General features: G+C 42.9%; 5 protein-coding genes and 1 long non-coding RNA gene across 8 annotated transcripts in view; 4 read left to right on the top strand and 2 right to left on the bottom strand.

Moving 5' to 3' along the window:
- HSD17B2 (hydroxysteroid 17-beta dehydrogenase 2) overlaps positions 1-5,304 on the top strand; it is a 9,853-nt gene extending 4,549 nt beyond the window's left edge. The window contains exons 4-5 of the mRNA XM_065848545.2: positions 2,760-2,897; positions 4,244-5,304. Of these exons, the coding sequence (XP_065704617.1) occupies positions 2,760-2,897; positions 4,244-4,602 (497 nt within the window). The 3' untranslated portion in view covers positions 4,603-5,304. The remainder of the gene's footprint in view (positions 1-2,759; positions 2,898-4,243) is intronic.
- Positions 5,305-40,869: 35,565 nt separating this feature from the next.
- On the top strand, positions 40,870-44,611 carry LOC136107321 (arylamine N-acetyltransferase, pineal gland isozyme NAT-3-like). The gene is given in 3 exon segments (XM_065848296.2): positions 40,870-41,050; positions 42,652-42,866; positions 42,869-44,611. Coding segments are annotated over 2 exon segments (870 nt in total). The 5' UTR covers positions 40,870-41,050; positions 42,652-42,658; the 3' UTR covers positions 43,531-44,611.
- A 34-nt stretch (positions 44,612-44,645) lies between these two features.
- LOC139829027 (uncharacterized) lies at positions 44,646-51,905 on the bottom strand. Of its 2 annotated transcripts, XR_011741203.1 has the most exons (6): positions 51,732-51,905; positions 50,271-50,539; positions 49,033-49,181; positions 48,771-48,862; positions 46,775-46,865; positions 44,646-45,230 (listed from the first exon to the last, which is right to left on the bottom strand). It is a non-coding gene; the product is annotated as an uncharacterized lncRNA (long non-coding RNA). The 2 variants fall into 2 exon arrangements; XR_011741204.1 differs by lacking the exons at positions 50,271-50,539; positions 51,732-51,905 and adding an exon at positions 49,841-49,916.
- On the top strand, positions 45,416-49,852 carry LOC136107298 (arylamine N-acetyltransferase, liver isozyme-like). Its single transcript, XM_065848262.2, has 2 exons — positions 45,416-45,491; positions 48,379-49,852. Exon 2 carries the CDS (start codon positions 48,384-48,386, stop codon positions 49,275-49,277), a length of 894 nt encoding a protein of 297 aa, XP_065704334.1. The 5' UTR covers positions 45,416-45,491; positions 48,379-48,383; the 3' UTR covers positions 49,278-49,852.
- On the top strand, positions 51,017-55,555 carry LOC136107297 (arylamine N-acetyltransferase, pineal gland isozyme NAT-10). The gene is made up of 2 exons (XM_065848261.2): positions 51,017-51,162; positions 53,387-55,555. The coding sequence occupies exons 1-2, from the start codon at positions 51,141-51,143 to the stop codon at positions 54,262-54,264; spliced, it is 900 nt and encodes a 299-aa protein (XP_065704333.1). The 5' UTR covers positions 51,017-51,140; the 3' UTR covers positions 54,265-55,555.
- Positions 55,556-59,938: 4,383 nt separating this feature from the next.
- On the bottom strand, positions 59,939-67,645 carry MPHOSPH6 (M-phase phosphoprotein 6). Of its 2 annotated transcripts, none has more exons than XM_065848446.2 (5): positions 67,493-67,645; positions 63,806-63,918; positions 62,158-62,248; positions 61,070-61,167; positions 59,939-60,641 (listed from the first exon to the last, which is right to left on the bottom strand). In XM_065848446.2, exons 1-5 carry the CDS (start codon positions 67,541-67,543, stop codon positions 60,494-60,496), a joined length of 501 nt encoding a protein of 166 aa, XP_065704518.1. In that variant the 5' UTR covers positions 67,544-67,645; the 3' UTR covers positions 59,939-60,493. The 2 variants fall into 2 exon arrangements, with proteins under 2 accessions (XP_065704518.1, XP_071670278.1); XM_071814177.1 differs by having other exon boundaries at positions 67,488-67,615.
- Between the last annotated feature and the right edge of the window lie 2,656 nt (positions 67,646-70,301).

Genomic DNA, 70,301 nt, shown 5'->3' with positions numbered 1-70,301 from the left:
TAAATAACATATGTTTCTATAGCACGTTCCACCATAAGTCTGTGGCCACCTCAGTTGGTGTGTCACTGAACCACACTGGAGATGCCCCAAAGCTCTCTGCCTCTTGCAGAGACAGGCTCTACTCCATCTGGGCTGGTTACACCTAAACTTTCAATTTATTTATTTTTTAATACTTTGGGTTAAAATCAGAGCATAAACATCTTTCAGGTAACTTCATGAAATTTGCCATTTTTAATAGTTTCTTATAGAAGTTATTTATTCCACCTCCCACACTTGTAGGGTTCAAGTACCACAGTTAGAGTGAGAAAGCGCAATGAGAAAACACCTGCTGAAGTGAAATGTTTAATTCTTCAAGAGCAGAAGCCAGTTTTATTTTTTGCTGCATCCTACAGCTCTTTCCGGAGTGCACATTGCGAGAGCGTGGTCTGCTAATAGCCCGGGACCTAAGAAGTGTGTGTTTACACTTCTTTTAAAATATTTTGGATATCTTCTTAAAAATACTTGATGCTAATTTATTAGCAAAGTGGTATTATTTTAATGATTTTTTTTTAAGTTATTAATGGCAATTTTGTCCCATAAATTGGATCCTGTGGTTACTATATATATATAATGTGCCTTTATAACATGACCTTCTATTCTAGGAGGACAGCTGAGATACTAAGATGTAAGCACTGAAGTAATACAGTATCTGGTAGCCAACAGCTGAGGAGCAAGAACGCTCCTTTGAAAATGAGACCTGCTAAAAGCAGGATGTCATGATGCTGGAAAGTATTTTGGTTTAAGACCTCTTAAGGATTTACCGTGTTGTCTGCTTCCCAGATTTTCCTTCACCCTGTCTGCTTGGACCCTTGCAGTTGTTGTCTATCTGAATCCTGCTGCATTTTTGGGGTGTCTTGTGAAGGTGTTACCTTGTGTTCATGGGTGACATTGAGGACATCAGAGCCTAGCTCTGACACTGTCCTCTTCTGTTGTCTTTTTATAATCCCCATTATGTTTTGTGTCTGCACACCTGTGTTTGTGGTTTGTTGCTGACACTTAAAGAAACTGGGACTGAATTATCAGGTGGACTTGTCTGGTGCTGCTCTGCCCACCAGCCCTTGCAAGCACAGGGACCGAGGACAAACCTCTGTTTTCTATGAGCACTCAGGTGAAACTTGCACGTTTGGCGTTTTGAGGCAGACGTCTTAATTCTTGGCATGAATCCTTGGGCTGCCTCCCAGGGATAAATGGAGAGCTCCCCTGTGCTGAGTAATCTGCCCTTACAGGAGTTGATAATGACCCTGCTTAAACTATAGCTGCTCGCACAGATGTTCCTGCACATGGGCTGCTTTGGGTAAATAGCTTCCTTTTAATGCAGGGTCTGAGGGTCCTTTGGTCAAACATTAGCAGAAAAGTTAGCAAGGTCTCATTGTGCTGGGTCTGTTCTGGTCTGTAGAGCTGATTTAGCTGGGCACAAGGTTAGCCTGACCTCGGAGGGAAAAAGTATGTGATTCAATCATCTCAAACCAATTGAAACTCAAACTTAAATAGATGCATACAGAAGATAATTAACATACAATTGGCCTGATTTCCTCAAAGGAATGACTCTGTGTATGACACTCTTGTGATACCTTGGTTGTTGCAGTACAAAACCCAATAAATGGCACCAGTGGCTTACCTGAAAATTCCCCTCTATCGAGGTATTTTCTTTTGAAAGATGCAAATACAGTGAGATAAATGCATAATGTTTGAAACTGAGGCTGTACCAGATGATGTGCCCAACTGCCCGTGCAAGCAGGAGGAGGAGTGAGGTGCCCCAAGGAGAAGGGTTTCCCACTCTGTCCCCCCTCCCGCTGTGCCAACAGCCCGTGGTGGCTGTGATGACCCTAAAAGAGATTCTGTGTGGTGATAATGCCGACCTTGTGACAGACCTGGAGAGCTGAACAGAAAGGGGAGAGGCTCAAAGCATCTCAGGGTTTTTCTGAAGCTGAAGCAGTGAGAGCCTGCCAGTTTATAGAACAGAGGAAGTCTCCATAATTGGAAGAAATTTCTTCTTTTTCTGGAAGTTTGTTTCATAAAAGTAGGGATTTATTTTAAATTCACCTCAAATACTGTCTGTATTCTATCTTTTCCATCTGAACAAACGCTGCTGGGACTGGAGAAGATGGGATTTAACTATAGCCAGGGGATCTGCTTAAATGATGGGTCTCGGGGAATCCTGTCACCCTGGGGGCACAATTCCGGCTTTGGTTTGTCCACAGAGGTTTCCCCCCTCCAGCACTGTTGCCTCTGGTCTTTCTGAGACTGGCTGGCAAGAACTGGAAGATAAGTTGGCTTTATAAAGCTAGAATTGAGAGTACGTACCCTGTTTTAACTGTGGTTTATAGTAGAAGCTTGGAATTCGTGTTACAGTGACAACAAGAACAGCGGCTTTAAACTATTGCTTCACTATTTATATGAACTAAAATGTTATCTGTGTTTCTGAAACCAAATAATAATTTTCAGCAGTTTTTACCCTTACATGCAATACAGTTTATTTTTTCTGCCATACCAGGTGTCTTTTCAGATGTTACTGAGCATAACTGCTATAAGCAACTTCTAATTTACAACTTTCACACTTTTTTAACCTCCAGAAAGAAATTATTCCCTCAGTGACTTGTCTTTAACCTCAGTGAGAGCTGCATAATTTTGGTTGTGCTATAATCTTCCTTCTAAATCACGAAAATAAAGGCTGGAAAGAGCGACCGTCGAGCTTTATCATGTTTATATTGCTCCTGCAGGAGGCATTCCACTACCGAAGTATGCTGCGTACGGTGCGTCAAAAGCAGCTCTGTCCATGTTTTCCGGGGTAATGAGGCAAGAGCTTTCCAAATGGGGAGTTAAAGTTGCTGCAATTCATCCATCAGGCTTCCGAACAGGTTGGTATTTGACATTTCAGGTAGCTCTTTCTGCCTCGTCCCTGTAGTCCAGCATCCTCAAACTGAACCCTGAGTGTTTCTCAGCAGTCAGACTTTTTTTTTTTTCCCATTTTTTCATCTTGGTTATGGAAATGAAGATCCAGGCAACTGGTGCTTTCCCTTTGCTCCAGCTTTGTTGAAGTTCACAACAAAAATTCCTGTGGTTAGTTTGGGTGCTGTGGGTGGCTTGTCCTGTATGAGAGCTTCAGGACTTGCTGTCAGTCCTGCCTTTCTTAATATCAGAGCTCTCTTTATTGAGATGCTCAGTCTTGCACTGAAGTATTTGCAGCAATACCTGTAGTCCCGTTTACTTTGCTGTCAATATTGCTCTGTGTAGTTCTGGCCTTTCCTCTCCACTCCTTCCCTCTGAGGTGCCTGTTCAGCAAGTCCTGGTGACTTCGTGGAGACAATTTTTATGCTGATGAAAAGCAAAATGGTCTTTTAAAATAAAATTCTGCTCCCTTGAATGCCTCCCCACCTGGGGAGGGTCTGTAGGGGACACTGGGCTCTGACAGTGCCCGTGTGGTCAGTGGTACCTGCCCCAGGTTTGACCTTCAGGGCCTCATTAGGTGTGGTCAGACTTCTGGATGCATCAAAATGAGGCCCAATATCTGAGATTTAAATAAATATGTAAGTTTTCTCTTTATTTGCAGTGCTTAATTCATGATAATTAGGCAATAAATGCATTGGAAAAGCCATTGTTTTCATTCGTACATGATGCAGATGGGGGGAAAAAATAGTGGTGTGGTCGGTATGCTTTGTGTTGTTTTGTTTGGGGTTTATTTGTTTTGTTTTTCTAAAAAAAAAAAAAATCTGGCCTAATATGAGCCTTGTCTTTTGTGAAACTAGTTATTGAAATACCAGTGTCACTTGTGAAAGAGGAGCCTAGCACTTGGCCAACCCAGCTGAATCCTGTTCATCTTGGTTTGTCTGTCTCCCCTCAGTCATTCACATCTCTTGATAAGAACTGATTAGAGACACCCACAAAATGAATAAGGGTGGAATGGCAAGGAGGGGAAAGCTGATGTGGCTGTGAGAGCTTCTTTAGGTAGAGCTGGTAACCAAGTGGTGTATAAGCCCCATGCTTTTCATGTAGCCTGTTTCATGCTTTCCCTTCTCTGCCAGGTAAAAGCCCTCTCAGCTCACCTGCTGTTTGGTCTGTTCTTCACTGACTCGGTTCAGAGCAAATGTGAATCAGAGGTGGTGGTGAACAACTCATTGACTGTTAAATATAGACTATTATTTGGTTTTGTTGTTTTTAATTCATCCCCATACCCACTTACTATCCTGTGATGTTGCTACTGCAGGTATACTGGGCACGTCCGAACTGTGGGATAAGCAAGAAAAGGAGCTGCTGGAGAATCTCCCAGCAGACACAAGGCAAGACTACGGTGAGGACTATCTCCTGGGGCTGAAGAGCTACCTCCCACAGCTGGTCCCGCACTGCAACACCGACCTCTCCCCCGTGCTGAGCGCCATCCTGCACGCCTTGCTGGCCAGGAGACCACACGGCTTGTACACCCCGGGCAGAGGGGCTTATATATTCCTCTGCATCTTCTGCTACTTTCCCCTCTGGTTCTATGACTTTTTCAGTAGCAGGATACCGAGTACCGAGTCTGTCCCGAGGGCACTGAGAACGTGGGAAGCTGAGCGCAAGAATTTCTAAAGTGTCCACCGGTGTTTGTCTTACTTGATGAGGTAACTGGGGAAAAACCTCTATTTTAAGGAATTGCTATATATTGTACTGTCTTTGTTAAATTGCATTTACACTGCCTTGAGGACAGAGGTAAATCTTTGTGTTAAAAGTAATGTTCAGGAAAAGTGGTGGATAAACAGAAAGCTATACCCAGATGGGCCTTTTCTGGAGGAATTTGTGTTTTCCTGATGTCTCTGTATTCTGCCTTCTTCGTAAAGTATCTCATGAGGTTATACAGTTCATGTCTGCTTCAAAAGGCACCACCAGCACGCAGAGAGATGTCTAACCTGTTTTTTTTAAGACAGAGCAAAAAAATGCTTGAGCATCCACAACCTTCTTAAGCATTAGAAGTAGCTGCATATATTCTTATCACTTGAAATTTTAAAAATTTCTAATCCAAATCCTTCTCACAACAGTTTCAGCCCAATATGGATTTACTTTTGTTTCTATTGCTGTTGGTCCTGAGAAATGATTGACCTTTTTTCCCCAAGTTTTGTGAATATAGTTGTTGTGTTTATAATGTGTCCTTTTTGCTACACTAAGCAACATAAATTAATTGGGAAAAAATGAACAAAGATCAAGGCCTTCACAAAGAAGCAAACAATCTCCTTCCTACAGTATTATAAAAAGTAGTCATAAGCATATCAGCTGCTAATTTAGTATCAGCGCCTTGGTCATTTTGTACATTGCCTGTCTATGTTTGTGCTTCCTTAATCATTAATAAATTCTGATCTCACTTCTGCTTGTTGTACAATTCCTTACTCTGTGCTCAATTTATGAAGTATGCACAATTTTTGCCCGTTTCTCCTGACACCTTCCTGTCTCTCCCTCTGCTTTGGGAGAGTTTGCTTGCTCCTCTAAGACCAGTCAGTCTTCAAGTTGGCTTTACTGGAGTCCAGTGTCTATCTTCTGATAGATTTCGGTTGCTCTGCTTTCCTGAATTCATTCTAGGAGCACCAGGTGCCCTCCCTGCTGCTGCTTGTCCCTCTGCCCTTCACTATGAAGCCCTCACCCACGCCAAGAGGTTGGGCAGCCTGCCTGTATTTTCCTACCTGCTTTTCCCTTTTTCCATTGCCCATCACATCGTTGGGCTTTGAAAGGCTGGGATATTTTGAAAGCAATCCTCATCCCCTGCATTCCCGGGTTTGTCCATCTGTGCTGTGCCTTGCTTTGCGAAGATGCATTACTTTTCACGTGATAGAAAACTGGAATTCATGACATTCTTGGCTTTAAATGTAGATGTACTTTTTTCCCCCAGTCATTTCTGAACAAATTCTAGTATTCTGTCATAATCCTACTCATGTGATGTACTTTTGCAACCAGCTGAACAAAATCACAATTTAATTTACATCTGTAGTGTTTTTTCCACCTCCTCCTGCATCTTTTACATCAACGCAAGACTCCTGTAAATGCACAGAGGATGCTCAGCAGGTTCGATCCATGATTTTAATTTCTGCCCCAATGTGGAAATCCTCCTGTCCTGTAATTATTACTGCTTTTCCTACTGAGGCTCATCTCCCTGTGCATTTATATCAGTCCCACTGTTACAGACTTTTGTTTTACTTTGAGAAGGTGTGACCAGAAATGTTTTTAACTTGGGGAAAATCTGTGCCTCTTTCTATTTCATGGTCTTTCTCCTTTAGTTACTTCCCAAATTTATCTGTCAGCAAAAGTGCATAATAAAAAAATATTATTTAGAAATAGGGTTGTGACTCTTTTTCTGTCTGATTTGACCCTTTGTGCTTTTCGGGATTGGCGCTATAGCCCTTCCCTTCCTGGGCTGTGCTGAGTCCCACAGCAGGAGAGCACCAAGGGGAAGATGGTGGGGACCTTCTCAAGGGAAAAGGGACAAGATGGCAGTGGATACCGTGTTTTGGGAGGGACACAATCCCAGATAGCTCAAAAATGGCTGCTGAATCGAAAGGAAAGGTGGGTGCAATGGGTTGCAGAGCTGGGTCTGTGTTGGGCAGCAACCTCTGAATTTTGGCCACATTCAGGGTGAGAGAATTTACTGCCAGTCAGCCTATCTGTCTCTCCATCTTGCGCAGAGGTGATTGTTTTTCACTTTACACCTAATTTAGGTGTAACTTAGGTGGCCTGGAATGTTGCCTTTAGGTGCATTATGCAACCAAAATTCCTGTTAGTAGACAGCTGTTTTGTGTAGCAATCTTCATAACAATCTTTAATTGCTTCTGTATTATTTGGCTATAAAATATAACTTTTTTCTCTCCCTTTCTCTCTTGTAATAGGAATATTATCTCTCACATTGCAGACGTATTAAAATAGGGATCTACATGGAAGACTTGATTTCATTTTATTTTACTTTTATTTCCCAGGAAATTTATGTTCTAAATATCCATTTTACATCTCTTTGTCTAACTACAAAGATGTTTTAGCAAGTCTCAAGTCATTGCGGCATTAAAAATTGTTATTGTTTTCTTTCTACAGGGATCTATCTTTGTGTTTTAAAGATAATTCTGTTGTAACACATTACAGAATTATGTGCTATTTAATGGGCTCTTGTATTAGAGGTAAATTTCTTTCTCTGATGACTTGCATTGCAAATAATCCCAACTGTGAGGGTGGGAGAAATGCAGAATAAATTGTGGGTGTTTGTGGCCAAACACACCCATGTTGATGTTAAAGCTGATGCAAGCCAATGCTTTCAAGGACCAGTGTCTGGCTGTTATCGCTCCTTTGCTGGCTAAAAAAGGCTGATCTACACAAAGCAATTCCAGGTGTAGGAAGAGAGGATGTTTAGTTCTAGCAGTGGAAACAGATATATTAAAAAAAAATAACTCCAAACTAACCACTGTGATTTGGGCCTATTTTTGAAGATGACTTTTCTAACAAAAAACATATGGCACGTAGAAGAGTATCTGACAAATTGAAGAAATTGGCTGTAACACTAAAAATGGGCTAATAAATAACATCCCTAAGTGTAACTTAATGCCCCACAGTCATTGAGAGTGTATATATTAAAAACACACAAATGTAGAGTTTAAAAGGGGTCAGATGCTGCAGAAATCATTAAGAGTAGATTTGATGCACAGCCCTCTGATCCAGCCTTCCTCTGGGATGTAGGTTGTGACCAAGGAGTAAATGCTGTCAAATGTTTTTTACCAAGCAAACCCATGGCTGGTGTCCTGGCGCTCCCACTTCCCTACCCTGTGTTACTTTGGCTGACATCTGTTCTTCATGTGAACAATTGATTTTAGCATATGTAGCCTTGATGAGACAAAACGTGCGTTATGAAGTCATTTGGCTTTATAACTTTTTGTTTTGGATCCTTTTGCCGTCGTTACAGGGGCCCCTGATAACAACCATATCTAATGCACGTTTCTAGCATTGCAAGCCTGGGAAAGGAGGTAAAATATCAGGTGCTCTTGTGGTTTTATCATTGGCTGACCACAGGTGATGGTTTCGGTGGCCACCTCCAAAGAACCATTATGGCTGATGCACTTACCTCCCACCCCAAAAGCACCAGAAACGTCTAGACCAATAGATCACGATGGTCATGTACACACCCCTTGGTTGACAGACAGGGCCCCTGACCATTGAAATGCCTTGGTTGAGAGAAGTTTCTAGACCATTAGCATAAATGAGCACAGCTGCATTGAGTTTGTTTTCCTTGGAGCAGCAGGTCTATGGTTGAGGATTCTCTTCCTTAGACTGGGATGTCAACTAAGAAAGTTTCCTTGAGGATTGAGACACCGTATTGGTAAGTGATTGTATCTTCTGAGTACACTTGAGAATCTTCACCTTTTGAGTGGGGATATGCGCATTTGAATCATCATTCTGGAGTCTTGGGATCCATTGAGTCTGCATTGCTTGTGTAGTAATTGTAACTCCCAACTAGAATCCAAATTTGTGTTTTATAATGTTGTTAAAGTACTGAATAATTTGGCATAGATCCCATTTCTGGTTGGTTCACAGCTAAACAGTTTGTGTTAGAATAAAGTTTGCTTGGAGTTTATAATCTACCTAAATTGATACTGAATTTTGGCTTGGATGGTGGTGGTGTAGGAGATCGAGTAGTTCTGAATCACTAACGGAGGATCATGTTGGGACAGGGATTAATCCTGAAACTGCTTTCAAGCCCTACAAGAGGCTGAGCAGACTCTCCTGCAGCAGGCTTTTTGATGGTGTCTGACTTAGTAATGTTTATGCACAACTTTATTGTTCCAGCCAAAGCACATACAAACAGTAATTTCTAAGTCGGTTTTTCATTATTATAGGCTAAAAACAGGGATGGGAAGAACATACAGTCACTCATCTGTGCACCAATTGTATTTACAGCGTGTTTGGGACAAATACGTGAGTTTGGTCATTTTTCCTAAAAGGCTGATTTTGGGATCCTTTCTGGGACAAAAATTAGCCTTGTTTACCTTTTTTATGGCTGTGTTTTGGAAGTAAGCTGGCTTCCTAAAACGATACAACATGTAAGCATATTGTGCATCATGGAGCCATCATATTTCTAGGAACACTTAAACTTCCTTTGAAATAAAATTCATGCAGGCTTCAAAGGAAAGCAGTCAAACAAAAGAGCTTGAACCTTGCAAGGAAATTTACAGGAGGGTTGTTTTTTGTTGTGTTTTTGGTTTTGTTTTGTTTTAATTTCATCAAAGTGTTAAAATTTGTATTTGATGTAGTGCTCCCTGGGATGCAGATGCCGTCATAGGCAGTGTTTCCATAGCAAGTGCCTTCATCATTCAGGCTAAAGATTACAGCTGTTGCTGTTCAATTATAGAGGTATTGTGGCAACTTTGAGAGAGTGGGCTTTTACCATGGTGAGAGAGGTAATTGTAAAGCACGACCAAGTCATTAATCAAAAATCACTGACATCTCATGAAAGGAGGCGAGTTTTAAATCTCTTTAATAGGATAAATGAGTTTTAAGCATGTTGTATAGGTCATAGTAACCTAAGCTAATGAATCTGGCTTTAACAACCTATGTGAAAGTCATTAGGGTCATATAAACAGCCTCCACAGGTTTAACGTCTGGAATATGTAGGTTAAACAGTCCAAGTTTATATGCCTATTCATCTTGTTGCCTTTGGCTTTCGAAGGAGCATTGAATGAGCTGGAAAATAATCCTGTGAGTTAAGAATTTAGATCTTGCCAGCTCCTGTGAGCGAGAAAAGTGAGGATGGCTTAGGGGTCAAAGGATAACTCTCAAATCCTGGTGGAGCCCGTTCAGCCTTTGCTATTAGTCTGATCAATCAGGAGAGCTCTGTGGGCTGCAGAGTGTGTAGCACTTTCTCTAGAGCCTTTCAGAAGTGACCTTTAAATTTGATTATATATGTAATAGTTCTTCCAAAAGTTTCATGTTCCAGCTATGTTTTCACCCAACACATCTGGATTGGGGACTTTCCTCTTCTGACATAAAAGGACACATTTCAAATGCCAAAATAAGAGGCAGAAGATGAAGCAAAGGTCAAGGGGTGTGAGAATGAAAGACCTAAAGAAAAAAAATGACAGCCATTGGTTTAAATGGCAGACAGTGAAGGAGGCGGAGGGAGGGAGGGAGGGAGGAAGGAAGGGAGCGTGGTTGTGCTCAGGAAATGAGTTGGAGCAGGTTCAGCTCCGTTGATGTGTCTCATGCTCATGTTGTGTTACCCACTGTCCTCCACACCTCCTCCACCAATCCCTTCAACACCTGGTGTTAAAAGTGCTATTTAAGAGACTGAACTGTGATAAAATTGCCTACTCTGGACGTGAAGCCTTACTTGTTTTAATTGTTTCTATGGTGTCCCATCCCACAAAAGCCTGGGATGGGAGTGACCTGCTCTGACATGGGGGTTTGCACTGAGGGTAGGGATGGATGCTCCAAGCTTGACCAGCTCTTGGTGGCTTTGGGTGGTAATGGGAGAAGCAGGTCTTTGTATTTCCACATCCCTGGGAATGGGGAGATGTTAGTGGTGGGACAGTGCATGTCAGCCCCCCTTCACTAAGCCTGCACAAGTCTGGCAGCATTTACTTCTTGGCTCTCTTACTTTGGGGGAAAGAATGTCACACTGTACTTCGTGTCATAATGGAGAAAAAAATTATTGCCCTTTAGCCATAGTAATTCCCATAGCAGCCATCAGAGTAGGTGGTGTTGTCTGTCTGTGGTTTCCGGGGGGCATGCACTGTCAGCAGTGGTGCTGACACCAATCCAGCAGCATATGTGGAAATCTTTGGTGCGTGTATGACAGAGCGAACAAAGCAAACAAGAAGAAGATGTACTTCTGAGAATGGCCTGGGGGTGATTTATTCCCCTGTTCTCTGGGCGCATCCTACCTTTTCAGAAAAAGGGTTAGAAATCACTGTTATGGCTTCTGCATATCTCAGAAAGCATCTTAATGCCTTGAATTTCTCAAACAATCTCAATTTGCTGCCTGAAGGACAAAATCCTAAAGGGCTAATTTAATTTAAAAAGATAAATGGGGGAAAACAGAACAAACATGATACAGCTATTGTGTTTTAATGTATATACAGCAATGTAATCATGTTGTATGTTTGGCAGAGATTAATTAAGGAAATAAGAGGCTTAAAAATTTAGCATTTCTGAAAATGTTCCATCGTGAAGAATTGTGTTAAAAGTTCACGTTGGGATTTGGCTGTTTCATAGTCTCGTTTCAATTACATGTTAATGCAATAATATAGTGGGTTTTATATCTTCACCCCGAATGTTGCCACTATGATCATAAATGTGTGTTGCCTTAGATGTTAGTGGGAAGCACTGTTGTTAAAAGAAAAAAGACACAAAAGCATCCCCAAAGGCATCCACTCAGCAGCAGTGACATGAAAACATGGCTTTGGGCCATGCCATTGCTCCCTCTGCGTTTTTCAAGTTTTCTCAAAGATAGGCAAAGGCTAATAGTGTAATAAAATAAGAATAGATGTTAAAAACGAGAAGATAAATGATTCTGCTCAGCCTACTGGTGTAACATATGGCGTGGAGAAGCAAACGGGACGTGGTGACAGACCCGCGTGTGCTGTAATGGATGGCTGTGTCTGAGGGGCAGCCCAGCGGAATTTCAGTGTCAGGGAAATGTGCTAAGCGTGACCCAGGACAACGTGATGGATGTACCACGTACCAGGTAGAGCTTGGACCTAAAATCCAGCAAACTGGCTCTGTGCAGAGGAGGTGCAGGAGCGCCTGTTTGGGGAGAGGTTGTGTCCTGGCACGGTGCAGTGGCAGGGAGGGCTGCATCGAGGGGCAGGAGGCTGCCTGGAGTAGATTTTGGAGTGTTTTTTGGGTTGAAATCACTTGAAAGCATTGCTAAGCATCAGAGATTTCCTCCCTGAGGAAGAGAGGAAATGTGGGCTTTCACCCTAAAGTTATCTGAGACTGTTTAGTTGCAATATGCTGTGTCTGCACTCTGCTGTCTGTCTTTTAGGGGATTGATGACTTAGGAGGTGAGTCTTTCTATGAAGAAAAGGTTATGAGGTGCTTCCTCACTGTGTAGAGCTGAGGGGCAGCTCTCATGACTTTTGTTTATCTTACCACAATAAAAATATCCAGTGCCTGCACAAAATATTGATTTCCGACCAATTTGAGGGAATTGGCTTAGAAGTGCCAGGTGGCTCTGGAAGAGTTAGTCTTTTGTATAAACCTTTGCACAACCTCCTGATATCCTCTGAAAGTAGGTATTGCTTTTGGTTTTCTCTTCTTACTCCATGGTGCTTGATCAACTCAAGAGGACCCTGTTCTGGCAGCGTGTGTTTCTAGGTAAGGAGGGAATGCAGAGCTGATGAAATAGGGTTTGCCTGTGGTTGCCCTTCTATTGAGGTCTGAAGGTTTTACATTCCTGGGGTTGTGGATGCCAGTTTGGAAACTGGTTCTTCATCTGGGCTGGTCTTGAGAAGTCCTTGGTCCTTCACTATTTGCTGCGCAGCAATGCAACTGGTGGAAGCATTATTGCTATTGCTGATATGGACAGCCAGGGTAAGATTGGTCCTGGCTCTTCTATGGTTTATGGCAGTTGTGATATATGTGGCAAGGTCCTACCTGACCACGTGATATACCTACACAGGCCTTTTTCTTTCCAGAGTGCCTCCATCTGACAGCTTGTGAGTATTGGAGCAGAGGTACAGGGAGTGAAGAGAAATGTTTGTTGCCTGTGGGGAATGGGCAGGTAGATCACGTCCATCAGTCTGTTATGGGCATGTGTGCAGCTTGGCAGGAATGCTGCCCGAGCACCAGCAGTGCCGGTGGGGGCATCCGCACCAGGGTGGCCGAGAGCAGCATCCCCGGAGCCCCAGGAGATACAGCAAATAGCTTCCACGGAGAAATGATAGCTCTTCAAGGCTAGGTTTCTTCTACCTTTTGAAGTCCTGTTGTAAACTGGGTTGTTCATGGCTTTTAGTGGAAGTTTCTACATGGTGTAGTAATTAAGTTTTCAATACTGAAGCATTTGAGTCAAGTGTCTTAATTTTTACACTAACGAACTGGGATTCCCCATGGGTTGTCACACAAGCTGTTTCAGCATCACAGAAATTCCTCCGTGCCAAATATTGCTGGTACCTTTGGAGAAGCTGTAGTGACAGTAGTTTGTTTCTCCTGTGACCCCTCCATGCCATTGAGCTGTTTGCTCTCCACTTGTGTCACGGGTGACTTGGACAATCCAATTCCCTTTAGGCAGCAGAGCAGGTTACTAATTTTTCCCATGAGCAACTTTCTATCCACCTCCAACCTAAACCTCCTCTTCCTCCCCAGTCTGATCTATTCAGAGACTGCAGTGTGACTTGGGGCCAGTGGTAAAAGGGAAAAGTAGACGTTGCTGGGGCACAACCCATTTCTTTTGTGCATTATGTGGAGGAATGTTTCTTGCACCTCAGTCCTGGTGCTCACGGGGACCTGGGGGTCAGACCTTACTCTTCTACACTCATTAGTAAAAATCCCCCTTCAGACAGCAAAACTTGCTGCTGCCTGCTTGGCTGTGACCACTCAGATAACTGTTTAGACAGCAATCAGAGCCAGCAGCTCTTTGCCAGCATATTAACTAGACATTTTACTATGTTTTGCTAAGTATTTACAGCATATTTACACCTGAATTTTAGCAACAAATCTTCTCACAGAGAGGCTTTGGGCTGTGAGGGAAGATGCAACATCCTTAAAAACACCAAATCCTCAGAACTCCTACAAGTCACACTGGTTTTACCCAAATTAAGCATCTCTTTTGCAGTTGAGCTGTGGTCTCTTAACTCAAATAATCTAACAATTTTAACAGAGTAGGCAAGCAGACGATTTAGCTATTTTTTCTATCATAGTGGTAGATGAAGAGAAAAATGAGACTGGAATTCAGTAGAGGTAACCACTTGGAGAATATGCGGAGATCAGGGATTTCCATGGCTGAGCTGCATCTGGGGAGACTGGTGTTTTGAGGATGCATCACCTTGATGTGAACTCCCAAGAGGGTTATGAAATGGTTCCTGTTTCCAAATGATGGTGATGAAAATGATGAGAAACTAGAGAACGTGTCCTGGTGTGTTGTGAGGACCCTGCAGGCAGGAGCTAATGGGGCATCCCCAGGGCCAAGCGTGTTAAATTGAGTCACCTGCAGGGCATCTCCCATCAAAGCCTTCAACCCCACCTTGGCCTGGGGAGCATGACCCACGTGGGCAGGGTGGTACCAAAGGCTTAACTGGTAATACTAAACTGTATCTGGCCCCCACACCAGACTGGTTCTTACTGGTGCAATAATCTTACAGTTCTAGAAAGCAGAAGAAGGCCTCTGACTTGGCAGCTTTGAGGTCATGCATGTTCTAGAAAGATGTTGTTGTTTTCATAAAAACAGCATCATTGCCATAATTAGCAGTTTTTAGAACTGGACGTGTGTCAAGTTGCTGATAGTTGCAGACCTGCAGCAGGTAATTCTCAATGAGCAAGTCTGGACTTCTTTTTCTGTTTTAAGAAGACTATGTTTGTGCACTCCATGAATGTAAACCTAGTGATAAAAACAGCAGGAGCCGATCTGAATGAACCATGGAGGTGGTTTGCAGTCAGGTGCGCAGTGCACGCTGTCCCAGCTTAAAGCCTTAATTAGTTTGAACAGAAATTAACTCTGCAAATTTTCTTTCTGGGCTAAGGAAAGAGAGAGTTGCCAACCATTCAACCTCCTTGCTGTCACACAACCTCCCCTCCTTTACCTAACTTACTGAGCTGAGGCAACCAATATTGTCATCCTGGGTAAATACTTGCTGCCAGAAATACTTAGAACAGGATTCACAGTGTGTTCTGATTAAAATCTGGATCCTTGTAAACAACAAAAGCCAAGGGGAAAAAAAAAATATAAAGGGCTTGAATTTGAAAATTAAATCATATTTTATGCACAATTCAGAAGAAATTGTGAAATTTTCCCAGCCACAAGAACCGCTGCAGTTCATGTGCATGCAGCTGGCTGGCCAGGGTCTTGTCAGGGCTCCTTGTCTGTTTATTTCAAACAAAACGCATTTTAAGGGGAGGAAGCCAAACCCCAACACCAGCAGCATCTTTTCTTGTGGTCATCTAATGTTCACCTGACAAGCACAGAAGGTTTGAAGCCCATAAACCTCTGGGCAGGACTTAACTCTTTGTTCATAACATCTGAATAGATAGCATGGGTATGGATTAAATAAAACCACAACAAAACGTGAAGAAATGAAAAAAACTGTATCACCTTACTGACACTGAGCTTAAACTGGAGACACCTCTCTCCTTCTCAGCTAATCCTTTCCTGACAGTGGGCTCTTGGTTTCTTTCTTTGGGCCCGTAATAACCCTCAGGCTGTATGTGTGTAGAGGTCCCCATCAGACAGCATTAATTAAAGTGCATCTCTCTCTCTGCAGCCCTTACACCCCTTTTCTAAGTCCATCTAGGCAGATTCAAATTTTTTATCTTGCAGCTGCTTCTGCATCTTTATCTAGGTGACTGCTCGGTTGTGCCTCCTAATTAGATGCCTAACTTCCATTCTTTCAAATATTTTCCAGATCTTATCCAGAAATACAATTTTTATCAGTTCTGCGGAGATTTAGAGAAATATGAATGTCAGACTCTTAATATTCCATGATTTTGCTGCCACAGAGGGCTCGTCCAACAATGGAGTTTATGCAGCCAGAAGGTCAAGTTGTTCTGCAGTTAAGCAGGAGATGCTCTAGTTGTGTAGCAATGTGCCATCTGTCATGAAAATACAGCTGAAAAGGCAGAAAAGGTATAATTTACAACACGATCGCATCCTTGCGGTGCCTGGTATCCTCTTCATCCTGTAGAAATAGCACTCAGCTTCAACGATTTAAAATCATGGTTGGCCAAAGGTGATGGATGCCTGCGATGGTGGCCATATGGTGGTCAGCCATGGATAGTTGGCCATCTGAGTGCTAATGAATCATATGGGCTCTTCCTGAAGTTACTGCCCCAGATAACAGCAGGAGAGGCCGAGCCTTCCTGTGTCTGGATGTACATGAGCCTGTTGTGGATTAACGGGCAGGGTGCGGAGGGAAGGGAGAGCTGAAGAGAGCACCGAGGTCGTCGCATTGGACACAGTGATTCCTGCAGAGCCAGCCTAGCCATTAGTGCGTGGAAGTGACTTGGACCTCAGTGCAAAGTAATCCTTGTTTTGTGTCATACAGAGACCCTCGGCTGGATCAGCAGAGTGAATTAGGGATAAACTTTGGGTGCCAACAGACACCGCTGAAACACCCACTTAGAAAAACTAGAAATAGGAAAGCTCCTACAAGTCTTGTCAGAGCCGAGCTACGGCTGCTGTCCTGGCTGTGAGATTCAGAAGAGTAAACAGCAGCTCCAGCGTTTCCCCTGCAAGGTGCTGAGAGTGGGATTTATTTTCTTTCTTAGTCTTTGAATCCCAGGCAGCTGAAGGGATGATCTGACCATGCCACAGGCATTGGGGCTTTATGGTGTGCACTGGGGCACACCAGGCTCTTTCTACCTGACCTTCCAAAGTGCTCTTCTAATTAAATTTAAGATGCAGTTAATTTAAATGTCTGTGCATGCCGCCAACATTTTGAAATATATTAATGTGACTTGGGAACCTGCTCACAAGTCCCAAGGGGTGTTGATCTGCATCATCAGACACGCGGCTGCTGCTAAATGTTTGGCTGTACGAGCTGTACCTGAGCTCACATAATACAGGCGCCATGTGAGCTGGGACTGGCCACACTTCTTCCAAGTCCTGTGCTTATGTCTCTACCACCAGACTGTTCTCACCTCCAGAATCAGAGTAACTGTTCTTTTAGCAGTTGGACTTTGCCTGTGTTTTTTCAAGCCTGAAGCCAGAAGAAAGCTTGGATAATGCAGTCAATTTAAATGGACTCATTCACTTAAAAAACACTCTGCTAATTCCTGCTGTTTTCCAAGCTGCTAAAAAATTTAAAACTACAATAATTTTTACTGTTGTAGGCAAGTAAAATGGCACAATTAATTGCTTTTTACATTTCTTTAACTTCTTCTGTCTTGCAAAATTGCAAGGTTTAAAAGTAGGTGAAAGGGCGTGAAGGAGAATAATTAATAAGAGGTGAGATTTGCCTCTGAACACATTTATTGTTTTAGTGGAATGTATCAGATGTCTCCATCTTGGAACACATGTACCACTTTCTTTTTGCTTTTCCTGGATGTGTGGAAAGGGAGGGCCACTTGGAAAAGACCAGATAAGACAACAAAGTTATTCTCAGCTCTTCAGTTCATTCTACTCAGGGCCATTGCAGCTTTTCCCATCTGAGAATTGGATTTGCCATTCTGGGAAGGCATGAGAAGTTCCTTGTGCTCCTGCAAACCGTGATGTGAGCTACAGGAACTGAGATGGCACCTTCTCAAAGGAGCACGTGTGCCATCCCCATCCCTTCAATACGATGTTCTCCAAATGAATAGCACTGCCTGCTTTTGGCCATGTGGGCTGCAGCAGAAAGCAGCTGGAGAGCAGGGCTGTAACCTGTTTGTTTGCTGTCTTTCTTACCCCCAGCTGTACCGTTTGTATAAAATGCAAACAATCCTACCTCAGGACTGCGGTGCTTACAGGGAATGAGCCAACCTTGTACAGATGCATTTTGCTGCTGGGCTGGGGGTCCCTGCAAGGTAGGAGAGATGCTGACCGTCTTTGGGGCTGGATTTGTACAAGAGCATGTTCAGCCAAATGTCTCCATAGTACATTCTGGTGCTGCATTTGTACCAGACACGAATCAGTCACTTAAATTCTGTCGCTTTTTAAAATTTTCTGTAAATCCGTGGGTACTTAAGCTTGCTACAGGTCACTAAAGAGTGCAGCGTGTCCCACTGGCAGTGGCGTTCATCATTTCTGTTTTGTTGAGCCAAATGATTTGTGCGTGACTAAAACATGTTCATCGCCCCTGGTGTGAATATGTTGAGAGATGAAGCCTGTTTGTCTGTACAGTGCATCCCAAGCTGCCCCACATCCCCCCAGTTTTTGGACTGGGGCAGTACCCATGTTTTGTACAAGCCAGCTCCAGCCCTGATCTGCAGGGAAAACATTGCTCCAGTGCATCTGTCTACAGGATGTAGCTGGAAATCGGATGATACACTTTAATTGTTCAGCTAATTGGGAGGTGAGTTAATTTTTATGTCAAGCCGTGCAAGCTAGTCAGTGGGTTTTGAGTGATCTAAGCCCAGTACCAGTCTGACATGCCTCTGATAGTCTTTCCCTTTTTGTTTTTCCTCCACACTAACAGAGAGGTTAACATTATTTATTCTTTCCAGAAAGAAAAAACAACATCAAGTGTTCTAAAAGCTGTGACCTGAAGGCTTTCATTGCATTGTTCAGTCCAGGCAAAGGCTTGTATTTAGAATCGTGGAGAGGTAGATGACAACGTGGATCAACATTATAAAAATTACTGAGCTGAAGAAAAAACCCAGACAAAACAAACAACAGAAAGCCCACCAAAACCTAGGAGACCAAATATTTGCTGGTAAATGCAGTGGAATATGTATAAGGAGATGGTTGTGTTCAGAGCTGTAAAGACTGAATTACCTTCCCAGCAAAAGGGCTGCTAAGTGAGGTTTCCATCCCACCAGCAGCTGCTTCTTGCTGACGTCAGTGGCTTTTCTGTGAAATAATGGCGCAATTACGCCTTGTTGACCTCAGGACTGTTTGTAGGGAACAAGAGGAGAAGCAGGAGTAGGTCAGGGCACACTGGCACGGTGGCAGAGCATCACTCACCGGCGGGAACTCCAGGGTGTCTTTTAGACAGAAAACCTGAATTTTATTTTTATTTTTTTCCTTGCAAATTACATCCCTGGCTGCTCTGACTCTGCCTGTCAAAACATGCTCAGTCCCACGCGATAGCTTGGACCTGTGCAGAATGTGTGTGCAGGTCCTGAGGCTGGGCTGGGGTGGTTGTCCCCTCGTGGAGGTTGGTTGTCCCCTCCCAGTGCTGTGGAGCCAGGAGCTGCTGGATCCAGATCTCAGCTTCCCGGCCGCGATGCAGCAGCGCAGATGGGCTGAGCTGCAGAACGTACCAGAGCACTTCCCCAAGTTCTCTCTCCAGTGCCTTAGCTTCTGAGGCTAATGAAGCTTTGAGGGATAATGTGAATTGCTGCATAAATTGGTATCCTTTGCTAATTGCATCTGCATTTTGCTTTGATGGAAGCCTAGTATAAGGTGCCAAGAAAGCAATAACATACAACATCAGTAGCTACTTTACAAAAAGCAGAAGTTGATGTTTGATTAAATGTCCAATGAGTCATGGAGCCACGAGTCAGTCAGCTCACCAGGAGGTGTTATTTAAGGGCTCAGTGGAAGACTATTTCAAGATAGTAAAGGATCATCCCTTAAAACCAAAACAAACAAAAAATAATGACAAAAAACCCCAAACAACAAAAACCTCCACAAACAACACAACACCCCCCCAACAAACAAAAACCAAACCAACCAACCAAACAAAACCAAAACAAAACATAGTCAGAACATCTTTCAGGCTACTAAGATGAAGGTCACGTTGTTCTGTTTGCTGAGACAAGACTCATCACCACACACAAGTTGCTTCAATCCTCTCTAGCTTTTCCCCCTCCTTGACTGCCAGCCAGTCATCTTATCCTAGTTGCAGAAAATCAGATGGCCAGAAACACTCTTGAAGGTCTTCAGAGCCAAACTGCTTGCAGGCCAGGGCTGCTGTGAATGCCTCACAAGCATTTTCATGGCCAAATTGGATTGAGGCAGATCATCGCTTTTTAGCCCGGGGTCTGACAGAAGGAAAAGCCCTGGTACACTTGTGTGGTGCTGCCAAGCACCTCTGTGTCGGATGGTAGCAAACAAATAGTTATTACCTGGCAGCTGGTTGGAAATGGAAACTCATTCACTCAGGTTTTCTAAGGACAGAAAAAAGCCCTGTGAAGCGGTGCCGTTCACAGAGAGCTGCATCCCGCCAGGTCCAGCGGCCTCCCTTGCTGCCAGCTTGTCACACTGATTTTGGACGCTTATCTTGACCTTGTGGCAACCTCCTATTACCACTGCGGTGTTGGCAAATGCATTTCAGACCTACAACTTCTGTGCTCCAGTGAGATCCCTCTCCATCACTGGCTACACGAAGCAGAAATGTTTGTGTGGGTAGTGGGGTCACACAGTGTTGCAACGGAGACATGGAAGTTGAGAGCTGGGTTTGCTTACCCACAAAGGGGAAACCCGATGAAGATTCAATACCCTTGTTTTCTTAACCGTAATTTGTTAGAAAAACTGTTTGTGATGGCTGTGAGGAAACGGCTTGCTTGCCACCGATGCGGGAGGCAGCGTGGGTGCGCGCTCTGCCAGCAGCACAGGAACAAAAGCAAACAGCCTGACAGATGCTGCAAATGCATAACTCCTTGTTAACCGCAGCCAAAATCACTGCTGCCTTCTGTAAATATTTAGCGACACCAATGAAGCATGAGAAAGTTTGAAAAGAGAGCGGAAACAAGCCCAAAGGTGCCGTGTTGTGGGATGGTGTTTTGGGGATGTGCATGCACCCATCTGCTTGTTGGAACCAAAGGTTAAAATACACGTCAGTGCTCTAGAAAAGTACACCCGAGGTACATAAAAGCATCACTCGTGTCTGAATGAAAAACTGAAGAACGCCATTGAAACTGCATAGGGAACCACAGAGGGTTGTCCACCATGTTTCCTCACCTTTCAGCTCCTGTGGTTCATCTGCATGACTTTTATTCCTGTGTATTCCTTTTTAATCTCTCATCGATACCAAGCATGTTACCGCAAAGCCTTTTTGAATGCTGTATAAATGTCTACAGGAAAATACATTGCTAAACAGATTTCTGAGAACAAAGAATTTCACGTCAGTCTAATTATTTCTTAGTTAGACCTGCAGTATGCGTTGTTCTGTCTTCACAAGGTTTTTGATGCTGTGCCTGTGACATTCCTATAAACCAACATAGAAAATACAGGCTAAAAAAAATCTGCAGTGAGGTGGACCTATTAAAACTGAAAGATTGTTTTCAAAGAGCAGTGTGTAATGGTTCAAGCGTTGCAGTGATTTAGAGGCGAAGATGTGTCCAGTTTTGTTGAACATCATGAAGGAGGGAGTGCAGACAGAGGACCCCAGAGGAAAAACAACAAAATAAGTCAGGCTTTCTTAAAAAAAAAAAATCTCTTTATCAGAAACTGTGGCTAGAACAGGGTTTGTTTAGTCCTTGAGGGAGACAGCTGAGGAAGGATAACATTTTTGTGTCTGGCTGGAGGTGAGTGGTGAGGCCAGGGGGAGCAGGACAGGGCTGATGGGGTTTGGGGTGTGAGGGTGAGAGAGCTCACCGGCTGCTCGAGCCAAACCTGGGGGTTTGGTGTTGCAGCACGAAGGATGTATTTAATTCTTCTGCAGGGTTCAGGTGTGATCTGCTTGAATCCGTCCTAGTGCAGGGGGTGGCACCACAGCAGCTCGCAATGTCCCTTGATGTCCTACATCCCTGGGACTCCTCTCATAATCTCAGATCTGGGTCTTTGAAAATCATCCAAGGCGAACTTCTGGGGGTTTTGTCCAGGTGCTCAGGCCGTGGTTGTTCTGGAAGAAATCAGTTCTTGCTTGCATGAAGTATAAGCTGACTAAATCTATTTGAGGTTCCTGTCATTCTGGACAGTAGTGTCTAAATCACACTGAGAATGGCCTTTAAGTCCTGTCAGCATGAAGAATCTGCACTTGCTTAACCTGGCGCCGCTTTTCACAATAATTTGGTTAAATGAATGCAAGTCGCAGTGTATTGAGTGGCTTATTTTATCTTAAAACAGTTCCAGATAAAAATGCAATAACTAGGAACAACTTACCAAAACTGATACTAAATGTGTCTTTATAGGGATTTCCCTGTTTAACTAAAGGGGGTTTAAGGCATGCTTTTATTTAAAATGATGTGACTTTTATGTGAAAAGGCTTGAATCATTTAAGCAATCTTAAAAATTTGACTCTAAAACCTTATAAGTTAAAAAAAATAGTCATGAGAGATCCAGGGTTTTATTTTCATTGTTCACTTGGTTTAATCATTGGGTTTCTGTCAGCCCTGCAAGCTGGGGCACTGCACAGCTGCTCAAGGGAGATGCAAAGGAGCTGAAATCTGGTCTTCGGCTTCTTTTTTCTTCCATGTGTCTGAAGCATAACAGATTTCTTCTTGCTTTTTAAAAACAACGTGGTCAAAGCAGTGGCTTTGCATGTGCTTGTGCGGTCTGAATTTGGTCCAGCTGGGAGGATGATACTGATGTGGGTACGTAACATGGATGTACCATTTGCTGGGTGCTTCGTGCCACAATATGACATTTCCTAACATGTGAATCTTTGTCCCCCCCTCTTTCCTCCCCCCAGCTAATTATATAGCTCGTATTGATTTTATATGCATGGTGGTGTGTTTTTTTAAAATCCAACCCAAAGGAGGTGTGTACATATGGGTGATAATTGATAACAACATAATTGATAACCCTTCTACAGCTTCCTTCATCTTCCAGTTTATGTTTCAGTGCTTGATGTTACCCATTATGCAGAGATCAATGTGTCAAAATGAGGGAGATTTATAGCAAAGACGATTCTGCTTTTGAGTTTGAAAAAAAAAACCCAACATCTTTTCCCTGAGTTAATCAAAGAAATTCAAAGGGATTTTGAATCTTTCAATTTTCTTTGGCTTATGGAGAAGATGAAAAGTGTTTGACCTCCAGTAAACCAACTGAATTCATGTGGTGGCTCTGTAGATAAATAAAATGTCCCAGACAGAATATTGATTACTTAGGTACTATTTGCTGAATCACAAGTAAGACCATCAAAAGCAACAGCAAGAAACTATCATAAAATACATCAGAGCATCCAAAGTGTTTGGCTTAATGCAAATAGACAAGTTGAGTAAGTGATATTAAACTAACAAGGCTGAGAAATAGCAAGATGCCATTGCTCCATTGCATGATCCATGGCAGCGGTAGGTCCTCTGCACCAGCTACCTCCCCAGCACCCATCACTCACTTTGGCACTTGCTTTAGAGGGGGAAAACTGTTAAAAGAACTGAGGCTGTCATGGAAAGTTGGTCCCTAAAATGCTTTTATTGTCTACCTGACGCTGAGACATTAGGTTTTGACCGGGTGATTTACTAGCGAGGGAATTACCCGTCTGTGGCCATTGCAGTTGTATTTTTTTGAAGCATTGGTTGTGAATTTGAGTTCATAGCAGAATGGTGAGGTGACCATCTCCTGGGGCTTCTGGTGATGCTGGCAGCATCATTGCTTGAGGCAGAGGTTGCCCCAGTGGTGACCACTCTCACCTGATGGTCTGATCAACATATTGGGTGGATCCACCATCTCTTGTTAGAAATCGGGAATAAAATGGTAGTTTTTCCCACCTCTTGTGAAACCATAGGCCAGGTAGAATAGATCTGCCTGATATTAAAAAAAAAAAAAAAAGGGGTGGGAGCAAATCTCAGTGCCCACATCTGGTGATTTTGTGCAACGTCTGATTTCTGAGCAGAAACCTTGTGATTCTGTTTTTCTGTGAGGCTATCGCAGGTGGGGGCTGTGTCTTTGGGTGGGCAGGCACGGGGTACAACATCACTTTCTCTGCTCTCAGGCGGATGCTGTAGATATTGGGCGGGGTGGCGTGGGGAGCAAGAGAAGAGATTACGGGAAATGAGGTATAAAAGGTAGATATGCACTTCTTTTTGTCTTTCCTATGGAAGCGAGATCTGGCCAGTCCCTCTGGGTATTATACACGTTTTGCTGTCAGAATGAACTGAAGATATTTTGTCAAAAAAGGTAATTTGAAATTTAAATGAATTTCTTAATCCTAAAAGAGAGATACTTACTTCCTAAGGAAAACTGTGGAATGAAAGATAACCTACATCAACTTAATAACCAGTAGCAGGCTACAAAAACACAAAGTTACAGAGATGCTTGCTTGAAAGAAATTAAAATAAGCAACCTTTGCTCTTTTTATGTTCGTGCAAGAAGTAGTGATAAGATGTATACTCTATTTCACCTTCTTCTCTACAGAAAGTACACAAGCTGCAATTAATTCCAAGTGTAGCAGCACTGCTGGAAGGAGCGATCATAAACCAAACCTCAGACTAATGACCTGGCTAGTAATATTTCTAAGTTGAGATAATTTTGGACTTGTCATCTTTGGCTGAAGTTCTGAGCCAGGCATATTTTCTTTTGTATTAAATATATTACGTGTCATGAAGCAAAAGTGAAAATAACTCCAGACTTAACTTAATAAGCTGTCTTCTGACAGAGCTGTAAAGTCTGTTTTGTTTTACTTCTCTTGGAAGACAGCGGACTTCAGATTGAAAGAATACATGCTGTAGGAGACCCAGAATGATCCTTTAAGCAGACATGGGCATCTTCACTAGTTATTGCTGTGGGGTTTGTACCTTTAGCTCTGAGCAGAGAAATGGGATTTAACTGGGACCGATGGGGGGATGGACGCTTTCATCTTGCTAAGGGATTACTATGGAAATATCGAAGGAAATGTATTTAGAAAGGGACCTCTGTTTACAGTAAATTATACCATTTAGGGCTTATCTAAAGCCAAAGAGTTTCACAGGGATTTACTGAACTTAGTTATGATTTAGGAAATGAGATATTGACCTCAGTTCCTTTTGAAGGACTTTTATGTTGCTGCGTTTTGTGTAAGTGAGGGGCATAAGCTTGCACGAACATCTTCTTGGACCAAAGAAGCATAAGAACAGGACAAGGATGGATGGTCTGATTAAAAAGGTGATCTGGATAGAGAATTTAACAGCAAAAGAGGAACAGGTAAGCATTAGGCCTTGTGTAGCACTATGGAAATATCTGTGTTTAAAATCGCCAGCAGTTGAGTTCAGGGATCTTAAGAAAAAGCAAAGAATTATGCTCAGTTCAGTATCTAAATATCTGAAAAAACAGACCTTAAGTTCAGTGTCTAATGGACAGTCACATGAGCTAGCACCAGTTCCTTAGTGTTAAAGAGAGAATCACCAAAAGCAAAGATTTTTAGGCTTCAGTATGGCTGTGACATGGGCTGTGCTGCCGCTACGGGAGGTTTCAGCACGTACCTGGAAGGATTTGCACAGACAACTTGCTTTGTGCGTCATATGTGTGAGCACACACCTGGGGAGGTTTTCTGTGTTTTACGCTGGCACAGGTGTAGGAATTGGGACACTCTGAGCGGGATCTGCCAAAATCCCACCTCTGCCTGGCGCTACATTTACGTGACTTAGCATCTGTGAGGTGAGAGATAACGTGGAGCCTCCTGGGATTATGAACACAATTTCTAATCTTCATCCTCCATGGTTACAGGTTAATAATTAACCAGTGAATGTCAATGAACATGTCAGCTGCGCTGATCACTGGAGCCCTTGGTTTTCCTACGGCTTCACACATTTTGGAGCAGAGGTATTCCCAGAAATGGCTTTGCTGATTTGTTTGCATGTTCTGCATTTAATTCACCTCATCCCCAAATCTTTTCTTGTCTACTTTATTGCCCAGTTGATGCCACTCTCCATTAGCTGCTTCTCTCTGGCAGGATTACTAAGTGGAGGGGATAATTTAAAGCTAGCAAGACTGGAGAATTAAATAGGGCTCTGGTAAAGGCATTAACAAAAGGAAGTTTTATCCTGATGCCAACATGAAGAATTGTTAAAATATCAAACTATCCTCCTGCCATCAAGAGAAATTAAAAGTCATATCCATGCATACAAGTGTTCTGTCGAAGTACTCTGAGACGGCATGCGCAAGAGCAGGACTCTGAATCACTTTTTCCCCTTCTCTAAGCTCTGTGTTTGTTGTAATAGGTGAATCATTTTTTCATTATTAATGATTAATTATTTTTTTGTGTTCTTAATGTCCCTGGATGGGTAAAAAATAGATAGCAAGTAAAATCCTGGTGACATCTAGTGGCTACTGGCAATTCACAGTGGTGTATGGGGTGAATACCTTTGCTCCGAATGTTTTGAGTGTGCTGGCCACAAAGCAGAGCTGGGAATACCGGGCCTTCCAAGACCAACAGACCTTCCCATCTTGCTTGAGGACAATGTTACTGGAATTTCTTTGAGTAGTGCAGCTGTCCAAGGAGACCCGTCATTCTACCCTGTTGTCCCTGTGTTCCTGGTCATAGCTGGCACCTGGGATGCTTTGGAGAGTCACCAAAGCAGCCTTTTGTCTCCCAAATCCTGCTCTCCTGTAGGACAACTTCCCATGTCCCACCGCCTCGCTCTCTGTGGGCAATGCGCTCACCAGCACCCGCAGACTGGCTCCTTGCTGAGATGTAACACAGCAAGGTTAGTTTGCGGGTGTCTAGTGAGAGAAATTTAGGCCAATTACAGAAATATTTTGAAAAGCCAGTGCAAGGAAATACAGCATTATATCCGAGTTAGCAAATACAAAAATAAATATTCCATGAATCTGGAAGGTTTGGCATGGGGTGCTAGAATATAGACTGGTTTCTTGTCAAGTAGAACTGCTACTTAGACTAGAAACATTGATGTGATTTGACTTCAAATGCAGAGGTTGTTCAGCCTGCAAACAGGCTAGTGCCAGTATATATCAGAGGTATGGCTGAGGAAATGTTTGAAAAAAACAAATGCAGAAAGGAGGCAACATCTGTGTACTGGAAGGCTCCTGGCAGCTGTTTCCCCCAGGCCAGGCTCAGGGAAGGATTATCCACGCTGCAAGGCTGAGCAAGGATGCCAGGTTGGGTTTTTTTCCCCATTGCTCTCTGCTCTGTGCCTTGAATGGCGAAACAGACTTTGATTTTTGTAGTGATGAACGAGAGAAATGGTATTTGGGCTCTGCTCAAACCAATCAGCAATAATTTTGGAGTGACTGGTGTGGGGACAAGGCTGGCATGCGTGGCAGCACCGTATTTCTGATGTGAGCTCTCTGTCCTTCCATGTGCAACCGCAGCCTCTCGTTAACTGGGCACTGCCTCACCCAGCCAGCGCTTCTCAGATTAAAACGTAGGGTAAGCACACACACACAAAACCCCTAGCATCAGTCAATTGTGATGAAATAAAGAGATATCAGAGGTGTATCTACGGGCAGGTCATTCTTTCCTACACGCAGTATGCCTCTGCAGTCACACATCCCCTGGTTCTCCCATGGCCATCCAGCCGCTTTGGCTGCAGGTCGCCGTCAGCTGGTTAGGACCTTGTGTGCATCCTGTGCTCGCTATTTGCTGGGGTGGTTTGCAAGTGAGAACATTTGAGAAATGATAAGAGAAACTGAGGCTTGTGATGATGTGGTTGGCAGGTTTCACCATGGCCAGTCAATGCATCATGTGGTCCAGCGAGTAATGAGGGTAGCCCATTATGTATAATTCATAAGGAAATGAGGGTTGTATTTATTACATGCTTACACAGCAATATCCCTATAATTGCTGGATATATTTACACCCATTACAGCTCAGTACAGAGAGAAGTGGACCCCTTCCCCCTTTCTAGCTGAGGCACAGCACTCATAGCTGCTGCACACATCCTCCAGCAAGTCTGGACTCAGACCACCAGCACCTTTGTAGGAGGAAAAAGCAAGCCTTAATCTTTAACCCAGCTTAAAAGTGATGATTAGGTGTCATCTAAGTAGCAGCCAGGCTGCATGGGCAGAAACCTGCAAATCAAGAAGAGTAAAGGAAAATCCCAGAAGGGAGGTGGGCTGCAGAGATGGGATGCAGCACATCCAAGGCAGCAGCAGAAGATGCGGCTGGAGAAAGCTGTCACCCGCCTTCCCTCAGCTCCGTTCTACACATCAGGGATGGCACCTCTCGATGGGCACTCGTCTCCTTCCTCTGCTGCAAAGCATGTGAAAATTGAAACTGCTGGAGGTGAGCAGTGTGCCCTCCCGCACCCAGCATTAGCCTAGTCTGTGCAAAACACTTGGATAAGTGAGATGCTGTTTAAAAGGAATATAATTTAATTCAGGGCCGCTTGCATAAAGTGCTAGTCAGAGTGCATTAAGGAGGCAAGATCTGACCATGAATAAAGGTTTTAAGACTGGGGATTCACTTTCATTTACAAGCACCTAGTGTTATTTTTGCATTTAAGTCCAATTTTGAAAATAGAGTTGAGAGCAAGGGAACCAGTATCTTCCTGAAAGCCCTAACCTCAGGGCTTGTCCGCATGAGGAACTTCACCAGCATTTCTCCTGTAGTCAAAGTATAAGTGAACTAAAATAAATCCAATTATGGCCACATTTTCTCTGACAGAGCGTATCCACACAGGCTACCATCTGCTTTAACTAATCTGTGCTATGAATTCATAGCCCTGTATTGTTCAAGTTAGTCTTCTGGGGTGTTTTCTGGGTAAACAAAGATTAAATCTGTTTAAAAATATGATCTACAGTAATGTTTATGTAGGGGTGTTACACACAACTTTATTTTGAACAGTTTTCTGTGTAACGTTAATTGGTTTTTCAGCCAATGAAGTGTGTGCTGACTTCTAATACGCAGTCCCTCACTTTGCATTGACAATGGTTTATGTTGCTTTTTGTGAAAGGCTTCCTAGTTGAGTTGAATCATGTTGAAATGAGTCAATGACCTGGGGAGAGATTCTCTGTATAGGGAGTTGCGCATGTTTAAATAGGGCTTAAAGTTGTCACGCTTGCAGTTGGACTGTTCAACACTTTTTTGTCTATGCACGCTGAGGCTTCCAGGTAATTTATAATCCTTCAAAAAAAGAAAAAAAGGAAAATTCATGCAATTCCTTAAGAAGAGTCGTCTGCTACATATAAGAAAATAGATCCAGGATGTAATTTTCATTAGCTGGTTGCTTTATTCCTTTGGTTGCTCTGTCCCTCCTTCGGTTTTTTACCAGTTGTCTTGATGAAAGACCTTTCTGTGCTGTCCCTGGCAGAGGAACCCAATGAGAGAGCTGCTGTGATTGCAAGTGTGAATCACAGACATTGGCCCTCAAGGGCCTTGAGCTTGGCAAGCGGGTGCATGCAAAGCTGGGGTGCTGCACCCAACACCCCCAAACCCACCACTCCTGCCCCAGGCAAAGCACCAGTGACTCTGCATTAACTTTAACCCAGATCTAGTGGGTCTCCAGTCAACAAGGAGAGACTTCTGTCTGCTGGCCACTAGTCTAACTTAGATGTGGTTGTACTGACGGGGTTCCCAGTAATTTTTGAGGATTAGCAGCATAACCGTAACATTTATCTAAATTCAGTGGAAAAAATCTTTTAAGTCTCTTTGGATTTGTGCATTGCTGTAACTCATTAGGCAAAATGCCATGTGTCCTGTTGTGGAAGATGTGGAGGAGTTTCTATAGAGAGAACCACATTTCCTCAACCAATTAACAAAATTCAAAGGAAATCTAGAACTTTTTAGGCTGTGGCTGGCACAGAAGATTGAAGGTGTCTGGCCTCATGGGAACCAACAAACTCCTTTAGTGGCTCCAAAGGAAAATAAAATGCATGTCCAGAGGCATTATTGCTCATTTAGGCTCTGTTTAATGAGTCCTGAACAGAAAGGCTCATCAAAAGTGAGATGGTGTCAATACCAGAACATAATGTGTTAGAGCAGATGAGATGTTGGGATTAATGGAGGTGGGCAGGCTGTATAATTTAGGTGAAAGTAGCAAGCCAGAAGGTGCCTTTAATTTGTGGCGTTACCCCCTGCTCAGGCATCCCGCCTCTTGCTACCGCTCGCAGGAGAGACGGACACTCTCGAGCCTTTAAAAACCTCCTGCTGCCACACTAGAGCTCTATAAAGTCAGTGTGGACTAGTTCAAAGATGCACCAGCGGAGGTTCAGATTGGATATTAGGAAAAAATTCTCCACAGAAAGGGTTGTTAGGCATTGGAAAAGGCTGCCCAGGGAAGTGGTGGAGCCACCATCCCTGGAAGGATTTAAAAGGCATTTACATGAGGTTCTTAGGGACATGATTTAGTGCTAGAGTTAGGATAGGTTATGGTTGGACTTGATGATCCTGAGGGTCTCTTCCAACTGAAATTATTCTACGATTCTATGTTGTAGACGTTGCAGTTGGCTTCCACCCAGCGCACATCACCCCAGCATCCCTCATACTATTGTGGCTCCATGTAACTGCTTCACAGCAGATCTTATTTTCTCTGGCTGTGAAGGTCCCTTGGATGTGGCCAGGTTCTGTCATCCATGGTTGGCCACTGCAGGGACATGGGGACAGTCGTGGCCCTTGGTCCTTTCTCCTTGCTCACCAAAAGATGCCAGTAAAGAGCTTCAGTTCCTCAGGCTCAGCTGCCAGCGCTGTGTTAGGAGCCTTCCCACTGCACACCCAATACCTGATTTATCTTGAAAGACGTGCTTTTGGCATATTCCCCAGTGGGACCTGAAGTACAGAGTGAAGACTTATTCTGCTGATCTGGATAATGTCATTGGATGGAGACAAATGATTTTTAAGCAGGTGTTTCCACTGATTTAAATGGTGATTTATTTTTTTTTTTCAATTAAAAAAAAATCCCATGTGTGCCTATGCAGGAATGTGGTCTATAATATTTAAATTGTCATATCCCAAAGGCTGAGTCCAACAGAGACATCAACAATCCAGGAAACAGTGTGGATTTCAGTTGGCCTTGAAGTAATATATTCTATAAAACATTTTAAGGTGAGTGAAACATGCAAGATGCTTCTATAGAGATTTCTGAGCCTTAAAACCTGTGTGATTAATTTAAGGTACAGTAGAAATGGGAAGATCAGACTAAAAAGACGGAGATCTGAGCGCTCTGATGACAGTGATGGAATTTCGGCCGTGTATTTGGGAGAGAAGTGGCAGTATTATTAAAGAAGAACAACAAAATTTTAAGGGCAGTTGGCGATCTAAAGCTACACAGAAATCTGCGGTCGCTCGGTGCCCTCATAGGCGTACCAGCCCCATGAACCGCACACAGCCTGGGGCGATACAGTTCTGCACACACATGTTTTGCTGCACATGAGTGAATGCCCAGCTCCAAAATCGCCCGATTTTTGCATTATTTAGTCTGCCACAGCCCTAAAAATTGCCCATAAAAACAGCCAAAGCCCAGAGCCAGACCAGCTCTGCCTTCCCACCCCAGGAACCCCCCCCATCAGGACAGCAGCTGGGAGTTCTTCTGATCACTGATAAATTCTTCAGATGGACTTTAAAGTGAGCTCACTAGAGCCCGGGAATCACACTGGTTCAGCGGGGCTGGAGAGAGTAAAATTACAGTGACATCTAGTGATCATAAATATTTCACAAAGATGCTGCCAGTGTAAAAATAAAACATTTATTGTTAGCATTTTAAACACATAACGCACAAAACCGGATCATTTGCCGAGGCCAGGGAATGAGGTGGGTTACAAATGTGAGTAGATTATGTGAATTAAAGTGCTGCAGGGATGATACAGAGCAAAGTGTCGGTGCTGGGGAAGGGCTGTGGGTGGGTTCCCACAGGGATCTTCGCTTGATCTGTACTTCTCTCTGTTTCAGCAGAGTTTGCTGATGGTACTAAATTGCAGCACATTCATATAAAAGAAGCTCGGTGCTTTGGAGACTGGGAATAGAACTAATAAAATGATGTGCAGCTTCGAAAAGTACGTGTCAGTCCCCAGGGAGAAAAAAGCAAAATGAACCTTATTCAGTGGTAGGAATACGCGGTGCTGCAGCAGCTCTGCCTGAGCGCTGGACCATCACTGAGGGAAAACAAATAAGGAGAGAATACCAGCTGGGCATCAAAGCTACAGTGCAGGTTTGCATGTCGAATCAAAACGGCATTTGGGTAGCAGTAGGAACTCACTGTTTTTGTGATGTTTGGATCAAGTGATTGTTTTCTACTCCGGGTTAGGGATTGACTGATGACGTGATTTAAAAAAAGGATTTTTCTTCTGGTTTTCAGTGTCTGATGGGCCATCTGACCACAGTCATGTCTGCTTTGTCAGGCTGGACTTAAATTCTGCTATCCGGCTGAAGTACCTTACTGTAGCTGAAGCCTTAGGTGTGAGCAAATGGTATGTTACTGGGCACATAATTAGGAGAAACGCTTTCTGTGATAAGAGTAGGGCAGAGCATTGCCTCTTCACGTCTTCCTTGTGCAAAGTGATGGAAACCAAGTCCGTTGGGTTAGCTGGAGTAACAACAGAGCACAATAACTGATGCAGTTGGTGAATTGATTTTGCGGTTTTCAACTGGGTATCTTTGTGGCTATATAAATATGCAGTCAAATTTTCTTATGATGAAACATTCAGGAGCTGCTTCGATGAAAGTTGAGAAGGAAGCTCCCAGCCAATTTCTGAGCCCTTCCCTTGAGTCTCCAGCAGCCAGGCAGGTTTAGTCTCTCAATTATTAGCTGAAAGCAGAATATATATTCACACTGTCTGATTGCAGATGCCGCTGGAGAATATGCCTCAGATACATGCATAAGGCAGAATCAGGCACATCAGATGCTATGGCTGCTTTTGACAGTTGTGAGCAATAACAACAGAACAGGAGTTTATTAAAAATGGTAGCCCAAATTAACTGCTGGGTTTCTGTGATTAGGCAAGTAATCTAGAAGGAAAAGCTGTGTAGTGGGACCTCAGGTTCTGCATTTCAGTAAAGCTTTTGATGCAACATTATTTGGAAAATTACTAGCTATGCTGGCATAGGCAGGAATAAGAAGAATAATTGCAAAGTGGGTAAGGACCTGTTAGGAGGCAGCTGAGAGTGGACCAGTGATTGCTTCTGGTGAGGTTGCTTAGTGCTTTCATGGGTGACGAAGGGGATGGGGTTTGCTTGCTGAAGGGTTTAGAGACCTCACCCCATCTTTGCTGCAGAGCTGGAGAACACCTGGTGCCTCTTGTGAAAGCTGGAAGACAAAGGAAAAAGGGCATAGCAGCTACTTTGCATGTCCAACTGTCCTCTGATTCTTGCCACATCTCAGAAATTTCCCGAAGGGTTTGCACAGCTCTGATATTCTATCAGAAACCCATCCTGAGCTGAAGGCACCTTCTTCCATTGTCTGCCTGGGTTTGTGGTCCTGGTCTCAAGCCCCAGAGACAACACTGTATTTGTGAACATGATATCTGTCTCTGATTGCTCTGGGCTTGGGGGGTCGGGAGCTGTGCTGGGCAGGAGCTGCGAGGAAATGCTGCGCACAGCACCCGGTGCTCGGGGATCTGAGCACAACCGCCGAGAAAGCAATTAAAAATAACATTAGTGTGAATCGACAGGTTTAGCGTTGGGTTTGGTCTCAGTGGGACTTCACGGTGTGGGGCTGAACTGTAGGCTTTTCTCTGTGATAGGTCTATTTATTTTAAATAAGGGAGCAGCAGAGATGTGCCTCCAGCCCCTTAAAAAGTAGGTGGTTACCTTTCAAGGACTATTTTGCCAGGATTTCACACCACAGCTCATATTAAATAAAGGTTTGGAAAGGCAGATGACAACCTTCCAGCGTGACAGCACCCTCAGCATCCTTCTCAGAGGAAGCACTGACCTGGATGTAGCATTAATTTGCAATGGTGTGAGAAAGAAAGGAAAGTACCATTGCTGTTGCATGAAAATTAGCTGCCTTTTACCTTACGGGATGAAAGTGTACAGGGTCAGTGTCACTTAAGTTCATCCCACAGCAAAGACCTTTCAGTGATCAATCTGATTCTTGCTGAAAAAGAAAAATATTGTGGGTATCGTTGTGGAGCTGGTTTCTGGGAAAGAGCTGCTTCTTGGCATAGCTCGATTCCTGGAAGATTATTAGATTCAGTAACTTTAATTTTTTTGTTATAAGATTGACTCCGTTCCCAGCCAAGCAATGCAGAAGTGGATGTGATTTTAGATCCCATCAGCTACGACAATTCACATTGTCAGTAGTGGATTTATTTCCCCACTCTGCTGTCCAGAATACAACTGCCTGCACCGACCATACCCAAAATCTGCTTCCCAGCTTTCTGCCCCTCCCAAACCCCCACAGAGCTGCATTTCTCCTCCTGTCCCTCCTCGGCAGGCAGCACCCAAGGTGCCAGCCTGCAAAACCATGGGTAATTTCTGCCATCTCCATTTGCTCCCCTCCTGCTCCAGCTGTGAATACTTTGTCTCCTTTTCCATATACCTATACATGGTGCATGTTGTGCTGTATATACTAGCTGTGGGTGCCTGGAGAGGTGGAAAAACATGTGAAGAGGGTCTTCATGTGTCTTGAGTCCCTGTAGTGCTGCTTAGAAGTCACTGGTGTCACCATGAGTGTATAGCTGGGAGGAAAGCCAGGAGCTCCAGATTGCCACAGTAACCCTTGCTCTACCACCTTTGGCTTTTACACCAGGGAAAACCTTTTGCTCTGTGAACACCCAGCTCCATGGACATGTCTGACACTGATAAGATTTGTAGTGGGGCTGTTTATTACCAAGAATCAATGAAGAGCCCTGCAGAACCATCTTCTTGCTTCTGAATCTTCCCACAACTTCCAGCTTCTCTTCCACACAGACAAAAAAAAGCCAATGAAGGTAAGTCTGGGGGAGAATTTTGAATCCAGAGCATCTCTCCTTTTCCCCAGTTGCACTCCTGATTCAGCGATGAGGTGGAGGGAATACATTGTCATCACAAACATGTATTATTTCTGCGATGCATGTTAGTGAATTGTAATGAATATGTGTTTCCTGAAGGCGTGGTTGTTTTTTTTTCCTTTGCTGTCGCCGTACTCTGTTTCTTAATCTTCACGGAGATAAAAGGTTTCCCTCCCACGCACCTCCAGGGGAAAAAAAAATAAATCTGAGTAATGGGAATGACAGAACTTGTGTAATTGTTCCCACTTTGAATGTTTCCAGGCTGATTGCCTGAATTAGGGCTGATCGAAATTCCCACTGAAGTCAGTGAGAGCTTTTTCACTGAAACAACAGCTTTGTTTTGGAGGAGTTTTCTGGAGGAGCAGGCTCAAAGCCAGGAGAGTGCAAGTAGCTTTGCTCCTTGGCTTTGGGGGAATAAGAACAATTTAACCCTGCTGAGGATGGGGCTTGGTAAAGTTCATTGCAAGAATAACTACACATAAATGGTGACTGCTGCTGCATTTAAGCACATGTGCAAATATTGTTTTTTCAAAGCTAATATATATATATATGTGTGTGTGTGTGTGTATATAGATATATAAGTATATATTGTCCAGTAATATAAATTAGACTGCTGTATGGAGAAAATATGAATTATAAAGCCAAGATATCTTCAATTTAGGAAAATTAGGGCATATTAACCTTTGAGATGTTCTTTCCCTCACTTTATATCCCAGTTGCAGAAATATTGGAAGTGTTTCATCCGTACCTCTCTGCTATCCCAAATATGATTTTGTTTTTCCCCACTGTGTTCATACACAAATATAACTCGGCTTTAGTCAGTGCACCTGTTGTTAGCTGGGAATATTTTCCTCCTAAAATGCATATGATACAAATGTTTGAATACCCAGGCATTTATTTACCTGAGAATGATAGGGACTGTTGACTTGTGAATCTTCTTTGTGCAGGCAGGTCGTAGCTAAATGGGTGGAATTACATGTGCCCAGGCCACAGGGTATTTTATGTACTTGTTTAGCAAGTGTACAGAATTATTGCAGATGATCAGTTAATTAATTTTAATGGGATGTCTTATGTTCCTTTTTAGACTAGACCAACATCTTTATTTTCTAATGAGGCCTTTCTGTCCCCACACAGGAAAATGCATTGCCCTGCAATTACAAGGAGCTACCAGTAATGGTAAAAATGTGGTGAAATTAAAAGGGATTGTAAACTAGTCTTTAGCAACTATTTCCTCATAGACCATCTGCTTTCTTTGCGGGCTGTGTCGTGGATGCCCGTTTGCCTGGCTGCCCCTCTGTGCTTCAGCCCCACACTTTTTCCAAATTTTCCCATTTGGAAAAAGTCCGAAGTGGGCTTCTGACAGCATGACCAACAGCTCTTGTTAGAAAGCGTAAAATGAAACTGTCTCAGGGTCCAGCCAGCAATGCCAGTGCTCCATTCCATATTACGTGGCCGTATTCCCTTTGGTGTAGCGTGATGCCAACTATTAACTGGTTAATCATTGTAGCATTTATCTGCACAAAGTGCCAGAAAAACAGAATGTATCCAATTTCTAGATATGACATTGAGTTGAAGAGAGAAAGATAAATGTCCTGGGTCTCCAAAGGTGCTCCGGGTGCATATTCCATACTGGTTTGGGAAGCACTGGAATGTTCCTGCAGCAGCGTGTCAGATGCAGAGAGGGATGGAGGACGTGCCTTTCTTCCAAAGTTAAGCTGCAAAAGGTTAAACCTCAGGCACCTGCAGTGCTGGGTGCCCGAGCTCGCTGGGGGACTGCTGAGAGGCAATCCCTGCCTTCCCGAAGATTTTGGGAGGGAGCCGGAGCCCTGTGCCCTGTGGTGGGACAGACCTGCTTTGCCAAGCACTGCAGGAGGCACTGGGGCTGTGTGTTATACCACAGCGGTTTGAACTTTCAGGAAGGGGAAAAAACACCGTTTGCTGACATTCATGGTGGGGACACATCAAGCAGCCACCTCCTGCCCACCAGGGGCATGTCCTGACCTGGGGCAGCTGCTGGGGGGCGGCTTCAGCTGTAGATACCCAGGGCCAGGAAGGAGCTGCTAGGGCCCCAGTGAGGAGAGTTGGTTTCTGATCCTATTCCTGCTGAGCTGAAAATTCTTGTTTGAAACCACTTACATGTGACCCCGCTGGTGCTGTGTTATTTCCGGTCTCGTAAGAGGCATTTTGGGCAATGCTTTTGGGAGCAGGGGAGGGGGAAGAGTCAGATGCAGAAAAAAGGGATGCACTGCAGCTGTGTCTTGCAGATGTGCATCCCTCCGAACACTGGGCGTGGAAGGGGCTGAGGTCTGCCAGCCCTTTGCATGAGCTCCCCTCCCTTCCTGGGGCAGGAGGACCCCCACTCGTTGACCTCCTGGTACTGCCTTATCAGCACATCCAAGTGCTGCATGAGAAAGTAGGTCTGAATGTCGCAGAGTGAATTTTGGTTTATTTTACTTACAGGCTCAATACCAGCACACCGATGGGCCCAGAGGGGACTGGTCTTAACTGCTGATCAGCCTGTCCTGAACCAGACCCTTCAGAAGGAAGAAACACAGTCTGTGGCTATGGGGATTGTGGATGTACCAGGTGGGCAACAGGAAATGTATGTGAGCCCAGGTAGGACAGCATCTCCCATGAAGGAGCTAGTGGGGACAGGGCAAAGCCAGCCAAAGAGCTCCTATGAAAGTCTGAGTTACTCAAAATGTTTGGTAAATAACGTACTGGCTGCAGCAGCCCTAGGCAAAGTGGGCAGCTGGGTACAGAAAGCAGTTAACCAGGCTGCTGACTTCTCCTCCAGCCCTTGCTCCAGCTACCAGGACAAGCAGCGTTCATGCATTCTCACCATCTCACTCACATCTTCTCCATACTTTTCTTCAGTGTTCTCCACCACTCCTCATCTCCAGATGCCAGAAAAGCTGCTGCTACCAGGCTCGGAGCCTCCCCAGCTGCTTGCAGACCCAGCTTCCAGCATGTTCAGAGGAACCAGCACGACTCTCTGCTTTCCAATCTGCAGGGTTTTCTCCTCAACATTTTCATAGTTTGACAACACTGCTGGCATCTCCAGGAGAGGTGGCCCATGATACAGAGATACTAACAGGACACTGAGGGTGTGATTATTGCTTGTGAAATGGAGAACATTTCTGCTTCCTAATATGCACCACGGAGCTTTGTGCTGGGGTGGCAGAAGGAGCTATAGGATGTCCCTGCAGTATTGTGACCACCCTTCGACAAGGAGCCCATCCGAATGCATCCCACAGCAGCTGTCACAATTCATGGGAAAATAACAGCCAGATGTATGGGCACGTTTTTCATCAAAGCAGTTACTTGAAATGTTTTGGGGTTTTTTTGCTTCAAACTGTCTATGAGATAAAGCCATTCATGTAGAAAAGCCGATTGTTCCCTTTGTAATGGAATTTAACCTAATTACCACCACTTACATGGTAGAGATTTATGCTGCAACCCTCAGGACTGGAAGGACTTACAGACCAAAGTGGTCTCCTTGGTCTGCATTAACACCTTTGGTGTTGGCTTGTGTGTAAAACCTCACATTGGCAGAGTAAGATAAGCAGAGGAGATAATTTTTGACACCAGCCCTCAGAAAGATGCCTCAGACAGTGGAAATGCTAAAATTGAGATGGGGGTCTCTTCCTTACTGAGAAGAAGCCCAGTGATGTCCAGCACAGCTCTTACCATCTCCAATCCCATGGGCAAAAGTCACTGCTGTAGTCTCGGGCTGATCCATTGGCCAAGGATGCCACCAAAACTGCATGTGATGGATGCTGCAGATACAAATCAGAAAGATACATAGCCACAGCTATTTGATATCTATAATTACATAGGGAAGGCAATGAATATAAAGCAGGAGTTGTGCCATTATGAGGCTGTGAATATTATTTACCACTCTTGTATTAGAGCAACGTACGTCTATTAAATTCCCTTATGCAAATGAAAGCTAGAGCAAGCCACTCTGCTTGAGGTGTGCAGGGTTTCCTTTTCCAAACACTCAAGAGCTCAACAGGATGGAGGAATCTCATCTTGTGTAAGAATTTAAGATTTTTATACTAATCCCATTTAAAAGACATAAACCGTTTTATTACTTTAAGTCTCTCTTTGATCCTCTCTGCCAAAACCAGACAGATAAGTAGAATACCATATAGTTTGTATATTAACCATCTAGAGAATAGATTAATAATTAATATGATACCGTATACCTTGCTTTCTTATACAGCCCATCACAGAGGTCATTATAGAGGGAGCTGTTTAACAGTGAGCAGACACTCGATTATTACCCCAAACAGGGCACTCTCTGCTTTTGTTTTCTCAAGCAAATATTGCAGCATATAATGCTCTTTTATAGCAGGGAGTGAGGGATATTTGATGCAGCCTCTCAGGAGAGTTAGGATAAGAGGAGGATTTTGGTAATAAATGAAATGCTGTAGGCAGTTTAAATTAGTAAATAAATAAAAGCGAGTGCAATTATATTGAGGTCCTTCTGGAAAAAGCTCAACCAGCCTCAGCTCCTGCCAAGGTTGGGAAACTGCCTTACAGTGTCCAGGTGGTGAGTAATATCCTTTCCACAGACATTCCTGTTGGCATCTTCACCCTGTGGTCACGCTTCCCACAACCCAGTCAGCCTGGGGTGAGCTTTGCCCTTTGCTGCTTTTGGGATGGGTCTGGGCAGGGGTGTGTGGCACGTTGTGACTGTGATTGCAGTTTATTGCCCCATCGAGCCTGAAATTGCCCCCAAAGATATGCCACACCCCTGAAATGCAGACAGATTCTGGCAAGGCATCTGGGTCAAGATCAGCCTTCTCTTACCTCTAGCTCTGACTAAATCAGCTTCTGCCTTGGGTGGCCTTGGGCATGCTTGAGGAAGATGAGAACTCTGGGCTTTAATCAGTAGAAGAGCAAAATATGCAGTGTGGGAAGAAAAAAGGAGAGTGGTGCAGGAATTACGGTTTGGGATAGGGAGTTGAGATAAGAATTTGAAAGGCATAGGAAGAAAATGCTCAATATCAGAGCTACATTATAGGGAGATGAGTTCAGAAAAGCTGAGTACCAAAGTACCAAGAGAATGGGGGTTTGCTCCTACTTGGTTAGAAGACACTTGCGGTTTAACAGGATCCCAAAATTAGCTGGAATCCATCCGTAACAACCGCACACTTTGCCTGAGGGTGCTCAGCAAGTGTCCGCTTTTGGCACCATGTGTGGTCCTAGACAAGTGTGGGTGAGGAGCACGGCCAGGTCTGCTCACTCATCCCACAGAGACAGGTCCAGGGGCTTTCTGGTATGATTCTCACCAGGAGCACAGGTCTGCCTGCTCAACTTTTGGTTTCTCTTTGTCAGCTTTCTATTTGTACCAAACTGGATCTGCCCAGAGGAACCTGACCAGGGCAGGTGATACATTCCCTTCAGACTCTCTTGGCTTGGGCATCAATTCTCACTTGCAGAGTCAAACACCAGCCACTGATGGGATGACAAAGAGCCAAATTTTGATACGGGAGTGGAGCTGTGCAGTGGGTTACCACAGACATCTCTGTCGAGTCTGATTTATTATCTCTGTTAATTATCCCAATAAATCAGTGTTTGAATGAAACTTGCTGTTGACACTAAATGTGAAGGCCTGAAACTACTCTTAGGGAACGAATGGGAAAAAAATCTAGCCATATCTATGAGAGAATTAATAAGACCTAATTTGGCAAAATGCAAGCAAAATTTGCAGATAAAGGAGTATGAAACACACTGAAGGGATGGAGCTCCCAGTGTGTTACCACTCCATGGTCATCACTTTGCCAATAGCATCTTTGCCACCACAGCATCATCAGGTGCTACTTGTGTGCAAAGACCAAAAAAATATACTGCTGTCTCTGTGCTTTCTTACATTCTGTGGATTTTACTGTAATAAAAAATGCATGTGAATCATAGAGAGCAAATTAAGCAAAGGCAGTGCTGAATTTCTTGTGGTTCCTGACTGGGGCAGGGGGGTTGCATGTGCAAATTACTGTGCCAAAATCTTGCTGCTTTCAGAAATGGTGCAGGAATCTTCCCAGATCGAACACATGCAAGATTTCTTCCCCATGTTTTCAAACAAATAGTAACCTAATACCTGTGAAAAAAATATATTAGCTAAGTGCATTGAGCTAGCTATTGAAAGGAAAAAAATATACCCTTTTGTCAGAACCCAAGGTAGCCTCTGCAGAAAGCACAAAATGAGTGAAAACGCAGGGTAGTCTCCGCTCTACTAACAAGCAGTTGTTGCATGTGTGTTGAGTCAGTGCTGTTTGCTTTATTTGCTCAGTACGGCTCTCATGCTCCACCCTTCTGGGTTTGTCTGGGTTTTTTTTTTTCCCCCAGCTTTTGCAATCTGACAGAGGCGGGTGAAAGCAAATTGAGGGAAAAGACATTGCCCTGAAGAGAAGCTGGAGAACAGCCCTGGAGCTCTGTCTGCACTAGGTAAAGGACAGCCCACCATGCCTCTTGCTTTAACCAAAAAACATCCCCCCAAACCCTGGAGATACAGTGGTGGTTGAACTGATTTTCCAGGTAAGCCTTTTGTTTTTTTTTAAAAAAACCCCAGCGTCTTGGTAGCTGAGTGCTCCTAACCAGGAAGTTAAATCCCTTTGAAGCCAAAACACAGTGAAGCGTGGTGTAGCGGCAGAGCAGGGACACTCAGCCGCTGGCAGAGGCCACCGGTGGAATAGTTACGCTGGGGCTTTTATGTATTTATCAGCCTCAAGCAGATTGGGCATTTGTGCCATCTGACTTATTTCAGATACCACTGTTAAGAGTCTCCTGAACACCCACGAGAGATGGAAAGACAGAAAACTCCACACTAATGGTTTTCCCTTTAAGTAAAAGTTACTATATGTATTTTGCCTGCAGTGGCAAAGTGAAAGAAAGGGGAAAAAAACCTCCAGTCGCTGGTGATGCTGATTTAAAGTTCCCCACAGCAAGAGCCAAGTTTCTGCCAAGTCTTCAAAAATGAATAAGAGTTGTAGTTCTGGGGCTTTGGGAACAAGCCAAAAGCTGATCAGAGAATCGCCAGAATTATAACCTGATGCTCTTAATCTGATGTGGGCTCATTCAGACCTGACTGTTGGATGTTGGAGATGTGGTGGTGGCCATGAAGCAATAGTTACAGAGCTCAGTAACACTTCTATCCTAAAGGTTCAGAAATGTGGTTTAACCAAAGTGGGGACACTCTCTGCCTCTGCCAGGATGTTACACCAAATGGAAATTTTGCATTTTCATTGCTTTGTTGGTATACTGAAAGCACCTTTCAAAAATTCCCATACAACTTGGTGTGTGCCATTTTTGTCAGGTTGGGCTTTTTCTTATGATTTTTTCCTTAAGAATTGTGCAGCGGAATTTGAGAACATTTTGGGACCTCTCGTGTCAATAATCTGAGCAACATCACTCTGTACTCAGAGATGTCAGAAATTTAGCGGTGCCTGGGGAGAAATAACAAAAGTATTTGGCTACATCAAAATCCCTTTCTGGTTTCCTTACCGCCAGGGGCTGGGAGGTCTCGAGCTGCTTTTTTCTGTCCTAAAAAAAACCCTTCTGCACTCCAGGTCGTGTCTGCTACTGCCAGCATGGAGTGCAAGAGCAGGCGAGACTGGCTTGTGCCAGGCTGCCTAAATAACACATATCATAGCAGATATATTTCAGATTAAGTTGCAGATGAGGCTCTGGATTGCTCTGCAAGAGAGGAAGGGTTTGCTTTCTGCTCCTGCTTCGCTGAGTCAAACCACAAGTAAAGCAGTTCAGATCTGGAGAGTCTCAGTTCCTGTAATTTCTAGCAGGGAAACAGTGCTGCTACTGTTTTCGTTCCTTCCTACAGAGATTTGTAGCTTTGCTGGGCAGGAACTCTCTGCTGAAATGTGCTTAGCACAGCTGGAGCCTCTCGTCACAGCTGTAAAAGAAACAATTAAAAATAACATTTGTGCTCATCAGCAGTGTCCCATTGGCTTCCCTCAGCGCTAATACTCACGCTCAGCTGCCTTTAATAGGGCTATTAGTCAAATCCCGCTCCTCTTCTGAGCAGGCTGCCCATACTGATGAGCACCCTGTTAGAAGGGATGGGGAAGATCTGTCTGTCACATCTGACAAAATCTATTATTTTTATTCCACCCTTCTCTCAGAGGCAGCATGGACATCAAGGAGTATTTCACCAGGATTTCTTACCAGGGCTCCTATGATAAACCAGACTTGGCTACCTTGACGGATATATTCCAGCACCACATCCGAGCGGTCCCCTTTGAAAACCTCAGCATCCACTGTGGGGAGGGCATTGAGCTGGACCTGGAAGTGACTTACAACAAGATAGTGAGGAAGAAACGTGGGGGCTGGTGTATGGAAACAACTACATTTTGGCCTGGGTCTTGAAAACCCTTGGCTACGATGTCACCCTTCTGGGATCAAGAGTTTATGTCCCCGAGTACGGTGCGTATGCAGATGAAATGGACCATTTGCTGCTAAAAGTGGTGCTTGACGACAAACCGTACATTGTGGATGGTGGGTTTGGGATGGTCTACCAAATGTGGGAGCCCATGGAGCTGATTTCGGGGAAAGAGCAGCTGCAGACTCCTGGGGTCTTTCGCTTCCTGGAGGAGAGCGGGGTCTGGTACCTGGAGAAGGTGAAAAGGAAGCAGTGGGTTGTCAACCATAGTGACTCCACTTCCCATAATGAGGAAAAAGAAGTTTGCCGTCAGATTTATCTCTTTACCCTTCAGCCACGAGACATAGAAGAGTTCAGAGCCTGCAACGCCCACCTGCAGACGGCGCCGAACTCGCTGTTTGTGACAAAGTCTTTCTGCAGCCTGCAGACCCCCGACGGCGTCCGGGCTCTGGTGGGGTGGAAACTCACTGAGACGAAGTACAATTATAAGGATAATATGGATCTGGTAGAAATGAGGAACCTTGCAGATGAAGAAATAGAGAACACACTAAAAGAGAAATTCAATATAACGCTAGACAAGAAATTAGTACCTGTCAATAGAAGCAGGTTGTGTATGTTTTAACTCACTGCCTGAATTATAATTCAATCCAGTGGCATTACTTGCAATCCTTCCCCCTATTTCTGACAAGCATCTAAAGGTTTTCTCTTTCTATCTATACTGGTGTAAGGCAGAACATACTAGCATGATGCTGGAAAAGAAATTGATTTTCAGAACTGCTCCTGCATCTGTTTTTGGTTTGGGTACAAATAATTTCTTCCTAACTCAGTCAAATCACTCTCCTTCTGTTTGTGCTTAGCTGGAAGCAGACTCTGCCCATTCCCTACTCCTTTCATCTCTTAAAAGCTTTTCCAAATGCACCTGGAGTAGCAGGGCTGAGTGATGGAGCTGTATGGCTCTTCGTTACTTTGTGCTGCCATCTGGGGAAAATCATACCCACCTCTTAAATGAATACCATATTATTTTTGAATTTAATAGACAGAAAAACAAAGACATCCAGTGCCAAGTTTGCTCCCGTTAAGCCATAAGCCTGTGCTTTTTGCTCTTGTGTTCACAACACCCTCTCACATGACAGTCGGACAGTCCCACACCTGTGTTGCACTGTGTGAATACTTACAGACTGGCTATTCATGGCCTAAAACTGATGATGAAGAATATTAACAGACAATTCTGTCTTGTTTCAGACTGGGCACAATTCCCATTCTCTGACATAACCAAACACCAGTATTTCTTTAAACTAAAAGCATCTCCCTTGCACTTTGTTTGCTGCCACCCAGCAGCTCACAGCTGGGAATACATCGTCCTCTCACAAGACTCTGCTCCAAGTGTTATCGCACATTAATTATTGTGGCTGAACTCAAACACATGCGCCGAATTATTTTTCTGAAATGTATCTCTTCTACTGAGGCTGTGTTTGAAGTGATACTAATTATATTGATACAAGGAGAAATGATGAATCTTAATCAGATACCTAAAGGCTAAGATTTTTAGTATGAGAAATTACTCAAATGTAATCACTTTGCCCTTTGAGATGATGCTTGATGTTCCTTTATGTACAAATTATGGAAACATTACAACTATGCACTTAAGTAAATTATAGAAGTGGATTACAATTAAAAAAAAATCAAGAATTGTGAAGTAGAAACATTCAGCTGTTTTTTTTTTTCCCCAAATTACAACATGTATCCCCAAAGTAAGATATTTTATTAATCACTGCAGTTGTCCTGATTATTTGTGTATGCTAATATTTTCCAGCTAGGGCTTTTAAAAATACAGTAAATCACTGACCCTTTTTTATTTGTTATGCAATATGTGCAGCTTTCTATAACAGGCTCTTTATAGTTAATAAAAGCCATTCTGCATGTTTTTGATTTAGTTCATAGAGACAGGGCGAGTTTCCTAAATCCCTGTCTTCCCGAACACATCCATATGTGCTTGGCTACCTGTGTGCAACAGTCCTTGTAGCCCATGATGCTGCCCCCATCCTATGGGGAAATGAAGTGTTAACGATTGATTGGATAGTTGACTGCAGAAGAAAAAGGGGCTTCTTACAGTGTGGACCAGCAGCTTTCAACAGAGATGTTCAGGAGAAACAGTCCCAGGATCTGGCTTGTTTGCAAGGTATGTCCTTTGGTCCCCACATTAATGGAACAGATGAAGGAGGTAAACTCTGTGTGTTGGGATGGAGGTAAAAGCCCAACCAGGTCTCGCAGAGGTGTGGGGCAGGAGAAGGTCCATGGCAGAGCCAAGAAACTCCATCATTTCTGGGAACAGACATGGGAAACACCTGGAAAGGGCTTTCTACACACATACCAATACAAATAAACCAATAAACCACCAGAATATAAATTATTATGAAAGAAGAAATCCTTTCCCTTCTTTTCCTGTTCTGCTGGAGAATAATGCTGTCCCTGGCAGGCAGAAAAGGCAGCCTGGCCCTTTAAGAGCAGCAGCTCCCGGTGCAACAACTCCTGGGAACTTCGGAGCAAAGCAGAAAGGAAGGTCCGAACCTCGCTGCGGGAGAGGTAAGCGCTGGGTGTCTGATCTTTAACTTATCTCGCAGCCGTGGATTGGACCCTATGGCAAAACCCACCCTTGTGGGGCTGTGTACTGTGTGCTTAGCACTGGAGTCACATTAGCAAAGTATATTAGCGAAGTATAAAGTACAGCAACCCCGCGGCTGTGCGTGAGTTGCATTTCGCTGCAAGGACATTGTACGAGTCCAAAGACCAAGTGCTCGAAACTTAAAATAACCCCTTTTTGCTGAGCTAGAGTATGTAAGAACCCAGCTGCTGCCTCGCAGTGTAGCTTAACATCAATTGGTACAGGCGTGTGCAACAGGATCCAACCTTGGAAGCCTCTCATGAATTTTAGCGAAGAACTGTTCCTAATACTCAGCCTAATTATGACAGGACACAGCTCTCCCCAGGGATGCTGGCAGACAGGCAGAACTAATGTCTGAGTCTCGCTGCCCACCAAGCTGCTCCTGGGAATGTGCACGAATACGGGAGAAAGCTCGGCTGCTGACACAGCAGAATTAAACAAGGCTGAGATCGGGACTGAGGCTTAAGATCCTTGGCAAGCCGGTTTTGGAACGTGACCTGTCCCCTGGGCGAGGGCTCACTCGCCACCTCAACCCCGTCACTGACGCGGTGGGAACGGTTGTGATGAGATGAAAAGCTGCCTGTGGGAAGCGAGGGAGTAAACGCTGGTTTACGTGACCGCTGCCTATCTACGTTCCCCAACGCCCATGATTTTGTACTGCAGCTTTACTATACCTAACCCTCTTTAAGTATTCAGCGAGATCAGAGCCCATTTTGTCAGCCACCACGAGGCTGTCTCTGCTGTAGAGATTTTAAATTGATGCGGCCACACAAGAGCCAGCTGGGGAAACTGAGGCATGGGCTGTGAATTTCCAAAAATACATTTTCCCAAGGCCACACTGCTAGCACCCTATGGCTGCTGTAAAGGCAGCTGTTGATGGGGAGGTTGCTCATGACTGGAAGGGGGTTGCTGCTCATACACTGCACTTTTGCTGGGGCAGTGAGGGCACCCAGACCCAGCAGACAGGTTATAGAGAGGCCACCAGGTCTTGTGCTGCTGGCCCAATACAGAGACTGATTGGTTTTTGCTTGAACGCCAAGTGGATCAGACCAACCAGGCTAACAGAGTCTCTTGGGCCCCTTGTGGTCACAGAGGTTCAGATGGACACCATCTCAGGGAAAAGGTGTTTCTATCTGGCTACACAAAATGGCTAAAAGTGAGAACAGAAAGAAAAATGCAGCAGAGTATCACAGGATGAGCTTACCAGTGTACACGTGTGCTGTCTGTTGGGGAGGGAATGGCTTTCTACAACCAGCGTTTCCAAGGAGATCCTGCCAGAGATGAGCGCCCTTGTCCTAAAAAAGGGAGAGAAAAAACCCATATAATGCAGTATGAAAGACAAATTACTTCTTTTTTCATGTAGCCTCTTCGGGTCCTTTTGAAGTGTAAATGTCTATTTCTTATTTCCTTATTGGGTTAGTCCTCCATTTTCCTGCATTTTCCTATGGTTTTGCATCAGCCAGTCTGAAACCTTTTACCACTGCAGATCAGGAGCAATGCAACTACGTCAAATGAGTTCTGCTGCCATCAAAATTGGGGCTAAAGCCTAGAGATTAGGTCATCTGATGTTCTCACCTGCTGGGTGGGTGTATTTCTACTGACATATTTGAGATGGGATTTTCAGAAGGTTCCAGCACTCGCTTGAGCACTGGCATGGACATCGGGTCAAACTGCTGGTCGCTCCTGGGGAGCAGCTGGACCAAAGCTGAGAATAGTTGCTGGAAGATAATCTCTCCCATCTCATCTACATCAGGTGATATTTGGAAAATCCTCCCAGGGAACATGCGACCGATTTCAAGGAGCAAGAAATCCTGAGAGCTTTTGGAAATTAATACAGTCCTTAGCAGATTGTGAATTGTTCCAGAAAACCAATAGCCTTGTGTGGAAAAAAAGCCAAATTTAAATTAAAGGTGAAAGAAACCCTTGCAGATACCACATGAGTCAGGGGATTAGAAGTGGTGTAGGGAACCTTTTGCATCTTGGCCACGCAGCCAGCACCAGTGACAGTCTCTTTCTGCAAATGAAAAAGGATTAGAGACAAGAAGACACAAAATATATCTGATAATTTGAGCTGAAACTAAGGCTTGATTTGGTTTGTAGAAGAAACCAAAAGCTGATGAATACAACTTGAATGTATTCTAAGTAATTATCGATTCCTCTTGGGTTAGAAAAATTAAGTTCCTTCCTTTCAACACCCAGGGTCAAAGCTGTGTCTGAACTCCCCAGGCAAACGAAAGAGATTAAGAAAACAACAATTTACTTCACGTGGAAGCCTGTCTAACACAGTGACACACTGAGATGTTAATCCCACTTAGCTGAAGCCATGAATGTAAAAACCTTCCAGTTAAACTACCTGTTGGATAAGTAAAGAATTGCTTACTTGTTACAGTAAAAGAAACAGTAAGAAATTGCCATGACTTTTATGCTGGTTTGGTCTAGCAGCTTTTCAGCTGTTGTTTGTCAGCTTTATAAATTTTTTGTCACGCGGGCCCGTCATCTATGGCCAGAGATTCCGTTGTGCCACGTGCCGTGTCTTCCCATAGGAAAGACATCCACCTGGCTTGAAGGAAACATCCGAGAGAGAAAACATTGTCACCTGCTCCTATCCTCATCTCTTTTTTAAGAAATACAGATGACACAGACAGGTCGAGCCTGTATTCGTCTCCTATCAAGGGCACAGGTTTCTTCAAAATCCTCAATAAAGTGGCCTAGGCTACATTTACAGGCTGTTTAACCTGTGCTACAGAAATAGGAGTAAACCTCTTGAGAGTTGCATGTCAGTAACTGGCTATTTTTCTGCTCACACAGGCAAAATGGACATTCAAGAGTATTTCGCAAGAATTTCTTACAACGAGTCCCATAAGGATGCAGACTTGCAAACCTTAACACTCATCTTCCAGCACCACATCTGGGCAATTCCATTTGAAAACCTCAGCATGCATTGTGGGGAGACCATCAAACTTGATTTACAGTCTATTTACAATAAGATTGTGAGAAAGAAACGTGGTGGGTGGTGCATGGAAACCAACTACCTTTTATTTTGGGCCTTGCAAGAATTAGGGTATGATGTCTGTATTCTTGGAGGAGAGAGTTATGAACCAGCAGAGAAGGCATACAAAGCTGGGATAAATCACATCCTCCTGAAGGTGGTGATCAAGGGAAATTCCTACATAGCAGATGCTGGTTTTGGTGGTCCTTACCAGACGTGGCAGCCGCTGATGTTGATTTCTGGGAAAGATCAACCTCAGATCCCTGGCATCTTCCGCTTCACAGAAGACAACGGCACCTGGTACTTCGAGAAAGTCAAAAGAAAGCATTATATTCCCGAGCCAAGTGTCCCTCTCACTGATACTCCAGAACTGGGGAGTATCAGAAAAATATATATGTTCACTCTCGAGCCACGAGATATAAATGACTTTCAAGAGCTAAACACATACCTACAAGTGACTCCAGATAACTTACTTCAGAAGAAGTCAATCTGCACTCTCCAGACCACTGAAGGGCTTTACGCCTTAGTTGGATGGACCTTCACTGAGATGAAGTATAAGTACACGGAGGACCTGGACCTGGTGCAGTTCACAACTCTTACAGATGAAGAGGTTGAGAAGACACTGAAAGACAAATTCAACATAGTGCTGGAGAACAAACTTGTACCAATAAATGTTCGCAGTTTGCCACCTAATATAGTGGATATGATCCAGTTCTAACTCTGTGCTAGATAGATCTTTAAATATCCAATATTAAAAGTTTTAAAATTAACAATAGCATTAATCTGATTCTGAAGTTGATCTAGTCAGATGAATGCAAAGCTTGGTAAATTCAAGTACATTGCTGATCAACTGCATATACCGATTGCATACTTTTTCTTAGGCGTCTCCTTCTTTAGAAACAGAGACATCTTACTACCTCTAATTTGCTCATATGGAAATTGCTTTTTGACTCCGTAACATTTTGTTCCACCTCTCTGGATCTCATTTTATTTCAGATATATTTTGTGGCAAAGGAGAACAAAACTATACAGGAGGAGAAGCTGTGTTACCTTTTTACACAAAAAACCTCTAACCTTTTTGGTATTTTTTCCAATCTTATATCTTAGCAGAGCTTTACAAATTATTCACTTCCTTTAAGAGTCTGAAATAGAAAGTTGAGCTGAATTTGGCTTTCAAAGACTTCATAAGAAAAAGAAAGGTTAAGACTTTCTCAAACCACTATTAGGTGCTGATTAGCTTATGATGAAATAAGTTGAAAGATTTGAGTCCTATTCCCTTACCAGAAATTTACTTAAAGTGAGTTATTTGTGCAGAGGCATTTAAATTCCCCAGAGCTTTCTAATTTTGAGGGTCCAGGTTTTCCAAGTCTGATTTTTCTGTGTCTCTGAAACTGAAACAAAATCAATAGAAGCTGACACGATTCAACAGTTCTTAAAAAATCAGGCTTTTGGTATCAAAAATGGAAACAATCAAGGTTAGATCTATCTTTCCAAACTATAAGCTAAACTTTTGAGGCCTAACCTTCCTGTGTTGTCTAGCGGCCATGACACTATTATAGATAAAACTCTTTATATTTATTACAAACAGTATTCTGAACAAAATTTACCTTAAGTAAGTAAAACTGCAGATGTGGAAGGAAACACTGTGAAGTTGGGACATTCCACCAGTGTTGTTTCACAGCATGTTATACAGAACACAAAATCCTTTTACCTTTATGATACCTGTGGCAGGGGCTGTATGGGATGTGTCATGAAAGAAGGTGAAGAAAAATCCATCGTTGGCTAAGGAAAGACTTGGACACTTGTGTTTGTCAGCCACAGACTCACAGGGCACCTGATGTGCCTAAAACTCAGGTGCTTTCCCAGATGCAGCACAGTGGCTCTTTGCCTTACCAAAAGGGATCTCTGACTTTCCACCTCCGTCAAATGAAGAGCAGATAGGCTTGATGGGGAGAGAATTAAATGAACAGCCCTGCAACACTTTGAAGATAAAGACGACCAAGTGTTAGGAAATGCATTACTTTGTGCACACAAATATTTGTCACAGTATTTGTTAGGTGTGGCAGCTCCAAAATATTGACCTGCAGCAGCGGAAGCTTTGAGTAGTTCAAAAAAGTTCCTTTGTGGCAAACAAGGGTCACTTGGTGCATCTGTGGAGTGTGGGAGCAGCCAGCCTGCAATACCCTGGCAAGTCAGTGCACCCACAAGGAAGCAGATAACTGTCATAAAGTGCAGGCTTGCAAAATAACAATCATTTAATTTTAAAAGGTTATGATGCCATTTGCAACTGTCTGCTGTAATTATTTTACAAAGAAAACAAGCTCAGTGTAGTCTTAACCAGGGGAAAACACAAACATCTACTAATAGAGAAGAAACAAAGTTTAATTTGCTCATGGATCAGTGAAGTCCAAAAATGTGCATTCATTTTGAGTGGACTCTGGCCTTTCTTGGCATTTAAGATTCATGAGTAAGGGCCAGCAGACCTCAGAGAGGAAGCCAAGACTCAGGATTTGTGTCCACTCCTCGCTGTTCTGACTGCAGTCCCAGGAATAAGCAACCCAGAAGCTGAACACATCCATAAATGCATAAGGCTATTTTAAGAGGTAAGTTTATTTTCTTAAAATTTCTCCCCCAAAATCCAAGCAACAAACCTGGTTTAGTTATGGTGGTAAAGGTCATGGGCAATAGCATAAGCAGTATTGTCTTTAGGAAAAACATTATAAAAATGTGTGGATATAGAGCTAAATTATCACCTGCTACACATGGGCTCTTAAAGAGGGCAAAACAAGGATACTGCAATTTCAATTCTCCTGTCTTTCTGCACCTCAGGAGGAGATTCTCTTGGCTACGAGAGAGAAGTTTTTGTTCAGATACAATGGTAGAAATTTAGAACTACAGCCTCTTGTTGGAAGTTATTGTTTTAGATTTCTAACATTATTTTAAAACATTGCAAAGAGAAAGGAAGGGAAAAACAAATAAATCTAATAATCAATGGATTCTGCTTAATGGTAATGAAATAACTGTCCTTTATAAACAACCTAAAAAACCCCCAAATTACAAACTGTGTTTCATGTGCTGAAGTATCAGGATAAAAGCAGACAGATAATGTAATTAACAGTGGAATTGCTGATAGTATGTATAGTCCTGGTAAGGAAAATTTTTGTATGAGCACCTTCATTTGCACATTTAGAAATAGTTCTTCAAAGTTCTTCTGCTGATGTTTCTTTCTGCATAAATCATTGCCACATTTGTGGGACTCCCTTTTCAGTATCCAGCTTTTCATCTGCTCTGCTCACAATTCAGAAGAACAGTAGCTTTCATCTCATCCAGTCAGGATCTAAAGCTGATCAATCATATTACAGAGCTGCAGAGAGAAATTACAAATAATATAACTCAAGAACCAGCTTTATGCTGGTGTGAGCTATTTAGCATTCACAATTTGAGCGGGTAGGATGGGATAGGCTTGGATTCTGCAAATCAAAAGAAGAAAGTGCCAGAAGGCTTATGTTCTACTTAACAAATGTTACATTGACAATATCCTCCAACAATACACTTAAATATCACTGGAAGCTGAATTCCTTTCTGTAGAAGATAACACGCAGATTTTGATGGGGCTCTCCATTCACTTTGGACAGTTACTTCTATACCATGCATATGCACATCATGAATCTGTCACTGAAAATTGTCTTGAGAAATTCTAGTTTGCAGTAAACATCCAGCAGTTCACTGCTGAATTTATCTGAATACAGTAGTCTTCCTGAGTCGCTAATATTAAGTGCCTAAACCTCAGCTTACTGTGTGCACAAAAGATTTCCAAGTAGCTTTGGGGCTTGTCAAGAAGCTAAATATTTGCAGTAACTCTAGGCTGCTGAAATGCTTAGGGCTTTCTTTGCAAAGGTTCTAGCCTTTAAAACATTTTGTGCCCAGCTCCATGCCCAAGCAGATGATCTACAGGTAGACCTGATACATCTATCAGATACCTACAGAGCATCCAGCTCATAACGGTGGCCAGCTGTCCTGGTTTTGTTAAAAAACAAGTTTCTCTTTTAGTGAATTTTGCCTGTCAGCTAAAGCCTTCGTATTAGCTGCATTTTCCTGGAGAACCCAACACATGTTTTGGTAAACCTAGCAATGGAATGCAAACTTATTGATAAGCACAGATGGACATCTTGTGAGAGGGGCAACAAGAAACTGGTGACCGAGAGACTGACCAATGGTGTATAACATTCCATTCACGTGAATACTTCATATAAAAGTGGGAGATCACGAGGATCTCGTCCCTTTTCCTTCCCTTTTCCTCATGGCCGACATTAGGAGAGGACCTTGCTGGTCGGAAAGAGCAATTCACTTACTGTCACACAAATCGGTGGCAGACTCATGAAAGGAACGTGTGAATCCTCAAATTATCGTCCCTCCAACGAGCAGGTGACACTGCTTCCCCCACTGACACCCCTTTGACCCAACAGTGCCTTTAGACTGGTTTTCTTGGACCCTCCTGAACACTCCCTAGCATGTGTTCTTACATTTCTTCTTAACCCCAATGCAAATACAGCAAATCCCCATTTTGCAGCCACCGCAGACCAAGCTGAAATTGCAGCAGGTGTTTGCCACAGGGATGACTCTGAGACAAAAAGCAAACCCCCATGTGCACTGCTCTTCTTTGCTCAGGGAACCATTCGATATGAATAGCTGTTTCCTTTAAAAGCTGCTCAGATGAGGTTCAGTAGATTAAAGTATCTTCGCTGACAGCAGCCTGGGTAGTTTTTCACAGCATTGTAAATCATTGATGTAAGAAACAAAACCAAAATGCACTTCCTTCCTTTACAGGAGACATGAACCTTGAAGAGTATTTTGCAAGAACTGGCTATAAAGGTTCCCTTGAAAAACAAGATTTGGAAACCTTAACTGATATATTCCAGCACCACATCCGTGCTGTTCCCTTTGAAAACCTCAGCATCCATTGCGGGGAGAAAATTACTTTGGATTTGGAGCACGTTTATAACAAAATCGTGCGGAGGAAGCGGGGTGGCTGGTGCATGGAAAACAACCAGCTGCTGGGCTGGGTCCTGAAACACCTGGGCTACGACACCAGCTTTCTGGGAGCGTATGTGTTCAATCCACATCAGAATGCATACGCCAGCATCATGACCCACCTCGTTGTGAAGGTCGTTATTGATGGCAAAGCCTATATTGTTGATGGAGGCTTTGGTGTATCCTATCAGATGTGGCAACCGATGGAGCTCGTGTCGGGGAAAGACCAGCCCCAGGCTCCTGGTGTCTTTCGCTTCACGGAAAAAAACGCCATCTGGTACCTTGAGAAAATGAGACGGAAACAATATATCCCCAATCAAAATTTCTCCAATTCTGACCTTCTGGAGAAAAAAGAGTGTCGGAAAGTTTACATGTTCAGTCTTGAGCCACGGACAGTGGAAGATTTCTCTTTCCAGTGCACGTACCTTCAGACCTCTCCAGATTCCCTCTTTACAAAGAAATCCATCTGCACCCTCCAGACCACCGATGGCTTTAGAGCGCTAATTGGGTGGACACTTACTGAGACCACATACAACTACAAGGAAAATATGGATCTGGTGGAATTTGTAACTGTTCAAGATGAAGAGGTGGAAAAAACCCTCAAAGAGAAATTCGACATAACCTTAGATAGAAAACTTGTCCCAATTAACATCAAAGGATTTTACACAATCTAGATGACCAGAAAAAAACTACAATAATGCCATGTATGTACGGTACCTTCCACTGTCTGTAAGATTATGGGATTCTTTTGCAGGCAACTGAAGAAGAAATAGATTAATACTAATTTAAAGTGAATTTCACTCCAGGAAAAATCAGGAATTTAAGACTCTTCAGCCAGGTAGATAGAATTATTTGCTGTGAGATGACTGCAGTTCCATTTTTTGTGCAAATGTATTATCTGATTTGAATCTGGATATAAGCTTGGGTAATAAATATGCCTAGGGAATTTTGGAGTGCCTATAGCACATGAGTATGGATTATTAATTGTGGGACGCTGCCAACACGTTTTCTATGGTTATTATAGGGAGAAAAGTAATCTATGAGCATTTAGACAATGAAGTACACGTTTAAAACTTCATTTTCCACAAGATCTAACCACTTGCAGCTCATCTCATTTCTCTACCTTTAATATAAGTAAAACAATGTCATCTTCAAAAGGAGCATTAGGAGGCGTAATTCTTTTACCGTCAGCCTTAGATAAAAAAATAGTACAAAATGAAAATTATCATCATGTGCATCCCTTTTGTCATTGCTGCAGAAAATTGCCCAAAGTGATTTTTGGTATGTACGTAATTTCAGGTGACGCAAATTGTATATCTTGCAGCATTACTGTGGCTGATGGGCTCTACAGAGATATGTACGAGCTTTGCTTCTGATAAGTAACCATCCTATAAAGGGTGAATGGTGCTTCAACAACACAACTGGCTTAGATTTACTTCTACCCCAAAAGGAGTGGAATTTTTGTATTTTTAGCAGTGCAAGTTATTTGTATAACAAAGGTAGAACAATGAAGCTAACTCCACTATACTCTTAATTTTGCCCTCTTTGTGTATAGTAAATACAGGAGCCCATACAGCTATCCTGAGTACCACTTAGCACAGGAGCTTTATGAGTTCATTCATCTGTATGAAAGTGAAAAAAAACCAAGGAGCCAACCAAATCTAAGACAATCCCTTTCTTTAGAATTATTTCACAATCACATTTCCCCATTTTTTTTTCCTCATAAAGCCCAAACAAGGAATGCACTGAGAAAAGGGAAATAGTCTTGAATGCATCAAAAAAATAGCAGTAACTTTAGAAAAACAGCCTTTCTCCCCAGTCTATCATAATCCTGAGTATCGGTCAAATGTTGATTCCTCCCACTGTAGTGTACCTTTTTGCTCAAACACATACTCTGATCATAAATCTCACAAATTAACTTTAAGTGTATACCTGAAAATAAATAAAGGAAAATAAAAATACAAAGAGTTGCTCTAAGTACAGCCTCTCCCCACAGCTGCCTGACTCCTGCACACATCATTTGAGGAGTAAATGACGTCTGGTCAATCACGCTATTGAGCTGCTGGCCAACCCTTCCCACCGCAAAGTTTTTAAACCAAACAGGCCAATATTGAACAAAATTTGACAGCGGCGTTGGAGGTGGTAAGTTCTTACAGGCTCATGGAAAAGGAGCTGGTAGGCTGAGGAAGATGATCTTGGTGTCGCTTCCTGTGCTGGGCTCAGTGGCCTGGAGCTCTGGGCTGGCCGTGGCATGTGCCAAATCTTCCCCGATCACCAACCCTGGTGGCAGCTGGTGGCCTGGGTCCATTGCACTTGCACAGGGGTGAGTAACCAATGGGCAACCAGGAGGTGATGTGGCACACGGAAAGATCTTACTGAGGCAGGAACGGAGTTTTTCTATAAATAATGGAACCAAGGACTTTGTTCTCTAATTTGTGTTCATATTATTCTCTCATACTAAGGTCCCTTTATGAGTTTTTACCCCTTTCTAGATGATTGATCAAACCGAGGTATTCCTGAGACCCCCAAGGAACATTATGAGCTTTGAACCACGCACCACCTCCATTCTGGCTGACAGAAATTCCCGTCTGCATTCACCCAGGTCACCAAACCATACTGTTCTCTGCAATGAACTAGCTGTTTTGTGGTGCTGCTGCCTCTTGGCTCCGAGACAGCCATTAACACTGCTTATTTTACCTCCATATTTCTCACCAGATGTTCCTGCTGTTGCTCCCAGGTTAATCACTCAGGTTATGGTGTGCAAAGGTTTCTAGGACACAGGTCTACAGATTCCTATCAGCATTTTTAGCTGTGGCTGCAATGACCAGGCTCCACCTTCTACTATTCAGTTACTAAAAATCTACAGAGCTGCCAACAACTGAAGCTTCACCCTCTCCCTGACTCCACCTGTTGGTAAAGACTCTCTGAGCTGGATTTTTCCTCTCAATGTGAGCATTATAACCAGGTCCTCATTGTGCAGCATCAAATCAAAAGAGGGAATGTCAACACATACAGCTCAGGAACAGTTTCACAGTTTGACTAAACCTCCCCCAAAACTGATGAAAGCAGGTTATTGAGGTGTGAATGCCAGAGCCAAAAGGCCTCAAAGGTTTGAGATGGTATAAAACTAAACAAACCTGAACAAATCCAGAGGCCTCAAGCTGGGGTTCCATCAGCAAGGCATTATTGTACAGGGAGGTGCTCTCTCAGACTGAAAAGAAACAACCAAGTCTTTAAAGCATCAGCTCTCTGAGAAACTTGTGTTCATGTGCAGAAGGGAAACGCAGGATATTTGACACCCTTCACCACCACTGCGCTTCATTAATGCTCTGAGAAAGGTTTAACAAGAGTCTGAGCTCTTGTGCAGTTTTAGTTGTTGACTGTTGTTAAAATGAAGCAGAACAAAAGTTTATAACCCCCCACCCAGGACTTGTATAATTCCAAACAGGATTTACAAGTATGGTATTCCAATTAACAGAAAGATGAGACAATTTCTTTTTAAGTCTGAATGCTGGATTAAGTCCCAGAATCCCATCCCAGCTGCCCATTGTACACACACATGCACTGCCCAATGGCAGCAACGGCCATGCGCTATTGTAGAATTGTATAGTGGAGTGTCTTACTAGAAAACAAGACGAAACAGTAGATTTAGTTTAGATATAAGGAAGAAATTCTTCCCCACAAGGGTGATGAGTCCCTGGCACAGGCTGCCCAGACACACTGTGGATGCCCCATCCCTGGAGTGTTCCAGGTCAGGCTGGATGGGCTCTGAGCAGCCTGGTCCAGTGAAAAGTGTCCCTGCCAGGGCAAGGGGGTGGAACCAGCTGATCTCGAAAGTCCTTTCTAAACAAAACCATTCTATGATTCTGTGAAACACGATTCAAACTCCACAGCACCACTGAACATCCTCACCCCTCCCCAAAGAATCAAAGTCTAATCAGCTCATGCATTACTAAAGGGAGGATACACGATAGCTCACTTCAGCTGAACTCTGGTCTTGGGCTTTTTAAGATCCAATACTAAGCAGAATAAAAGTAACAAAATGAGAAACATCAGCAAGAAATATGAAGTTGTTCCATAGTTTCCAACATCAGCAGTTATTACAGAAATACACACTGTCAGCTAGTCAAAGGGAAAGACAAAACTTCACCTGACAAGAGACTTGCTTAATCTTAACACTGCAAGTTGACAGTGAGCATGAACTACAACACACATTTATTCCCTTTAATAGGTACCTTAATGTAACAGGCACAATCACTTTTTATGTTTGCTAACTCTTTACCCATTAAATTTTTGCAGGTAGCCATTTTCTTTATCGAAAATGTTTCCTACTTACCCAACTTGCTTTTCTTGAAGAAGAAATGCTTTTCCTTCAGAAATGTGACCACGTGGGAAAGTTCTACAGCTTAGGAAGCTGCACATGAAAATGCATCTGCATTTGAGACCGTGTCAGAGCCAAGAAAGCTTGAATTAATGTGGGTTTGCATTAAGAATATTTCACTGCTACACTTAACACCTCTGTCAGCAGTAGTTCAAGCACAGATTTTTGTACAGCAGAATGTTTCCACCCTGGCTAGGAAGCTAGAGCCAGACTTAAAATACATACATAGATATATACATGTATTTATAAGGGTGGAAATACAGACGAGTATTCTAAAAGATCCCATCATAAAATGCCTGCTTGCCACTTTGGGCACTTAAAGTACATTTAAATAAATCATTTAGGGCTGATTTTAATTTTGTCTTGCTCATAATACTGCACTATGAACAATGCTTTTAAAGATGCATTTTACAAACTCCCGTGAACTGTGCTAAAAACTAGCAGTTGGTCTTACTGCAGCATTTCAATAGCTCACCTACCCACCAGGCAATTGTGAACAGCAGAGCACCCAGATTTGAAGACAATAAACCAAATCTACCATTTCATCATAGTTGGTGTTGGGTATGATTAGGAAACACAAGAACCACCCTTTTCGCCCTCCCAAATTCCAAAATCATGGATTTTTTAGAAAGTTCATCCAAGCTCTTACCAACCACACACCATGCCACTCACATTTCCAGCCATCCCTCCGGAAACGTCATGAAATTAAGAACCAACATACGGTAGAACACCCTTTAACTGTGCAAAATTACTCCCCCTTGGGTTGAACAGAACTCTGCAAAGCAAGAGAGCAGAACTCTGCAAAGCAAGAGAGCAGGACTCTGCAAAGCAAGAGCTCTCTGCATAGAGCCTTGGCAAAGAAAGACTTCACCCAAGCCACTAATAGTTATCAAAATTACTCAAAAGCTCCTTTACGTGGCACCACTTGAACATTCTTCAGTCCAGTCCCTCAGGGTGTGCAACTGTGGTGACATCTGGTTATTGGGAGTTCACTAGAACACACCTTCCCCCCTCAATGACCCAGTGGAGCTACGCAGAAATGTTCTCTCCATTGAAGAAATGTGTTCAGATGGAAGCAAGAAAGAATAATGGGATATAATCTGAGTTTTTCTTGTGATGACCAACAATAAATCATTTCTTAGCTCAGGTCACATCTTCCATGGGAATAAAAATGTCTTGCCATCATTAACTTCTTTTCAGCTAGCAATAATATATGATCGGTTTTAAGTAATTGAACCAGTAGCATTTAATTAGCTCTGAAAAACTATCTCAGATCATGAATCACAGACTTTCAACCTGTATGAGGTCTCCTTCCTAGGTTAAAAGTATATTTCTCTTTCCATGTGTGATCCATCTTGAATGTCTAATGAGGTGCTCTTGATATATGGATTATAGTTCATATATCCCATGCAAAATACCACAGACACCCAGTCTCTTTCTTTATATAACAGAGTTTCATGTCTTGCGTCACTCAGTTGTTAAAAAAAGAAGAAAAATAAAAGCCTCATGTGTCCATGACAGAATAGCCACCACTTGCTTCAATTTAACAAATTCCTCTTTCTCCAGAGAGTCACTATTAAGGATGAGTAACTGAGACATCCAGCTGGGGAAAGGAAGGAATAGAAAGAAATATTTCTTGTTGGAAGGCATTACTTCAGACGGTTCCATTGCATGCTAAACAGGATCACTTCTTCTACCAAATGGTGTTAAATGTCATTGTTTAGATTAAATTACCTAAACCACAATCATTGACCACAAAAAATAATTTTTTATTTGGCTTTCAAATATGTTTCTGAAGCCATTATTATGCTCTTATGACAAGACCTAGATAATTATAAGATTGGATTTTTTTTCTGAAAGAGACAAGATTGACAAACTTCTTTAGGAATCTGCTCAAGCGTCTAACTGTAAATGTTGCCCAATATCTGGCTTGCTCTATAAAAAAAAAGTTTTATTACAAACCCATCTATTTTTAAATAAGCTTTATTAAAAAAAAGTCAAGATTTATATCTCTGTTCTTTTCCATCTTATTTTCACCACAGTAAAAAAAAAAAAAAAAAAAAAGATAAATGCTTCTGTTGACTTTTTTCAATTAGAAGACAGCAAAGGTTTTCATTTTCATAATAAAAAATACAATGAAAGCCAAACTGCCTTACTGGATTGGACAAAGCTCATCTCTACTCCAAATAGTGCTTTCAGATGTTATCATAAATTCTAAATAATGTCGCTCTCAATTGCATGTGACACTCCATCTAGTTATGCGCAACATTTAAAAAGGCTGATGGGATTAGTGCCCCACACATTAAAAGCTGCTGAGAGAGGAAAGGATGTATGACATCCATTATATACACATCCACTTCGAAAAATGTTTGTTGTGTGGATGGTGGAAATTTCAATGAGAACAGACTCAGATTTACAAATCTATCATTCACGTTAAATAGCAAAAACTCCCAACCATCTCCAGTTTGTGGTACTATATTTGGTAGATAACATTTCTATTAGTTCCAGTTGTACAGTTGACATTAATCTTGAGGTTTTAGGAACTTTTTCTTAGCTTTTTTGCTAGGTATTGTGTTACTATTCACATCCTCTTCAACTTCATCCCGGAGTACACGCTGGTCTCTTTTTCTCAAGAATTTCTTCCCTATTGTTCCTACTAATGTTTCATATCTGTAAAGATAATTAAAAAATTGCAGCTTTTACTAAAATGAGAGAAAACTTCATTGGAGCAAATAATAAATTTAATAAATAATTTAAGTATTGTAAAAAAAATGGTCATCAGAGGCTTAAGAAATACAGTACTACACGATCACTTATTACATTATATTCATTCTGATAGGTTTGTTAGCAACCTGGAACAAGGAGGGAAGACCTGGATATCAAAGGGCAGAAAACCCCTACAAGGTATTTTACCCCGCAAAGTGATGAAGATTCCACCAAATGCACACCAGAATTCCTGGAAAATCAGTTCTGTGAAGTATCATTTCTGGGGTTTTTTTGTTCTTTTGTTTGCTTTCAGGGTTTATTTTCCCCACATATAATGCAGTAACATATCACATTCCTGCCTAATATCGATTATGTCATAAAATATAACTTACCTTCTGGCCATTTCTTCATCTGACACATCAGCTTCCATTTTATCATCTTCTTCAATTTCTTCTTCCTTACATTTAGAGTTCATTTGGACCATTAACTTCTGAAAATGAAGTAAGAAATAGCTTAAACATGAAGCCCTGACACAATGGCAACTATGCTGCAATTCACAGGTTGGAGAAATGCATAAAAGAGTCAAATTTAGTAATTATTTGCTGTTCCCAGTCAGCCTAGAGAATACTGTTACAAAAACTTATGGAAAAAAGGCAATGTGCCTGCCTCTTGCTAAGCTGAGCTTAGAGTTTGCCTTTGGGAAAAGAGGCAACACAGAGACAGGGTTTTCAGTGAATGGCGCTATTCAAGGGCACAGCAGATATCTTCGAGAGACCAGAGAATTAGAACCTAATTAATTTTTCATTGTGATGTTAGCACATAGCCCTTGAAATGGTTTTGTTAAGAAGGAAAAATGTCTGCAAGGATTTACAATAAACTACAGGTAAAAACCATGATGCAGTAATATGCCAAGTCACAATGAGAGCAAGTTCAAAATAATGAAAAAAAATCCCCTTGCCGAGCCTTTCGTGTACCTCTTGGTCTTTACACCTTCATCCTCTTGCTTCAGTTTGGTGGTAACCTTTTTATTACCATCTCCATACAGTTCTGTCACCGTGAATCATGGCAGAAAGGAATGAAAGACTCTCTTACCCAGATTTTTTCCTCTGGAACTTTAAGACCTTACTTATACAAGTTACTATTGAATAAATACGGTTGATTGTTTGTAGGATTGGACTCTAAATTAAATGGCAGGAGCAAAAGTGAGCTATTGTTTTGGTGAGCAGCATGTGGGCCAGTTTCCTCACTTCAGGGAGGGAAAATCTGCAGGAGTCATGCAATTACTGATCATCGACACAAGGAGATGAAAAGCTTCTATTTACCAGATGCAGCATTGATCAACATTTTGGTTCGAATCACAGTTTCCTGTACGCAGGAGGATGAAAGGCCAAACAGCATGCAGTGTGAACACTCAGATCCCCATCCCAAGGGCTTCAATCCTGACCCAAGATCAGCTCAAAACAGAACATTTAAACAGTACCTCAATTTCTGGATTGAATCCTTTGAAGGACATTCTGCCATAAAGTAGATCCTCACATGGCATAAAGCTCCTCTCTTCTATTATGAAGCTCCTGCATGAAACCCCAAACCCAGCATTTGTCAAATGGCATGCTTTAAAATAATCAAATTAAATTAATGCAAAAAGCATTTGCTGTCTTCGCCCCGCACAAATAAACAAAACCATTGTGTATTTCGAACCATCAACCACTTTCTGAAGCTTAATTGCTCTGATAAATCTTTCAATACAAGGAGCTTGGAGTACAAAGGAATACTTTTTGCCAGTAAAGCTGTGCCAGTTCCACAAGCAAAATTAGCTCTCCTGACAAAAAGCATTCTTTGCTGGTATGATTCCACCTACATTAATGCTTGTGCCAGAATAAAAATACCACATAAATATCACTCTCCAGGTGGCATTACTATACCAGCAAAAGCTTCTAATTAATTTTTCATTGTGATGTTAGACCTGGCATTAGTTGAGTCTGTCAGGATATAAAACACTGTGTAATTCTCTGTTCAGCAGAGAAAGATTTCCCCTTTCTCCCTCCTTTTTTCCTCTTTTAATGAGCATGGAGCGAGAAAAGAAACATGACCCTGAGGTGTTCATAATATACGCGTTAGATAAAAGTACTTCCGTGAATCATTCCATCTTTCTTTTCCTCACACCTCTTCATCTCCCATGTAAAACAAATTCCTACAATCATAGGAAGTTAGGCTGAAGAGACCAAGCTCGCTCTCCTGCCTCAAGGTAGGATCAGTTAAACATGGACCACGAACAGCAGAGTTCCATCTAACCTGTCCTCAAAAGGCTTCCAATGATGAAGAACGCAGAGTCTTCCTAGACAACCTATTCCAGTGCTTCAATAGCCTTTTTAGGTTAGAAAAATTCTCCTAATGTCCAGCTTGAACCTTCCTTGCTGTAACTGAAGCTCAAATACCTTTTAGTCATATCCACCAACAGTAATGGAAAATAATTTATCAATGGACTTTTTCAGCTAGTCAATTCCCTGGATCCCAGCTTTTAAAAAATAATATGTGTTCTGCCTCAATAGAATTTTTGTCCTTTTTTGAAAGGACAAAAATCAAGCAACTTTAAAAGTAGTTCTCTTTTAGTTAAAACGCCTTTCTAAATAGCAGGACTGGACATTTTCTTCCTTATGAGCTAAACTCTCTTTTACTTTTGCCATTATCTCTCCTATTTCAAAAACAGGATTTGAAGTGAGTTGGACTCAAGAAGACAGAAGTGTCCTGAATGGACCTAACTGTGTGACTGGAGCTGAATTTACTAACAAAAGGTTTCAAGCTTCTTTTTTCAAATGAAGGGAAAAAGCAGCAATGAATGAATTAGTCCCTGCCTGAAAGAAATTAATTACATGCATCTAGAAGAAACTGTGAGTGAAAGAAAACAACACACATAATAAAAGAAAGTAGGTTAAACTGCACTAAGCAACCTTGAGAACATCCCTCAAAATAAATAAGAAAATAATCTGTAATGTCAGTCTGTCACTACTTTTGCTTCTGTTAATTGGTTATTAATAATACTTCTTTTATAGGAAAAGAAAATTGTATCATATTCCCACTCCACAACAATCCAATGATGATAAGAAGTACAAAAGGGGACACAAGCTTACTCTTTCTCCTTTAGATCAGGTAAATCAAGATACCAGTGTTCTTCACTAATTATCTTCTTTTCTTCCTCTTCTAGTTGTTTTTTAGTTTGTGAATCCAAACCCCTTTGCATGAACTAAAAATAAAGACACAAACAAACAGCTTCAGTTTTTTGCATCATTAGTACGTGCTGAACATGTGATAATTACAGGATGACAATCGTCAACTACATAATACTTAACAGTTGATAAAAAGTAAATGCTTTTTCTGATTTTTCTCTGGGTTTGGTCCAAGTTTGGGCAAACAGGCAATGGAAAAGCAAACTGCTGATCACAACCATCTACTGGAAATCAGTCAGCTACATCTGCACTTCCATACAAAGAGACAGTCCTAAAAAAGGGTTAAAAAAAAAAAAAAAAAGTAACTTTAGTATCCAGCTGTGGTAGAGGAAGAAGTTTCCAGCTCCTACCTTCTGGTGGATGACCCACCAAAGTTCCAGCTAATCGTCCCCGATACAAGGAGGTTCCTGTAAATTGATTTCTTGGTGATAACTTTTGGTAGAGGATGGGAACAGGCAGATATGGACAGTAATGTCTCACAGTTGGGAGGAAAAGAGGACATGTGTCATGGGCTACGATGACAAACTGCTGTGAACGCAAAAATACAGACTGGATATGTATAAAACATCCCTTTCCATTTCTCTCCAGTCAGATGCCCGAAACGAATGACAATTTTAAGTATCAACAATGTTAACCCATTTCACCAAACACACTAGAAAAAAACAGAACTCTTCATAAGAATCCTCATATTCTCGCATCCCTCAGAGCTGAGACCTTGCTTACAGTCTACGGAAAGCATTTCAATAACTGAATCTGTCAGAGATTTACATTTATATCAACGTAGTTCCCAGCTAGCAGCAAATCTACCAGTACAGCTTATACCTGTACAAAAATTACTTTTTATTGAAGCATAACTCCATGTGCAACACTGCAGAGGAATCTTCTATCGATCAACTAATTTTACCCCTCTTGTTTAACACAGCATCATTTTCGCGTTTAGATAAACCTGCAGGCTGACAGGTAATGTGCCAGTGGGGAACACCAGCAGAGACTGGGACACGCAGCTTATATGGGCTTGGTTGGGGATAAAGCCCAATAATGCATCACAAAAAACCTGCCTTACTGAACTTACTTAAAATATACAGGTAATATAGATGTGTGATATATATGTATTATATACACCTCCACACCTTTTCAGTTTGTACAAAACATCCAAGCAAACCAAACTCTGAAGCAAACACCAATAAAGGGCCAGTGTCTCATTTTCCATTTTTATTGCTATTTGCATCCATTTGCACAAGATCTTTAATGAAAGAAAAATTGACTTTTGTTTTCTGAGTCAACCCAAAATATGTAAAAGCTTTCCAATTAAAATTACAGTATCTTCTTGAGGAAAATAAGGGAATCTATCATGTGGAAAACCATATTGCTCAAGAAAATTGGTTAGCCAGACAGAAATCTCAATAGGAGAGATTCTGCTACAAGCATCCAATTAAATAATCATTTCAAAATACATTTTAAAGATTATGTTCCTAAAGATTACTACAGGAATAACTAGATAAAAAATATGTGATCATATTTATCTAGAATGTAAACACACACGGATGAATTAAAAATAAACTCATTGTGGTAGGTAGAGTATGTAAGTCAGTAACTAAGTAGTTATTTGGATTAGTTTCCCCAAGCAATGAGACCTGGATCAAATGATGAAAGATCAAAAGCACGAGACATCCTTCAGCATCAAGAGATGAGCACACGTGGCCCAGCACTTAACTCTTAATAGTCTTCACAAGGCAACGCTGACCACACATCATGTTTGGGTGCCACTTTACCCACCCACTGAATCCCTAATACACCTTATCAGTACCTGCAGAAGCAGCTGCTAAAGGATTAATTAAAACATTTGTAAACAATAATCTGCAGAAGGAAAAAACTAAGTGCAAGATGTGTGTATGACCTTTTCAAAACCTACTCATCTCTTCAAAGCTGGTTACTACTGCCCGGAGGCAAACCTGCAAATGTCACAGAAGCACATCCACAGGCTGGTTCTCCACAGCCTTCCAAGGAAAGAAGTCTAAGGACCGGCTTTTGAAATCTCCAGAGGGTTAATACACTGGCAGAAAACAGGAGCAGAAACTTCACTTTAAAAGAGAGTATTACATAAAATTAAGAAAAAATAACGATGTTGCAATCCAGGTTACAGGAGTCTTACTCTGCCATACACTGCTGGGTAACCAAGCTCAGCATCTCCTTCCTTTTGAAAGTGAAGCAAGACGTGTTCTGTTCCCTCTGTGCACGTGTTTTAGTCTTTCATTAGCAGGATTTGTTACCTGGGGTAAATATTCCACCATCTGTAGCAGAGTACGCTTTACGTGAAAGACTGAAGTCAGCTAAACTTTTAGTCGGTGTCTGAAATATAGCCCCATAAAAATACATTGGTAAAAAATGGTTAAATAAAACACCAAAAGCAAGAAGCCACAAAAGCCCTGTCATATTAAGTTGTAAAAATTTAGAGAATATTATTTTTTTTTTTAATCAATGGCAACTCAGCTTTTACTGGTTGTTTTCCAGCAAGAAAGAGCCATCAATCACAGGAGAACGTACTCTACTGAATTAGGTGTTGTAGTACATGACGTGAAGCAGAATCCATTAGCCAGTAAGCGGAGACTAATTTCACATTGGACTTGACATGAGATTCACAATTCCAAGGTAATGGGCACGTCACGATGTCACCAACAGCTCTTGCATTTATGAGCTGAGAAAGTCAGTTAATACTGCCATTCAGGTTGGGTATGTTATTAGACATCAGTGTGGATAGACAAAAAAACAGACACAGTAAAACAAACAAACAAACAACAACTGTTTTTTTCCCCAAGACTAAAAGCCCCTGAAGTAAGACAAACAACACTGATACTTTAACGTCAATGTATGCGTGGTGGGGAAAGAAGTCTTATCATTTTTATTCACAATAAGCAACCTAACTGCAGAGAAACCAAGTGGAACGTAAAGATTCTAAAATGGTGCCCAAAGTTGGCTCTTTCTCGGGTAAGACTTTTGCTGCAATCACGAAGCTGCTTTCCTGGATCAAACCCTCCAGCACCCTGCAGTTTATAACTCCCTGAGGCCTCTTGCCAGTGATTAACCAGCACCATAATGGGTGACAACTCTGGGATCGCTTCTTGCTGGAAAAGTTGGAAGAGAACGGCCCAGAAAGCTGCAGGCCTGAGCAAAAGGCCAACCGAAGCTGAAGATAAACAGATACATATTGTAAAACGTGAGGCAGGAGACACTCGTGTGTCAGAGCAGGACAGACGCTGCCTGGCCAGGTGTAGACAGGGGAAATGCCCCACACCAGGCCAGGTGTGTGGATAAACAAAAAAACAGACACAATAAAACCAACCAAACAAGAGATGGTTTGTCCGGGAGACCCCCCCGGCTCACAGCGCCGCTCGGCCACCACAGCCCGGGGCCGGCGGCGGCTCCATCCTCCCGCCCCGAGGCCGCCTCTCGGCTCCGGGCCCGCGGCGGGCAGCTCCCCGGCAGCAGCACCACCGGGCCCGGCCGCCCTCTCCTCGCTCCACCGCGGACGGGGCCTTCCCCCCCCTCCTTCCTTGCGCCGCTCCCGGGGCCCCGCAGCCGCCCCCACCTGACCTTCATGCGCAGCAGGTTCTTGGACAGCTTGGTCTTCACCTCCCCGGCCATGGCGGCCGGCGCTGCCCGCAGGCCTCACTGGATCCCCGCGCTTGCGTAGCGCCGCGGCCGCGCACGCGGGAGGAGGAGCGGGAGTGGGCGGCCGCGCAGCTCCACCCTCCGCGTCCGGGGCGCGGCCGTAGGGGCAGGCCGCTCCACACACCCCGGAGGAACAGCGGGGAGAGCGAGAGCGGTGAGCAATGGTTGGTGTAAAAACATAAAAAAGAAAAAAAAAAAAAGGAAAAAAAACCCCAACAAACAACAACAAAACCCAACAAAACAGAAAAACAAGAAACAACCAAACAAAACCAAAAGACAACAAAAAACCACGCCTCCCCCCCAAAAAAAAACCAACCAAAACACAAACAGACAAAATCATGAAATCATTTCAGTTGGAAGAGACCCTCAGGATCACCGAGTCCAACCATAACCTAACTCTGGCACTAAACCATGTCCCTAAGAACCTCTTCTAAACGCCTTCTAAACCCCTCCAGGGATGGTGACTCCACACTGCCCTGGGCAGCCTGTGCCAATGCCCAACAGCCCTTTCTGCGAATAGTTTTCTCCTAATATCCAATCTAAACCTCCCCTGGTGCAACTTGAGGCCATTTCCTCTTGTCCTATCACTAGTTGGGAGAAGAGACCAACACCCTCCATGCTACAACCACCTTTCAGGTAGTTGTAGACAGCGAGGAGGTCTCAGACTGCTTTTCTCCAGGCTGAACAGCCCCAGCTCCCTCAACCACTCCTCTGCAACAACAAAACAAACAAAAAAACTAAACCAACCGAACAAAAAACCCACTCCCCACCTCAACTTTTCCGAACAGTCAGTTGCGTGGGGTGAGGGAGATCAGGTGTGTGAGCAGGAGATAAATCTCAGTATTAAATGCTAGATTAGTAAGGGAACCTGAGATTTCTTATCAACGCTTGTGCGTTCTGCAGTGATGCCGGATTATGGTTTCATCCATAATTTTCTGATATTTCAAAGAGAGGAGGAAAGAGAGTATAAAATCTATCTCTCATTGGCATTTGGAGACTGCTTCACTTGTTCAGCTTTCATTTTTTAAAATCAGCACTGGCTTTTACTTGCAAAAAAAACCCACAGAGTGGTCAAATGTGATTAAAACTAGAAAGCACATAAATTCAAATACATTACAGAAGGCTTCAAAGCTTTGTTAGTCCTGAATTGTGATATTTGAATTCAATCTTGGCAGTGCTTCCTTTGGGCTGCCAGGCTGGGCCTGTGTAGTTGAGCAGGAAATCCTGATAGGAAATTTCCAGCTAACTCCCAGCCACAAGCGGGTACCACAATTTCTGTATATATCCTCATAAATCAGATTTCTGACACCCATTTTGACGTTCAGCACATAAACCAGGCGATAAAGCAATAAGAGTGAGGGTTTAGTGTTCAAAACTTTAATGAACTGGTTTGCTCCAAAAGACAATCTACGGAGAAAAGTTCCCGTATATGCAAGATGTAGGTCAAAGCTTGAAGAACTCTAAAGATTTATGCTCTAATAGACTCCACAAAAACATACAATGAAGGGCAAAACCTGATTGCAGTGGGAAAGGAGGAGGAAGAATTCTCCACACCCAGGCGTCCTTATTACACAGGAAAGCTTGGTGGGTTAAAATGGCCACGAACGTGAATGAAACATGAAGCCACGACCGCTTCAAGGCAAAGTCATAACGCTGCATGGAAGTGTTTAATTTTCCTATAGGCAAGGCACCTTCATTTTCAGGCTCCGTAAGTGAGTTGAAGCTGCTCTAAAAGTCAAGGGCCCACCGAGAAAGGCTCTTTGTGACTATGGGAGCTACCCAGCTTTGTTTGGCCCCATCATTTTTAGGTCGTTCTCTGTTCATTTTCTCATTAACAGCCATCAACCCTTCCCAACAAAAGAAGACTGGGAAGAAATCTGCAGTTCTGTGAATACAAATGTGCATCAAAGAATTAATATGTTTGAATCTTAGTGACCAAACCAATAGGGGAAAGCTGTTAATTAATATAATGGCACAGTACAGCCATAATCTCGCCATTGTTGGTGTTATTTTCTATTTGCCATGCATCCTAATAACGTATTTGCTTTTTTGTTGGAAATTGGAGCCCTGTGTTTAATTGCATGGCCTTCTATGTCACTCAGGGCTTTTTTTCTGAGCAGTTTCAGTTGATTTGCAGTCCAGTAATGTACTTGAATGATTACTTCTAAACACGTTACAGTGCATGGAGCTGTGGCAGTGCCCGGCTTTGCTTGCTGCCCTTTATGAGAGCTGTTCTTGTCCCATCATCCTGTCCGCGGAGTGACCCAGCTCAGCAATTCCTGAGCTCCTTCTCCAGCAGCCACTGCTTTTTACAGCCTGTTTGGATGCAGCCACTGCACGCACCAGCCGCCCGACACCTTTGGCGTGAAGGAGCGTGATGCCACCAGCTCTTTCATCTTTGGGAGCTGAGTCTGATAATTTACAATGCCATGTGGTGTCTAACTGGCAGCGGGACAGTGCAAGGGTTTTTCTTCTAACCACGAGGATTATTCCCAGTGAGCAGGAGCTCAGGATTCACAGCCTGAGCCCCATTGCACCCCATGTCTTCGTGTCGCACTAAGGGCTTGGCCAGAGATGCTGCCGCTGTTTGTCTCGTGTGTCGGCACGTCGACTAACAACCTGCCTCCATAGAAGCAGGGAGAAGCGTTTTGCAGTAAAGGCAGTACAGGCTGCGGGGTGTTTATTTAGAAAAGTGGAGATTGTAAAAAGGCTGCCACAGAATTTGATGTAT

The sequence above is a fragment of the Patagioenas fasciata genome, chromosome 13 (genome assembly GCF_037038585.1).
Source record: "Patagioenas fasciata isolate bPatFas1 chromosome 13, bPatFas1.hap1, whole genome shotgun sequence".
NCBI lineage: Eukaryota > Metazoa > Chordata > Aves > Columbiformes > Columbidae > Patagioenas > Patagioenas fasciata.
The sequence above is the reverse complement of the archived record's forward strand: the minus strand, read 5'-3'. Positions and strand labels throughout refer to the sequence as shown.

Bases quoted from the DNA above. Each gene is read 5' to 3' on its own strand.
- LOC136107298 (XM_065848262.2), top strand. From the start codon at position 48,384: ATGGACATTCAAGAGTATTTCGCAAGAATTTCTTACAACGAGTCCCAT.
- LOC136107297 (XM_065848261.2), top strand. From the start codon at position 51,141: ATGCATAAGGCTATTTTAAGAG. The intron at 51,163-53,386 runs GTAAGTTTATTT...CTTCCTTTACAG, and splicing joins GCATAAGGCTATTTTAAGAG to GAGACATGAACCTTGAAGAG.
- MPHOSPH6 (XM_065848446.2), bottom strand. From the start codon at position 67,543: ATGGCCGGGGAGGTGAAGACCAAGCTGTCCAAGAACCTGCTGCGCATG. The intron at 61,168-62,157 runs GTACTGTTTAAA...CTTCATTTTCAG, and splicing joins GATTCAATCCAGAAATTGAG to AAGTTAATGGTCCAAATGAA. The intron at 60,642-61,069 runs GTAAGTTATATT...TTATCTTTACAG, and splicing joins GATGAAGAAATGGCCAGAAG to ATATGAAACATTAGTAGGAA.